The 72,089-nt window shown below is 42.7% G+C and overlaps 3 protein-coding genes across 4 annotated transcripts in view; 2 read left to right on the top strand and 1 right to left on the bottom strand.

Moving 5' to 3' along the window:
• The window catches only part of sema3h (sema domain, immunoglobulin domain (Ig), short basic domain, secreted, (semaphorin) 3H), a 56,996-nt gene extending 49,583 nt beyond the window's left edge, over nucleotides 1-7,413 (top strand). The window contains exons 16-17 of the mRNA XM_060932186.1: nucleotides 784-926; nucleotides 3,236-7,413. Coding sequence (XP_060788169.1) covers nucleotides 784-926; nucleotides 3,236-3,655 — 563 coding nt within the window. The 3' untranslated portion in view covers nucleotides 3,656-7,413. The remainder of the gene's footprint in view (nucleotides 1-783; nucleotides 927-3,235) is intronic.
• Nucleotides 7,414-18,088: 10,675 nt separating this feature from the next.
• Nucleotides 18,089-46,048, top strand: borcs6 (BLOC-1 related complex subunit 6). Of its 2 annotated transcripts, none has more exons than XM_060932185.1 (6): nucleotides 18,089-18,152; nucleotides 21,750-22,246; nucleotides 32,799-33,267; nucleotides 33,555-33,718; nucleotides 43,798-43,881; nucleotides 45,106-46,048. In XM_060932185.1, the coding sequence occupies exons 2-6, from the start codon at nucleotides 21,761-21,763 to the stop codon at nucleotides 45,229-45,231; spliced, it is 1,329 nt and encodes a 442-aa protein (XP_060788168.1). In that variant the 5' UTR covers nucleotides 18,089-18,152; nucleotides 21,750-21,760; the 3' UTR covers nucleotides 45,232-46,048. The 2 variants fall into 2 exon arrangements, with proteins under 2 accessions (XP_060788168.1, XP_060788167.1); XM_060932184.1 differs by lacking the exon at nucleotides 18,089-18,152 and adding an exon at nucleotides 18,252-18,398.
• Nucleotides 46,049-58,667: 12,619 nt separating this feature from the next.
• On the bottom strand, nucleotides 58,668-62,093 carry si:dkey-72l14.3 (Glyco_hydro_56 domain-containing protein). Its single transcript, XM_060932739.1, has 4 exons — nucleotides 61,593-62,093; nucleotides 61,073-61,468; nucleotides 60,785-60,874; nucleotides 58,668-59,219 (listed from the first exon to the last, which is right to left on the bottom strand). The coding sequence occupies exons 1-4, from the start codon at nucleotides 62,091-62,093 to the stop codon at nucleotides 58,668-58,670; spliced, it is 1,539 nt and encodes a 512-aa protein (XP_060788722.1).
• Between the last annotated feature and the right edge of the window lie 9,996 nt (nucleotides 62,094-72,089).

Raw genomic sequence — 72,089 nt, 5'->3', positions numbered from 1 at the left:
CTCTGGATAACAACTTAAAACACGTAAATAATGGAGAAAATACATTTATGACAATCTTTCGCCGCGGGAACCGCCATCTTTCTGAAATCCGCATGAAATCTCGCTGAAATCCGCATGGCATTGTGGGAAATCACTCAAACCCCTTCGTTCGGAGTCAGCTCCAGGAAAATCTCCATTTGGAGGGGTACAGAAGCCCTACCCCTTCCCCTACCCCTCCGCGTTAACTGGGATTGGGATACCCCTACCCCTTCACGTGAACGCGCAAAATGGAGGGGAAGGGCCAAGGGGTTGGTCCAAGGGGTGAAATGGGATTCGGCCTTACACTGTTGCATGGTTAGTGTTTATAATCTCTAAGACAGACACTTCTAGTCTGTTCACTTGATCACGCCCTTAATCTTTGGGATGAAATGGGCAGGGCTGTTCGCAGAAATACACTGCGACTGTGCAAAGCAATCATATCCACATGTTATAATATTCCTACACAAAGCATCCATTATGGAGAATCCATGCCCAGGCATATACTGTTCTGAAAGCCAAAGCAGGCACAAGTTATTAGGTTGTCATATATAATAAACTGACAACTACATTATCAATAAAAAAATAATAATAATAAACGTCCGTACAGACATATGGTGTTATAACACAAGATTATATGTAACTGTGATATTGTTCCAATATTGTTGTAACTCTCATATATTATATTATATTAAAATATAATGGTTTGTATGATTCAGTAGAATAGTCATATATTAGATTTATTCGTTTTCATGTCTGTTTGCACAGCTGGCCTGGAGGTGCAGTCAGAGGAGAAGGAAATAGTGGTGGCTTTGGGGAACAGTACCTACCTGGAGTGTCTGCCGAATTCACAACATGCCAAAATTACCTGGTTTAAACAGATCGGAGAGAACAGTCTGGAACAATATGAGGTACAAACACAACCTGTACATGTGCATGCATACAGTTGAGGGCAAATATTTATATACAACAAGGCTAAAGACATTCAAACTCCAATTTTTACGTCTCCACACATTTCATCTTACCATACGTTTACCGTGTCAAGTCAAATACTTGATCTCAGCAACAGACAATTTCAAAAGAATAGCAATGAGACATTTATTTTAGCTTTAATTTACGATATCACATTTTCAGTGGGTCATAAATTTACATGCACTTTGATAATATTTCATTTCAATCTGTCATTGACTTTTAATTGCTTTAATATGAATCAAGTGCTTGGGGTAACTTTCCACAAGCTTCTCAGCATACTTTGCTGGAAACTTTTCTCATTCGTCATGACAGAACTTGTGTTAACCCCATCAGGTTTGTGGGTTTCCTTGCTCAGACATGCTTTTTTTTTTTAAATTCAGTCCACAAACTTTAATTGGATTCAGGTCAGGGCTTTGGAATGGCCATTCTAATATTTTCACTTTGCTGTCTTTAAACCCCCACAACCCTGCACAGGATACGGTAAGCAGTTACAGATAATAGATGGATGTCTTTAAACCATTTTGTGGTTGTGACCAAGTTGTAACTTTCTGGCTGTCTTGATATGTCGCTTCAATATTTCTGGATAAACTTTGTTCTTTATGAAGATATGAAGTGCACTAGTACCCACTCCAGCCAACCAGCCCCACAACACAATGCTGCCACCCCCAAGCTTCACAATTGGGGTGGTGTTCTTCAGATTAAAATCCTCACCCTTTTTCCTCCATGTATACGCTCATCATTATGGCCTTTATAACAGTTTATTTTTTGCTTCATCTGATCAGAGAATACTCCTCCAAATAGCTCATGATCACCTCCAAACCTCAGTCTGGATTTTTATTCCAGAATAAAGCCTTCTTCCTTGTGAAGCAGATTTTCAGACCATGGTGAAAAAGGACTCTCTTGATAGTGGGTGTACTAACTCATGTGTGATAATAGCTGTCCTGAGCTCCAAGGTCTAGCCATTATCTTGCAATGTCCTGACATGCCAGGAGGCAAAACCAGATTTTTTCCGTCTAAACTTAATCTTTCTTTTTCTACCGTAGAATGGATGACCATCCTGCTGCAGCTAGCAGGCAGGTCGTAATGGGCAAGCTTTGTTTAGAGAATCTTTTCTATCTCCTTCTCCAAGTGGAGAGAGCAGTGCCATCCCTAAATAGGGCTGCTCTGACATCTGGGTAGGATACGAACTTTGCTGTTGCCCGTACAGCAAAAAACAACCATCACACTCAGATCACCATGTGTGTGGGTTTGGGGGCTGGAGGCTTCCAGTGTCCCCACCTGCACCTGTCATCTCTCCTACGTCACCACAGGACTTATATCGCACCAGTTAATCAGTCTTAGTTAGTCAGTCCTTGTCCATGTAGCAGCACGAAAGATTGGATTAATGTGAGGCAGGCTTGTGCATGTCCTGACCCACACTCTCTTCCTGTGGCCTCCCTGTGGAAGCAGGTATGGGGACCATAACATGCATCCTAGCAGGTCAGGGCGCAGCAGACTGGCCAGAACCTTGGTAAATTGGGGTCTGCTCTTGCAGGTCGAAGTGACCACAGCTGTTTGCAGATGCTGCGCAGTACCGCCACCCTAGAAGCACCAGTACTGTCTTCACCAGAGCCCCGTTGGCCAGCAATGTTTCAGGGTGATCCGTGACAGCCTACATGGCTACTGAAACGGCCCGTGAGACATGACCAGACTCACACCATACTTCACCTGTCACGGCAGTCCCCTACTTTTTCCTGTGTCCATCTCTCACAACGTGGACAGGAGGGTTGGACTTATGAAATACAATAGTGGGTGTACATACTTTGGTACCAGATGCTGCCAACTAACTCCTTCACCAGTTTCTTTGTTATTGTTTTGGTGTTCAGTTGAACCTTGTGGACCAAAGTCCGTTCATCCCTGGGAGTTATTTTGTGTCTCTTTCCTGAATGATGCAGTGTCTGTGTGATTCCAAGACTTACATTTTCATACAGTTGTTTGTACAGATGCTCATGGTACTTTCAATGAATTAAAGCTGACATAAATCTGTCTCTAATTGATTGTTTTAAAATTCCCTCTGATGTGAGCAAAGTAGACGCCCTAACTGACTTGCCAAAAGAAATGTCTAGTAGCATCAAATGTGTGGAGTTGTGGAAAAACTGAGCTTGAATATCTTTAGCCGAGGTGCATGTAAGCTTTTGGCCTTAAATCTATACCTCTAGGCAGACATAATACACATGGATAAATACAAACATCTCCTTTTCTTATTCAGGTGACCTCAAGTGATCAGCTGGTAGTGATTGACAGGGGCATTCTCATTCCGAGGGCGGAGCTTAAACACGATGGAATTTATCACTGTCAGTTGGAGGAGCATGGCTTCCGTTGGATGGCCGTAACAATTCGATTGAGCGTGTGGAGTCCCGGTCAGCATGCCATTGTAGACTCCACCCAGTCCTGGCACCAGGATATGTTAAATCTGATTGGCCACAGTGGCTTTGAGCACTACTGCAAGGAACTGGGCAAACAGCGTCATGATCATAAAAAGACCAGGGAAAAGGAGCAAGCACAGGAGAGAAAGAGAGGAGAGAGACAGAAACATGGAGGAGAACGAGGAGAGAAGGAACGAGGAAAAGGCAGGAAGAACAGAAGCAAAATGGGAAGGTCTGCCTCGAGGTCCCCAAGGAGCACCTAGAGACGTTCATACTGTGACCACAAAAGACAGCAAACATCTTCACAAACTCACAGATACATGAACATACACAGATCAGTGACATTATTGTTTTGTTGAAGCTAAATGAGAGGACTGTTGCGAAGAAGCAATGTATGAATGACAAGGGGCTTGGCTTTTATGAGGGATGATCTCGAAGCCAGTGGGCACATGGACATATCCTGATTACGGTAAATAGTGACTGAGCCCTGCAGAGCTGAAACCCCTTACAAACATATAAAGCATCTCAGACATTCTTGTAGTTTGTGTAAATAGAGAAAAGACTCCATAATGTTTTGGAGCACCAGTGAAAGCTATTTGTTTTTAAAAAAGACTGCTGGCTTTGAAGCATAAATGTTACAGGTATTGCATATTAACTGCTTCTAAATGTATTGTTCTGAATGTTTTCCCCTTTTTTCTTATTTATCTTTGTATTTATTTTCACTTTATTTGAGAGAAACAAAAGCTGTATATTTGCGGTGGTTATTTTCTTCAGTCATTACAAATGGACAAAAAGATTCCTACAATGACCTTCTAGTTGGTGAAATACTGAGATAAACCATTGCTGTTGGAGGAATCACCTTTAAATATAATAAGATGGCACATATGTGAAAGCTCTTGCTTGATGCTTTGCTTGATGTTTCCTGGCATTGGGACTGCTCTAAAATGGACTTGACTAAGCATAGAGAGAAAAGTCAAAATTCATTTTCCACTTAACTGTGCATGAACTGTTTGGTATAGGCGCACTTCATGCGAAACAAAACGTGATTGCAACCATGGATGACAACATCGAGCCAGCAGCAGGGCCAGCAAATGAACCCTTTATCTAACAGAGTTTAAGCAGGGTCATCTCACCCTCTTATGAATTTATGAATAATAGAAAACTGTGTCTAAAAGTGAGCAGTTAACTGTTGCACTGCACATCTATGGTACCAGTAGAAAGTCTTTATTCAACTGGCAATACTGTAACAGGCTTAATTGTTGTTATTTTTACACTTTAAAATAACAGCAAAGACATTAAAAAGCTATATTTCAGATTCTTTACATAAGGAATACATAAGGAATCATGATTGTCCAGCCTTATGAAGGAGCCACCTATGCTGAGCATTTGTCAGCTGCATTTCCTGAAGTTGTTACTCAATTTTATTCCAGTTTATTCATTCATTCATCTTCAGAAAACACTTGATCCTGGTCAGGGTCATTGTCAATCTCGAGTCTATCCAAAGAGCAGTGGGTGCAAGGTGGGAATATGTCCTGGATGGGATGCCAATCCATTACAATTTAGCATCACCAGCATCATCTACGTACGGGCATGTTTTTGGGAACTCTACACTCTCTCAGTTTTGTCACTGCTAATTCCTACCTGCTAGTTGTTCTGTCAAGCAACCTGGAAAGGTTAGGGATAACAGACACTTCCTCTGAGACATGGTCCAATCTCTGTATCATAGGAGAGCTCAACACGCTTGGAGGAGAACTCAAACCTGCCTGTTCTGTAAAAAAAAAAAATTAATAATAATAATGGGTGGTGTAGTGGTTAGCACTGTCGCCTCACAGCAAGAAGGTCCTGGGTTCAAGCCCAACGGTCGGTGAGGGCCTTTCTGTGTGGAGTTTGCATATTCTCCCCATGTCTGCGTGGGTTTCCTCCAGGTGCTCCGGTTTCCCCCACAGTCCAAAGACATGCAGTTAACTGGTGACTCTAAATTGACCGTAGGTGTGAATGTGAGTGTGAATGGTTGTCTGTGTCTATGTGTCAGCCCTGCGATGACCTGGCGACTTGTCCAGGGTGTACCCCGCCTCTCGCCCATAGTCAGCTGGGATAGGCTCCAGCTTGCCTGCGACCCTGTAGGACAGGATAAGCGGCTATAGATAATGGATGGATAAAGGTTAAATCTAGACTCCTGATGTGTTCTTCAGCTTGTTATTCTGTGGGAATCCTTAAAGGCTCAATGAAGAAGCCTTTAACAGATGTTTTTTCAAGTAGAGCATTTTCAGAAACCTACCATGAAACCTACCGTGATTTTTTAAGAATATGTATATGAGCTTGCAGACATTTTCAGTTGGCTATCAGATTCATCACGTTTCGTCAAATTTGTCATCCTGTAATGATCTCAAAACGTATAAAGACCATACTGACTGACTAAAACTGTAACTTTTCTCATCTGTAATTCATACTGAGCATAATAACAAAATAGTACACTCAGCTTTGACCAAACCACATCACTGCCTAGTTTAGAAAAAAAAATCTTTCATTTCATCAAAGTTTAAATGATTTGAAAAAGTGGGTCAGACTACAACTCAGTCGCTGCCCAACACAGGAATTCTCAAGCGTCATTGAGGTAGAACTGCTTTGTATAATAAACTGTTTTGTGGATTCATGAGTAGATTTGGTTGAACCTCTGTGTACATTTGGACTGCGTAGTGTGTATCAAGTGTCTGAGTCAGAATACCAATTTTCAGATCAGTTTTCACTTGGGTTATGAAAAAAGGCAAAAACTGGGCTCACGTTCATGCTCTTAATGCAAAGGCCAGGACAGACAGACAGTCATTCATTCATTTTCTTTCTCTTTCTCTCTCTATTGCTCAATGTATTTGATCTCAATTTCTTGAAAATTGTGACGTGCGTAGAAAGAAATGTCAACAAATACAAATGTGCACACCCTTAAACACATGACTCACAAGATATTTGGAAACAGAGAGAGAATGAGTTTGAGTTTTGATGTGTAAAAACACACACAATGGACCGAAGGAAATGAAATAAAAATGGGGTCAGAGAGAATAAAGACTTCCAGTTATACTGGATGTATGTATTGAATGGTGTGCGTAAGGGACCAAACAGCAAGGCATGAGGGCACAGGAGTTTTTGGTTCAAAAGGCAGGGTTTTATTTACCCCAAAATATTTTAGCTTACAAAGACCAAAATTAATAAGAACTAGACCTATAATAGAGGTCAACAAAATGTAACTTGACTTGACACACAGACATCTGACATGACATTAACTAAACAAAACATATATATAGTGTGGCTTGGCCAAATCAAATAACACAGAAGGGGTAAACAAAATTAAACACTACAAACAGATACAAGGGCAGCACGGTGGTGTAGTGGTTAGCACTGTCGCCTCACAGCAAGAAGGTCCGGGTTCGAGCCCCGTGGCCGGCGAGGGCCTTTCTGTGCGGAGTTTGCATGTTCTCCCCGTGTCTGCGTGGGTTTCCTCCGGATGCTCCGGTTTCCCCCACAGTCCAAAGACATGCAGGTTAGGTTAACTGGTGACTCTAAATTGACCGTAGGTGTGAATGTGAGTGTGAATGGTTGTCTGTGTCTATGTGTCAGCCCTGCGATGACCTGGCGACTTGTCCAGGGTGTACCCCGCCTTTCACCCATAGTCAGCTGGGATAGGCTCCAGCTTGCCTGCGAACCTGTAGAACAGGATAAAGCGGCTAGAGACAATGAGATGAGAAACAGATACAAAGCAAAACTAACTAAAGTCAAAATCCCCCTTGGGCACATGGTGAGACATGGTACCGCCTAATGAGCAGGCTCCAAGATTTAGGTCTCCTCGGCCCTCAGCCACACCTTTTGCCCGATCGCCCCCAATGCTCAAGGTGACTAAAAAAAATGAAATAAAAAATTGAAAAAAAAAAAGCTCAAAGAAAGAAACACATGATTAGTGACAGTGTGAAAATGTGTGCACTCCATATAAAACAATGTAAGGTTAAAGCAAATAAACTGTAAATCAAGCAAACTGTTTTGTGTCAATTATTTGAGTATGATCATATAGATGACTGTAAATGATAAACTGTGCAGCAAACTAATAAGGTGCCAAGGTAGAATGTGGGATGATATTACCCTGTGTGGCTGTGGTCATCACTCTCTGTGTGTGTGTGTGTGTGTGTGTGTGTGTGTGTGTGTGTGTGTGTGTGTGTGTGTGTGTGTGTGTGTGTGTGTGTGAGAGAGAGAGATGAAAGAAGAACATCAAAGCAAATGGTGCAGATCTTGTCCTTAGGTAAACTCTAAAGTCAAATCATGCCAAGTTCATACCAGTAGTGTTATGTTATAATGTTACTTATGCTGTAAAAAAGTAGAAATAAAGATGTCACTTTGCTCCTCTTTGATAAATAATAATCAGGCATGAAAACGGGTCACGGGTGAAAAAGGTGAGAAGGGTGCGCGAGTGGTGACGTGGCCTCTGGTGTTGTTTTATTTTGTTTGGGGGGTCCTCCCCCAGAATAAATATTATAGCCTCCTTACTAAGTATACTGTATTGACATTTGCACAAGGACATACAGTACAAATACATGTAGTTATAGTGAAATTATGCCCTGGAAAAAAATGTGAATAATAGAACGAAGAAAGTGGAACACACAAGGAATAGTGATCATTTTTTCCTTTTATTTGCCTGGACCACCAGTGTCTCCGTGGCCTGCTTTCGCCGAGTTGCCATGTTTCAGCCTTGCCCGCTTCTCTCCTTCAGCAGTCTGTTTCTTGGCCTGCTGAGCACTGCAAGTTGCTTGAGAGCCATACTTGCTCTGCTGCTTTTCCTCCTTGTTCACCCTCTGCTGGTGTTTGTATGTGGCTGCTGCAGAGTTAATGTTCTTGCACAATGTTCTGTCCACTTCCCCAAACTTCACGTCCTCCCTTCTAAAGAGCTCCATAGCTGTCTTCCCCCTGGACATCAGCGTGTACTTGACCGTCTGTATTACATTAAATGTTTCCACATTCATGTTGCCACTCCTTTGATCAATTACATCATTCAGCAGACTAAATGAGGACTCGACTCTAGGTCCATGAAAGATGGAGAGGCAACACTTAACCAGTGCACCCAGGGAGGGGCACTTGTCTGGTTTGTTGAAGACATGACCCCACCACTCCACGATGCTCTCTCCCTCCTTGAAGCTGGGGATGGTCAGGTCAACACTGAACTGCACAAGTTCCCTCTGGATATCCTGGTCTGCTGGCAAGAGGTGCCCCAGCATACCACTCAGCCTGCCAAGATATGGAAGTACCTGCAGCTTTCAGTTCTTTTTAAATCAAGGCTGAATACTTTCTTCTTTGCTGCTGTCTTTTATTAAATCAAATTTGAGATTTTTAATTTGATTTCTTTCAGCACGGACAGCACTACAAAATGGCGTCTCCACTATACAGTGCCCTATAGGGCTACCGCATGACGTCACCGAGCCGTGAGATTTTGTTAGGCGCCATATTGGAAGACCAAGTACATGCACTCACAATATAAAACAAAGTACGAGCGAGAGTAAAGTGACACGATGGATGATAATTCTGGTCATGTGAGGACATTACCAGCTGCAGAAAGGGCACGGTATGTGGAGAAACTGGCTGTGATTGATGGGTTTGACCCATATGATAAGGCTCGGGGCAAGGGAGAATGGAAACATAAGGAGGACCTGACACCAATTCTGCCATCTGTTTGCTACCCAGACATTGTAAACTATTTGTTGTTTACACCCAGTGCCTACACTGCTGATGACTTGAAGGCCTACAAAGGGCTACAGGCTTAAAATTATGTTGTTAGTGGCTTGGTTCGTGATATTACAGCTGTTATTAAGAATAACCTACACATAGTTATGGCCAAGGTAATCTTGTTGATATCTTTTAATAATATATCTTTTCAGTTGAAAAATTAATACTTTTTGTTACTATTAAGGTATCCATAATTTAGGTTAATTTATCCAAATTATACATATGTATTTATGATCTATGCCTACACAACAACTATGCTTTATTTATATAATAGGTGGGAGAGCAAGCCCCAAACCATCCTAAATTATTATTATTATTATTATTATTATTATTATTATTATTATTATTATTATTAAATTGTAGAAGTCTGGGAGGCTTGCTCCTCATCCAGTTATCAACTTGGGGCCAATTTAGCATGTTTTAAATCTGAATTTCTTGCGTTTGCTTACCTCAAAGTGTCCGCAGATCATGCACAGACTTATCCATTATATCCACAGTTTTTTGCCAAGTCTCACACAGGTTTCTTTCAAGTCTACTGTTGGGCCAATAAATCATAAATAAAACAGCTCAGATTTGTTTGTTTAAGTCGTTTGCCACTCCACTTTATTCTCGTGGGTTCACATACCGCTGCCGTTATTTCCCCCTAATCACGAGTTTGTTGGTCTTCCAAAATGGCGCAGGGTCTGTTTACTTCCGGTTTCGGGTGACGTCAGTGAAATCCCTCTATAGAGGTTTTCGACCCACGTGACCGTTGCCATGTCAACAAGTAGCCGGCACCATTTTGACGGTCACAAATATGGCGACTACCAACAGCGATACACTGTTGATCATGACGAAGTCTCATTGTCGAGTATTTTATCCGGCCTAGATGACGCAAGTAAGAAGCGAGATCACCAGAAAATCAATGATGCTGGTGTACGTGATCCGTACACGTTACCAGGCTATCTTTTTCTGGCTTTGCAGCGCTGCAGCGCGGGTGATCTTCCTGACCTGCAGTCAGGCGTGTGGGAAATACCAGGGAAAAAACATAAAAGAAAAAGGAGCGAGATGCATAAAACACCTTCACTATCCAGCGACGTAGGGCATTTACAGGGCGAGCAGAGGGAGAGGTATTTGCAAAAATTGAGGTTAGCAGGCTTAGAGAACAACGTTTACCTGCTTCCACCAGGATTGTTCACTGACGTACGGAAGTACACCAAGCCCTCGTCTTTACCTGACTTCGGCCCACATGATCTGTATACCTATGTCGTTAAAAACCAGGCTGGGTAACATGCCTACATCAGTGGGTCGTCCCTGGAGCCGGTGGTCGCCATCTTATTACAGCTAAGGTTTGTTCACATTTTCATTTACTTTCGGTCCTCAGGATAAACAAAATGTTATTAAATGTCATTGAAATAACTTCTTAGTCTGTTGAGACATGGCCTGTTATAAATTTGCTGTTACCAGGCAATGACCAAGAACTGTATTATTAGGGTCGGTGTAGTTGTAGCAGTGCACTAGCAGCTAGCTGTTAGCACTAGGTAATGTCAACAACAGTAGCTGGTATGTTACTGTAGCAATGTTTACGTTCAGTCATTTGGATGATTGTTAAAACCTTTCAGTCTCAAGTTTTTCCTTTACTGTATTTACTAGTTTACTGAGCTAGCGCGCTCGGGCAGGCTGGGAGCGAGCACGCTAGCTCGGGCAGGCTGGGAGCGAGCGTGCTAGCTCGGGCAGGCTGGGAGCTCCCAGCCTGCCCGAGCTAGCGCGCTCGCTCCCAGCCTGCCCGAGCTAGCACGCTCGCTCCCAGCCTGCCCGAGCTAGCGCGCTCGCTCCCAGCCTGCCCGAGCGCGCTAGCTCAGTAAACTAGTAAATACAGTAAAGGAAAAACTTGAGACTGAAAGGTTTTAACAATCATCCAAATGACTGAACGTAAACATTGCTACAGTAACATACTAGCTACTGTTGTTGACATTAGCTAGCTTGACCTTCAAAATGGCGGACACCGGGGCGTCACGTCACCTGTGACGTCACGTCGAAATCCTCTATAGTGAGTAGCGAGCAATTTCGGACACAGGGATTGTCAAAAGACGCACGCGCCCTCTTTCGAATGCTGACGTAATCAAGCCGGAAGTTTTGTTTGTTTTGATGGCAAATCAGGAAAGTTTGAAAAAAGTAGGGAAATTCAGTCCGATGACTCAATCCAGCCTCCAGCGGTCTGGTCAGCACTCTGACTGATGTGTGCACGCTCTGGCCAGCAGGAGAAGAGGCGCGAAATGATGCTGCTTGCCCTTCGCAGCGAGATGTACTCGTCGCTATGGTGTCAATATCAAAGCAGGAGGAGGAGGCGCAAACCGGCACGAGCTGTCTATGGGTGCGAAGCGACCTCCTTGCCCTTTGGGTCAATATCAAACACCCCCCCCCCCCCCCCCCCCCCCCCTCAATTTTTTTTTCTCATCGGATCTACACGATTCACGTAGGTCACCCATTTTGGTTTCAAAACGGCAAATTTCGCCGAAAGGTGAGGGATTCTCATGCATGAATAATAACAATATGCTGTCTGAATTTTGTGTGATACAGTAATTATTTTTGTTTAATCAGATCTTACTAAGCACAAAGGGAAAAGAACATACAGTACCACTCAAAAGTTTGGACACACCTTCTAACTCAATGTTTTTCTTCATTTTTATTAATTAAAACTCACGTCATGTCTTAAAGTAATGATGGATGTCGTTTCTCTTTACTTAGCTGAGCGGTTCTTGGCATAATATGGATTACTACAGTTGTGGAATAGGGCCATTTACTGTATTTTTTATTATTTACTATTTATTGTTTGATCTCAAACACATGAAGAAGGCAAGAAATTGCACTAATTAACTTTTAACGAGGCACCTGTTAATTGAAAAGCGTTCCAGGTGACTCCCTCATGAAGCTGGTTAAGATAATGCTAATAGTGTGCAAAGTGTCATCAAGGTAAACGCTCGGTACTTTGAAGAATCTAAAATATGAAACATATTTTGTTAACCACATAATTCCATATATGTTCCAGATGTTATTTCATAGTTTTGATGTCTTCAGTCTTGTTCAACAGTGTAGAAAATAGTCAAAATACAGAAAAACTGATGAATGAGTAGGTGTGTCCAAACTTTTGACTGATACTGGATGTTCATTTTTGATCAACTGCAAGATATTAAAGTTCAAAGTGGCCAGGATTCAACTCAAATGGGCAAAATAACAGCAACACCCGGAAAAAAACAATATCTTTGTGGATTAATTTAAAGCAGCATTGCTCAGTAACGAATGATGTACTATTTGGCAACTGGGATCTCTGGCGAATTTCCTTGTAGGGTGTACTTATTATATAAGCAATCCTACTAAAACTCCTACTAAACATAATCCTTTTGTTTCTCTCTCTCTCACACACACACACACACACGGTTTACTCAGCCTTGATCACTGTGCGTCACCCACAGTATCCACAGTGAGTGGTGTGTAAATGATCAGGTTGCGCCTGAGGAGGCAGACTTCCTTGAACTCTGTGTGACCTGCTGGAATATGATGTGGGCTCAGCTTGCTGTTGCAGTGAGATTATATTCTAACCACCTTCAAATCAGGAGATTGTGAAATAAACTTGGTATGTTGTCTTGGATGCGTAAGAAATCGATAGGAGCATGCACACAGATGAATATTAATTGTAGTCGAGAGAGTGAGTTTATTGCATCCAAACATCCATAGTGCAACATTCTGTCCAACCATCATTGACAATAACCATATTGGAGTAAACTCAAACAGAAAAATATTTTTTTTTAAATCTGTAGGTCCCGGTCTTTTTTTATCCCTGCTCAAATGTTAATTATAACTACAGCATCACATCTGCCCACACTGTATATTACCCCTGGTGTACTGCTGACACTTGTTACAAGCTGAAACCTTCTAGTTAAACATGGACACAGTGCAGAAAGATGAAAAAGATTTACAGATCAAAAGGGACAAAAGGACATGAATGAGAACTCCTTTCATCTTCCTGCTCCAGTGTATTACGTATTAAGTACAGTGTGTGTGTGTGTGTGTGTGTGTGTGTGTGTGTGTGTGTGTGTGCGCGCGCACCTATTTTTGTATCTTGGTGGACCAAATATCCCTCACAGGACATCTCTGGGTAGCACAGTGGTGTAGTGGTTAGCACTGTCACCTCACAGTAAGAAGGTTCTGGGTTCAAGCCCAGCGGCCGACGAGGGCCTTTCTGTGTGGAGTTTTCCTGTTCTCCCCGTGTCTGTGTGGGTTTCCTCTGAGTGCTCCGGTTTCCCCTACAGTCCAAAGACATGTAGGTTAGGTTAATTGGTGGCTTGAACTTGACCGTAGGTGTGAATGTGAATGGTTGTTTGTCTCTATGTGTCAGCCCTGTGATGATCTGGTGACTTGTCCAGGGTGTACCCTGCCTCTTGCCCATAGTCAGCTGGGATAGGCTCCAGCTTGCCCATGACTCTGCACAGGATAAGTGGTTACAGACAATGGATGGATCTCTCTGGCCAGTTTGAACTTATGGGGACATTTGATTCAACTTAAAAGCCAGAAGGTTTCCTTTTGGTTACTGGGGTTACAGTTAGGGTTAGGTTTAGATGTAGGCACAGCATGAATTAGCTGCATTAATAATTATATCAACTGAAGGTCTTCACAAGGGTAGTAAGACAAACATGGGTGTGTTCCATGGGTCAATGTCAGCCTCTGCCGTCTTAGCAGTGAGGATTAGTGGTATTAACAGACTCTTTCATTTCAGTGTTTGTGGTCCGGCACAGGGCTCTAGACCAAACCCAAAACTAATCTTTGGCTTGGAAATGCCCCTGCACGCCTCTAAAATAGCTAAAATGTTCTATTAAACATTGCCAGGAACTTTAAAACTGATCTAAACCTTTTAGTGTTTGTAGGTAAACACACTGAGCTCAAGCACACTGGGTTTTCGTGCTGAGCCCAAGGATAAGGTAAGTGGTTATCGCCATCTTTGGCCAAATGATGTTATTACAAGTTTGATACCAAGTTTAGGATATTCTCTGCAGTGTTCACTTTCTGCAAAGAATATAATACATAACATATATCTTGGGGTTTTAGTGTGGTTGTTTGATAATTGACCAACATCTGGATGGACTCAGAGAGTGTGGCAACCCAGGAAATCTGCTTGGCGGTGAACAAAATGGAGTTTTAGCTTTTGTTGTTCTTGTCGTTGTTGTTGATGATGACCTTGTTTGATTAGAAATTTAAAATGATATAACATTAAAAGTCGAGCATGGTGATGCAGCAGTTAGCATTGCTTTCTCATCGCTCCAGGGTCCCCGGTTTTGATCCTGAGCTCAGGTTACTGGAGGTTTTCCATGTTCTCTGGCTTCCTACCATTGTTCAAAACATTCCAATAGGCAAATTTACATTACATTACAGGCATTTAGTAGACGCTCTTATCCAGAGCGATGTACAATGTACCCAGAACAACTGGGGAGCAGTTGGGGGGTTAGGTGCCTTGCTCAAGGGCACTTCAGCCATTCTTGCCGGTCCAGGGAATTAAACCAGCCACCTTTTGGTCCCAAATCTGCTTCTCTAATCATTAAGCTATGGTTTCCCATAGACTTGCAACTCTCAGTTGTCTCTAGATGTGAATAAGTGTGTGAATGTGTGTGTGCATGGTGCCCGGATGGACTGGCATCCCATTCAGGGTGTATTCCTGCCTTGTGCCTGGTGTTCCCAGGATAGGCTCCAGATCCACCCTGACCCTGACCAGGATAGAGTAGTTTCTAAGGATGAATACATAATATATTAAATTCCACATTGTTAATTGAGTAGCGAGCAATGGGAAAGCACAATCTACAAATCATTTCTGTGGCTATAATCATAAAGATTCACAGTTATGTATAGAATGGAGAATGGAAGATACAGTATGCCAACTTTATTTTATGAACTTTTTTTTTTTTCATTTTTGTCAGTATGGAGGTTTGGCCCATTTGTGTGATTTGCGCCAAATATGTGGTTTGTCTTTTATGTGCTTGTTATGGGAGGTTAATACATGAAGTTCAGCAGATGTATGAGCAGCCCTGCCAAAAAATGTTTGAATACCGAAGAGAATAAATGCAGCCAAGAGCAAAGGTTTGTATACATTTAGGACAATGTACAGAATATATTCACTAATGCATTCATCATTCATTTTTAGTAACTTCTTTATCCTGGTAAGAGTTGTGGAGGATCCAGATCCCAATCCTGGGAATACTGGGTGCAAGGTGGTAAAATTCATCGCAGATTGGGTGGCAGTCCATCACAAGGCACCTTGCACACAAAGAGATAGATACACTATATGGCCAAAACTTTGTGGACACCTGACCATAAAGCTTGTATGTGATTGCTGAACATCCTGTTCCAGATTTAGTCACTCTTTGCTGTTATAATAACCTCTACTATTCTAGAAAGGCATTCCTACATCGCTGTGGGGATTTTTGCCCATTCAGCCACAAAAGCATTAGTGAGGTCAGGCACTGATGTTGGGTGAGGAGGCCTGGGGTGCAGTCAGTCTTCCAGTTCATCCCAAAGGTGTTCAGTGGGATTGAGGTCAGGGCTATGTACAGGCTACTCAAGTTCTTCCTTGGCAAACCTTTTCTTCATTGAGCTCACTTTGTGTACAGGGGCATTGTAATGCTGGATCAGGTTTAGACCCCTTGGTTCCATCCATCCATTATCTATACCATTAGCAGGGTCATGGAAAGATGGAGCCAGGTGACCAGGCACCCAGGTGACTTCAGGCAAGAAGCAGGGTACACCCTGGGCAGGGTGCCAATCTATCATAGGGTTAACACAGAGAAGAACAACCATTCACACTCACATTTAAAGTAGGCAGTTGACCTAATCTGGGTGTTTTTGGACTGTGGGAGGAAACTGGAGGCCCCAGAATAAATTTGCATAAGCATGGGGAGAACAGGCAGACTCCATACAGAAAAGCCTCAGTCGGCCATGAGGTTCAAACCCAGAACCTAGTTGCTGTGAGGCGACAGTGCGAACCACTGCACCTTGTGCTACTTTCCTTATCTCCAGTGAAAGAAAATTGCTACAGAATAAAAAGACATTCAAGACAATTGTGTTCTTCCAACACTGTGGCAACACTTTGGGAAAGAACCTCAGATAGATAGATAGATAGATAGATAGATAGATAGATAGATAGATAGATAGATAGATAGATAGATAGATAGATAGATAGATAGATTTCACATGTATTGATAACTCAGTTGTATTTGTAAGACATTGGGGCAGCACAGTGATGTAGTGGTTAGCACTTTCACCTCACAGCAAGAAGGTTCTAGGTCCAGCAGCTAATGGGGGCCTTTCTGTGTGGAGTTTGTATGTTCTCCCAGTGTCTGCGTGGGTTTCCTCCGGGTGCTCCGGTTTCCCCCACAGTTCAAAGACATGCAGTTAGGTTAACATGGGGCAGCCTTGGACTGAAGTGCCCTTGAGCAAGGCGCCTAACCCCCAACTGCTCCCTGGGCGCTGTAGCATAGTTGCCCACTGCTCTAGGTATGTGCGTGTGCATGCATGTGTTCACTGCTTCAGATGGGTTAAATGTAGAGGATGAATTTCACTGTGCTTGAGTGTACATGTGACAAATAAAGGCTGCTACTACTATACAACATCCATCCATTATCTGTAGCCGCTTTATCCTGTTCTACAGGGTCACAGGCAAGCTGGAGCCTATCCCAGCTGGACAAGTTGCCAGGTCATCGCAGGGTTGACACTGACACAGAGACAAACAACCATTCACAGTCACGGTCAATTTAGAGCCACCAATTAGCCTAACCTGCATGTCTTTGGACTGTAGGGAAAACCGGAGCACCCGGATGAAACCCACACAGACATGGGAAGAACATGCAAACTCCTCACAGAAAGGCCCTCGCCGGCTGCTGGGCTCGAGCCCAGGACTGTGAGGCAACAGTGATAACCACTACACCAACATCCATCCATCCATCCATCCATTATCTGTAGCCGCTTATCCTGTTCTACAGGGTCGCAGGCAAGCTGGAGCCTATCCCAGCTGACTATGGGCAAGATGCGAGAGGCGGGATACACCCTGGACAAGTCGCCAGGTCATCGCAGGGTTGAAGCTGACACAAAGACAAACAACCATTCGCACCTACGGTCAATTTAGAGCCACCAATTAGCCTAACCTGCATGTCTTTGGACTGTAGGGGAAACCGGAGCACCCGGATGAAATCCACACAGACACGGGAAGAACATGCAAACTCCTCACAGAAAGGCCCTCGCCGGCCGCTGGGCTCGAACCCAGGACTGTGAGGCAACAGTGCTAACCACTCCACCAACATCCATCCATCCATCCATCCATTATCTGTAGCCGCTTATCCTGTTCTACAGGGTCGCAGGCAAGCTGGAGCCTATCCCAGCTGACTATGGGCGAGATGCGAGAGGCGGGATACACCCTGGACAAGTCGCCAGGTCATCGCAGGGTTGAAGCTGACACAAAGACAAACAACCATTCGCACCTACGGTCAATTTAGAGCCACCAATTAGCCTAACCTGCATGTCTTTGGACTGTAGGGGAAACCGGAGCACCCGGATGAAATCCACACAGACATGGGAAGAACATGCAAACTCCTCACAGAAAGGCCCTCGCCGGCTGCTGGGCTCGAACCCAGGACTGTGAGGCAACAGTGCTAACCACTACACCAACATTATTTTTATAATTGTCTTGATGACCTGATTCACAACTACATATTCATTACATATGTAGTACATCTTTCTTTCTTTCTTTCTTTCTTTCTTTCTTTCTTTCTTTCTTTTAAAGAAGTGGCGTCGAAAACTAAATATTTTATACACCAGACGACACAACGTGTACATAAAATATGTTATATAAGAGATAAACCGACTTGCGACTGATTTTTTAACTAACCCGGAACCAAAAATTGCATTCAATGTGTTTTACACGACGGATATTTATGACGGACTTAGTTTCCTGGCAACCTTCTTCCTCCGGAAAGAATTGCAGAGGTAAATATTACTGTGGTTTGTCTGTCACATTGCGTGTATGTTACGTTTTTCTGGCAGTTAGGTGTTAAATATTTCAGCTGGCGAAAGATTAACAGATTTAAGTTTGCGAGAAGAGAAGTTAAAGGCCTGCTTGGCGAACGCTAGCTAACAGCACTCAGGCTCCACAGCCGTCAGTCAGGAAGCGTTACTTAGCGTCAGATGACTTGTGTGTGGCAACACTGAAATAGTTCTTCTACTTAACTCTAAGTGAGTTCTGTTAGCTTTTTTTTTTTTTAATTCAGGAATACAAATACGTTTCTCTTTGCCATTAAAATATCCAGCTTGTGTGTTCGCTAATTCTAGCTAGCTGTCTCATGTCGTCATATGATTTCAGTTCCTCAATCTAGCTAATCTAACTATAGCTGATTAATCAGACTCGGTCAGGTGAAATACAGTAAAATGAGTGCTGTCAAGGGAACTTGGGAAATATATTTCCGACAAATGTAACCGTTGTTTAAAGAGCTGTGAGTGGTTAATGATGTTAGCTGTTTGTTTTTGTATCTGCTGTATGTGTCATGAAAGCTGTGGTATGATTCAGGATTAGGGTGACCATTTCCATAACACCAAAAAGGAGGACATTATTTGGACGGGGGGTCTGGGGGCCCTCCCCCAGAAAATTTTGTATTTCTTCGATGCAATTTCCTGCATTCTAATCAATTTTAGGGTGAATAATGGCAAATCCTATCTGATTCATAGCCCTCAAATTTTTATGTAAACCACAGTGGCAAGATTGAGAATGGATTATTTTTATGCAAGTCACTCAAGTTTGGTGAAATCAGCATCGCAATGTTGTAGGGTTAAAGATCATGATTGTGGGGAAAAAAGAGTAAGGTCAAAGCATTCATAGTATTTATTATAATTCATGTATTAGCTCTTAATTGGCTAGAAGAACACACAGTATTTATATTTATTAAAAACATTGTGGAGTTAACAAACCACTGAAATTAAACTTAAGGTGCTGAGTACCAAAAAGCACAACATTTGTAGATTCTCAAAGAACAAATAGACAACATAACCAGCAACATTATAAAACGTTTTAAAGCATTCATAGTATTTATTATAATTCATGTATTAGCTCTTAATTGGCTAGAACACCATATTTGTATTTATTAAAAACATTGTGGAGTTAACAAACCACTGAAATTAAACTTAAGGTAGATATAGTAGCCGTGCATTTGCACTGTCATCCATATCCTAACAAGTTAAGTTGTGAGCAGCTGGTCTACCGGACAGACTCGTGTTTCCAAGTCCCAGCCAGGGCCAGGGGGGCAGGGCACTAGGCACGCACCAGGAAGATCATCAAAGGATAGAGCACAACGCGTTCTAGAACGCAACGCCTCGCGGTGCAGAGTTCGCATTGCATGCCAAAAAACATCGAGCCATAGACTCTTTATTGTAGATTACTAGTGTGCAGCACAGATCTGCAGTTTCCCTACAAAACGTTATTCTAGAACTCTGCTCTTCCAGTCTGGCAAGTCGATATTATATAATTCCGCTCATCGTCTCTAAAAGGAGGACAAATGTGCGTCCGGCTTGATGCTGCGCCGGACGCTGGACAAGACATTGAAAAGACAGACGGTCCGGCCTAAAGCCGGACGTCTGGCCACCCTATTCAGGATTCATGTAATTCAACTCCTCAGCTATGGCAGTAACAGTGCAGTGTCATTCAGTCATTTTCTTTTCACACATTTTTCTGTCTGTATATATTTACTTTGTAGGTCAACCCTTTCCAGTCATGGATATGGACAGAGATTTTAGGGGTGGATGAACATTCTCATATGACATGGGTCTGTGTGTGCTGCTGGTATGAATGTATCAGGTGCTGTAGCTTTGCTGACATACGCAACACCTTAATGCCGGGATCAGACTACATGAGATGATTTTTATTTATTTTTTTCTTTCTGATTTTGTCATGGCGTCAAATTTCCAGTGTCGGGCCTGAATATAAATGTTGGAAATGATGAATGGGTGTCGTAGTGTGACAATCAAGGACAAAACCCTGACCAAGTCTAGCATTTTGGATTTTGTTTTGTATTTTCTCACTGGGGCGACACGGTGGTGTAGTGGTTATCACTGTCGCCTCACAGCAAGAAGGTCCGGGTTCGGGCCCCGTGGCTGACGAGGGCCTTTCTGTGTGGAGTTTGCATGTTCTCCCCGTGTCCACATGGGTTTCCCCTACAGTCCAAAGACATGCAGGTTAGGTTAACTGGTGACTCTAAATTGAGCGTAGGTGTGAATGTGAGTGTGAATGGTTGTCTGTGTCTATGTGTCAGCCCTGTGATGACCTGGCGACTTGTCCAGGGTGTACCCCGCCTTTCGCCCATAGTCAGCTGGGATAGACTCCAGCTTGCCTGCGACCCTTTAGAACAGGACAAAGCGGCTAGAGATGATGAGATGAGATGAGATGAGATTTTCTCACCTAGCTTGACACCTCCTAGGATGTCTTCTTTGATAGCCATGATTGACTATTTCTTGACGGTCCTTCCCAAAGATATGCAAGGACGTGAACGATGATTGGTCACACTTGTAGTTGTCAGTCTCCCAGGCAAGACACGGGAAGAATTTTTGTCACTGTGATTGCCTAATTTGACTTGGTGACCATCGTGAAAGACAAAAATGTCACATTACATTATAGTACAGGCATTTAGCAGACGCTCTTATCCAGAGTGATGTACAACAAACACATGCACAGACCCAGTGCCTGGGGAGCAGAGGGGAGGTTAGGTGCCTTGCTCAAGGGCTCCTCTTCTTCGTTTAATGTCCTTTTGTTCCCATATTTCATGGGGTTGGACGAGCTATGAGCGTTCTCCATCTCAGTCTGTTAGAGACCATCTCGTCTTCAGGGTTAAGTTCCCTCATATCTTCCTCTATACACTTCTTCCATGTTTTCAGGGGCTTTCCTTGGGGGCATCTTCCATCAATTACAGCTGCTGCTGCAGCTTCAGCCATGGATTTTCCTGCTGGGAATTGAACCAGGGACTCTTTGGGCACAAGGCTGCTTCTGTAACCTTTAGGCCATGGCCTAAATTGTCGGATAAACTCTGATACATAGTCTGATCCCAGCATAGCAGTGTTTGAATACACCAACAGTAGTCATGTGGTCAGGACCTGACACTGATAAAGGCTTAGAGGATGGTTAACACATTGTAAAACTCAAAAATCCCAGCACCACGGTCTATTCCACCTGATATTCTCATGTCAGCGCCGCACCCACTACCGTTTCTCTATCGCCACTGTGCTGAGGATTGTCTACTACCCAAATATTATCTGTTGTCTTACTGATGCTTTTCTTGAGTAAAGGGCTAGAAGGGACTGACATATTGTCCAGAATCTCTGTAGTTATAGTGTGCACACATAATAGGTGACCTGTTTTAAAACAAATCCCAGAGTCTGTTGATTTCCTTCTGTGTACATAAGTGAGATAAGAATTGTTTTCATACATTTGTTCCGAACATGTTATCAAGGAAGAGGCGATGATAATGTGGACGTGCAAAAGTAAACTGATCCAGGAGACGGAGTTTATGATGAGGGCTCACCGATAACATTTTTTTTCTGCAGCAGGTTGAGGGATGAGCCACTCCTCTGGGATTGGCAACAATGTGCAGGAGGAGACAGACGGCACGGACACCCCTGACTCTCCAGTGGCCAGCAACTGGACAGCCGCTAATGGCTCCGCCTCTCAGGTGCAGAAGTGTCAGGATGGAGTAGCTTACCTGGAGCAAGACAAGCAGGAAGGAGTTCGTGAGACTCACACACACCCGTTCCACAGCATGGACCCTACGTGCAGGCAAATACACACAAACTCGGTGCCTCACACCAACACACACGCCTGTGACGATTGCCCCAAACACACAGATGAACACACGCCTCACTCACAACCAGTAACCAAAGACAGTCCATACATGGAAACTGCCAACACGCCACACACGCAATCCAGTGATGGGTGGGGAGGTGTGGAGGAGAAGGAGGTCAGAAAGCAGAATGATGGAAGAGATGCTGAGGAAGTGGAAAACACTGAGGAGGAGAAGCAGCAGGCAGAAGAATTTACTGTGCAGGTAAGAATTGAGCAAAATGTCTCTGCTGAATGTAATCCTATTCAGCAAATCCTGACCAATCCCATCACCTATCAGAGTTCAAAGGTTTATTTGTTGAGGTCAAAAGAAAACACTTCAGAGATACGAGGTTACCTTTTGGCATTGTAGACTCAAATTGCACAAACGCTACTCCAAAAACACACCAGTCTTATAACTAATGGCCCTTTTCCACTACCCTTTTTCAGCTCACTTCAGCCCGACACGGCTCGCGTTTCGACTACCAAAAAAAAGCACGACTCAGCTCGTTTCAGCCCTGCTTAGCCCCTAAAACTCGCACCGTTTTGGAGTGGGGCTGAAGCGAGCCAAACCGTGCCGAGTGAGGCTGGGGGCGTGAGCAGACACTCCCCTGTGCACTGATTGGTGAGGAGGAGTGTCCTCACATGCCCACACACGCCCCGCGAGCGCGCTGGGATCTGTAAACACCGTAAACCCGGAAGAAGAAGAATTACGAATTACGAGAATTTCTGAAGCCTTATGCGCCTCGCCTCATCTATACGCTCTTGCCAGTATCTGTCGGCGTTGTTGGTGACAACAAGCCACAGCACCAAGACCAGCAACACTAACGACACCATGTCCTCCATGTTTATTGTTTACTATTCGGGTCGTGAGACTACCGCTTAAAAGATCACTGATGTCACTGTTTGCGCTGCTTAACGACATCACCTGACGTCCACCCACTTTCGCTAACTCCACCCAATGTGTCCACCCACTTCCAGCCAGCACGGTTCAGCGCGGTTGTAGTCGAAATGCAACTCCAACAGCCCCGCTCAGCCCGACTCAGCACGGCACGGCTCAGCCCGACTCAGCCGCGTTTGTAGTGGAAAAGCGGCATAAGTCATCTTTTTTTTTTGGGCTGTTCCTATTAGGGGTCGCCATGGTGGATAAAATCCCTCCGTCTCGTCCTGTCCTCCGTGTCTTTTTCTGGAGCACCAACCGTCCTCATGTCCTTCACCACACCCATAAATATCATCTTTGGTCTTCGTCTTTTCCTTCAACCTGGCAACTCCATCTCCAGCATTCTTTTCCCAACATGCCCTGGCTCTCTCCTCTGTACGTGTCCAAACCATCTCCGTCTCACCTCTCTCTTTCACTTTGTCTCCAAGCCCTCCTACATGTGCTGTCCCTCTAATGTACTCATTTCTAATCCTGTCCAGCTTTGTCACTCACAATGAAAGTCTCGACATCTTTAACTCCGCTACCTCCAGTTCAGCCTGCTGGCTTTTTGTCAGTGCCGCTGTCTCCAAACCGTACAACATAGCTGCTCTTATTTCTGTCTTGTACACCAGGGGCGATTTCTCAGAGACAACAAGGGAAGCCGAGCTTCCCCTAAAATTCTCTCCCCAAACTGCGGCATCTACGACGTTGAATTCTCATTAAAACAATAACTTGCATAACATAATATATGCCCAAGATTGTATTTACGTTCATAACTATCCTGTAACTTATTTGAGTGATGTCTGACGAACTTGCAGTTCGCTACGAGAATCACCTTTGCTGCCAGGCTGTAACCAGCGTTGCCAGATACTGCTGACGTTTTCCAGCCAAAATATGTTCAAAACCCGCCAAAATGCACTTAAAACCGCCCAATCTGGCAACACTGGCTGTAACCTTTCTTATTTCAATGGGCTCTATGGCTGGCAGCCGGGTATCCGTTGCAGTCTATGAGAGGGCTCTGAACAGCCAATTTCGGCTAGTTGTTATTGGTTAAAATCGACAAAATCGTCACTTCCAGGGAAGCCAGGCTTCTCTGGGACTAAACGAGACAGTGGGAGGGACAAGAAGCCGGGCTGATGAAGGATTATTGGAGGTAGTGTTTGAAAGACATGAGGAGGGTGGGCTCTGTACTTCGGCGTCGGCGAGGAACACGGAAGTATGATCAGTCCCTAGCGGATGTCGAGAAAGTGTAGTCGTGTGCCAAAGTGCTGTCCGACTTTCTTTTCATATAAACGGTTCTTCTCATTGATGTCTCTGTACATTACTCTGTAAATAAATGTAAATATTACTCGTTGTGCTCCGTTAACTTTCATCCATTCTATCAGTTTGATCATTCGCGAATTCACTCGTTTATTTCATTTGTAGTTCAATCTGGTTGTAGGCTAGCTTGAGCCTTATTGGGATCTGCAGTGCTAGCTGCTAACAGAAATTGGTGAAGTCTCTGGAAAGCACAACCAGCTGGTATGACAGGGTCACAGACCATTTTCTGGAAAAGGAGTGGAGGGCAGAATTTGTGTATAAATAGTGTTCATGTTCATGAATCTGAAGTGTGTATATTGTTCAGTAATGTTAAGAGAATGGTGGGCTCTGTGTTATAGGTTATACCTGGGTATAATATTCAAGGTTCTGTGTGTTGCATAGCCTACCTGGTTATGAATTTCCAGACTGTGTTGCAGAAGATGTTCAAGGATGTGTTGCACAGCTGGGTGTTGTGTTAAAGACTCTGTGTTGCATATCAGGGTATGATGTTCAAGGCTCTTCGTTGAATAGCCAGTGATTTTTGGATGTTTGATATTTTTGATTAAGGATATGAGGCACTAGCCTGGCAAGCCAGACTATAACATGAAATGTACAAGCAAAAATACTTTCTGCCACTAGGTAGGGTTGTCTAGTTCACTATCAAATCAAGTTTATTTGTATAGCGCTTTTAACAATAAACATTGTCGCAAAGCAGCTTTACAGAATTTGAACGACTTAAAACATGAGCTAATTTTATCCCTAATCTATCCCCAATGAGCAAGCCTGTGGCGACGGTGGCAAGGAAAAACTCCCTCAGACGACATGAGGAAGAAACCTCGAGAGGAACCAGACTCAAAAGGGAACCCATCCTCATTTGGGCAACAACAGACAGCCTGACTATAATATTAACAGTTTTAACAGGTATAACCCTCAACTGTCCTCATGGGGCCGTCCTTCACAGGAGCGGTGCGATAAAACTCCGACCAGACACAGGACACCAGGATGGATCAAGCAGGTCCAAGGGGCAGAAGAGGCCAGCACCTCAATCCCAGGATCAACATGTAACTCAGAGGGACAGATTGGACAGATTACACTATGCTAATGGGGCACACCTTTCTATGCTTTGATATCCGGCCTACAGGTTTTACGATGAATGCGTAAAATGGGCTTCCCCTGTTTTAAAAACCAGCAGCCGCCACTGTTGTACACGTTCCCTCCCTCTCACTCTTGCTTGCACCCTTCGGTCACAAATCACTCCTGACACTCTCCTCCGTCCATTCCAACCTGCTTGCACTCTCTTCTTCACTTCTGTACTCACCATTACTCTGTACAGCTGGCCCCAGATATTTGAACTCCTCTGCTTTGACCGCCTCTGTTCCTTATAGCTGTACCATTCCACTGTCCTCACCCTCATTCACACACGTGTCCTCCATTTTGCTCCTACTGACTTTCATTTCCCTTCTCTCTAGTGCATACGTCCATGTCTCTAAGTTTTCTTCCACTTGCTCCCTGCTCTCACAAGATCATCTACAAACATCATTGTCCATGGCAGTGTTGTAGTCGAGTCACTAAACCTCAAGTCCGAGTCCAGTCTCAAGTCCATCCATCCATCCATTATCTCTAGCCGCTTTATCCTTCTACAGGGTCGCAGGCAAGCTGGAGCCTATCCCAGCTGACTACGGGCGAAAGGCGGGGTACACCCTGGACAAGTCGCCAGGTCATCACAGGGCTGACACATAGACACAGACAACCATTCACACTCACATTCACACCTACGGTCAATTTAGAGTCACCAGTTAACCTAACCTGCATGTCTTTGGACTGTGGGGGAAACCGGAGCACCCGGAGGAAACCCACGCGGACATGGGGAGAACATGCAAACTCCACACAGAAAGGCCCTCGCCAGCCCCGGGGCTCGAACCCAGGACCTTCTTGCTGTGAGGCGACAGCGCTAACCACTACACCACCGTGCCGCCCAAGTCCAAGTCATGAAAGGAAATTTCGAGTCGAGTCTGAGAACAAGACTCCAATGGCACCATTTGACAGTGGCTGCTGCTGCCTTTATGTGAAAGCGTCTCTGCTACTGTGTTGGACTAATGTTACTGCTCGACTGCCCCGTTTTAGTTAATAGGCTACAGATAAAAAGCTTGTTCATCGCTCAGCAAGCCCCGGCCACTATCAGCAGGGCAAAGAACATGAGAGAGGATTAACACGAGCTAGTTCATCGGTCAACAAGCCCCGCTATCACCAGAGCAATGAACATAGCGTGTCACTTACTCCTCTGGGTGGAGTCTTGCCAAATGACAATTGAAGTTCAAGGTTGTCCCCGTTGTCTCCTCGATAGTTCTTCTACATTTTTTTTTCCCGTTGCATGAGAAGTCTGTATCAGCAAAGCGGACAATCCTAGGGGCTTCTCTCCAGGCGTTTTAGTACCTTTAACGTTAGTTTGTTCCTGAACATGACGTATGAACAGGTGAATGTGCATTCTCTTGCATGAAATTAGTATAAAAATTAATGTAAATATTTTGTGCCAAATTATTATGGCATGTTACAAAAAATAAAGAAAAAATCCGAGTCCTCGTCTCCAGTTTACGAGTCCGAATGCAGTTAATGCACGAGTCCGAGTCATCAGTGCTCAAGTCCAAGTCAAGTCACGAATCCTTAAAATTGGGACACAAGTCAGACTCAAGTACTACATGCCTGGTCCATGAGGCCTCTTGCCTGATGTCATCTGTCAGCCTGTCCATTATAACTTAAAGTAGCTTGTTTTATTATATTTTCAATTAATATTCTTTTAAATAGTGTCAGTAAAACAGTGGCTGCTTTGCTCTCACTTGTCATAATTCTGTGTCGGAGGCACTATGGTATTAAAATCCTCTAATGATCATGACGATGCTAAGTTGGACAAATATAATTAGAACCATAACTACTGTACTCGACATGAGACAGAAATACCATATGATACAAAATACTGTACTTCACAAAGTTAAGCCAATCGGAAAGAACCAATATGGCGCATGTGTCAAGCACAGGGCCTGCAGCTTCATTTCCCTTGGCCTGTGTGAACTTGGACAAAATAATACTGAAACGGCTCATGGTACAGTACACCACCGATCGACATTTTCACGCTGTCCAGAATTCACAGCAGATCCGTAGCATGGCCGTCTGAAGGGCAGTTACTGTAAAATGGCTTCTGTATGTGTGCTCAGGTTTCTACAGGAAGTTATGAAACGGGAAGGAAATATAAAAAAAAAAAAGAGAGAAAGAAATCAGGTGTTTGTGTGTTTTTAAATATACACTACCGTTCAGAAGTTTGGGGTCACTTTGAAATGTCCTTATTTTTGAAAGAAAAGCACTGTTCTTTTCAATGACGATCACTTTAAACTAATCAGAAATCCACTCTATACATTGCTAATGTGGTAAATGACTATTCTAGCTGGGTGGCACGGTGGTGTAGTGGTTAGCGCTGTCGCCTCACAGCAAGAAGGTCCTGGGTTCGAGCCCCGGGGCCGGCGAGGGCCTTTCTGTGCGGAGTTTGCATGTTCTCCCCGTGTCCGCATGGGTTTCCTCCGGGTGCTCCGGTTTCCCCCACAGTCCAAAGACATGCAGGTTAGGTTAACTGGTGACTCTAAATTGACCGTAGGTGTGAATGTGAGTGTGAATGGTTGTCTGTGTCTATGTGTCAGCCCTGTGATGACCTGGCGACTTGTCCAGGGTGTACCCCGCCTTTCGCCCATAGTCAGCTGGGATAGGCTCCAGCTTGCCTGCGACCCTGTAGAAGGATAAAGCGGCTAGAGATAATGAGATGAGATGAGACTATTCTAGCTGCAAATGTGTGGTTTTTGGTGCAATATCTCCATAGGTGTATAGAGGCCCATTTCCAGCAACTCTCACTCCAGTGTTCTAATGGTACAATGTGTTTGCTCATTGCCTCAGAAGGCTAATGGATGATTAGAAAACCCTTGTACAATCATGTTAGCACAGCTGAAAACAGTTTAGCTCTTTAGAGAAGCTATAAAACTGACCTTCCTTTGAGCAGATTGAGTTTCTGGAGCATGACATTTGTGGGGTCGATTAAATGCTCAAAATGGCCAGAAAAATGTCTTGACTATATTTTCTATTCGTTTTACAACTTGTGGTGGTAAATAAAAGTGTGACTTTTCATGGAAAACACAAAATTGTCTGGGTGACCCCAAACTTTTGAACGGTAGTGTATCTGTACAGTTGAATTGGTGGATGTCCCTCACTCGTGCATTCCAAATGGATGTCGGACAACAGTAGGAGTGCTGATGACATGAATTTGTTATTTAGCCGAATCATTTAAGGCACAGTCTACCATCAGACAATTCCTCCATATTAATAATGTTGCCATGACATACATTTATGACACTGGAAAAGATTAAACTAACATTAATAATGGGCTAAAATGACTCCTTATTTCTTGTAATACAATGTATTGATATTGCAGTGGTGCCATTTGTTGACATTGCATGCTATTTCTTCTTCTTCTTCTGGCTGCTCCCGATTAGGGCTCGCCACAGCGGATCTTTCATCTCCATTGCTCCCTGTCCTCTGCATCCTTCTCTACCACACCTTCCACTTTCATGTCCTCTCTCACCACATCCATGTATCTCCCATGGATTAAAGTTTTCCGTCGTGTGACGGATTTCCGTCAACAACTCTCCCAAGGCCAAATGTGAGGTCGGTGCTGATCCGAGGAGAATTAAAATGACGGGTGGTTGGGTAGAGATTGGGTTATAACACTGATGTGTTGCAACACCATCAACTATCAGCAGGGTTTATTTAACTTTTTTGTTTTTGAGCCATGCTTTGTGTCGTTCATTTCCTATGTTTGATCATGTTTAAACGTTCGCTGTCTACGGTGCGGCATTAAAAAAAACATGTGCTGTCAAAATTGGCAAAATACATTCCCATGTGCTTGGCGTGCTTGTGTCTGACCATTTCTGTTTTGTATTAAATTAAATCTTGCCAAAATGACTTAGTTCAAACCTGGACATATAGAAATAGAGCATGTAAAACGAAAAAATAAACCCCGGAAAGCCCGCTCCTCTGCTTCAGCCAGATTTGAAGACCCGATGGTGCAATGCTTGCAGACTGTCAGAAGTAATTAGACCTAAATTTATAACTAACAAATCAGCAGACGCCCCAACAATTCTTTTCGTTAGGCCAATGTGTAAGGTATGTTAGAACCGTGCCTTATAGCCTACGCTATATCACAATTTAAAGGACGTTTGAGGAGTTGGAGGCTGCGAGCTCAATGATGTTCCGACATGCGCTAAACTTTATTCCCTGAAAATCATACATCAGCGTTCAATGCCCCAAACAGTCAAAATGTCTAGAAGACTACGGTTAAATAATAATCATAGCCTACTAAGTTAAATTACGTCAAAACATCTGTTTCTGGCCTATGAAATGATGGAGGAAAATGAGAACGAACGCAAAGTAGATAGCAGCCAACTTCACGCGATCTTTTAGGGAACTTAACACTCGTGTTGGCCACAATATTTCTCTTAATAAAATCTTGAATTGTTTTTGAAGTCATATTCAACACAAAGTAAGGTCAAATTTTAATTTTAATGTAAGCGAAGATCCAAACTTTTTTCTATATTGACGTTGAGCACAGAGGAGCATGTCATTCTGCTTTCGGTTTCGGCAGCATGGATGCGCTTTACATGAAAGAAGCCACTGATGTGTCTGCCATCGATAAAGGTGTAAAACAAGTGGAGGTGGGCTTGGCTGTACGAAATAGGTGAAAACGGAAAGCCATTTAGTTCATGGTGCAAAAAACTAAACATTCCAGGCGCTTGCATTTGTGTGGTTTGCCACAAAAAAATAATTTACGGAAGCAATGGAAAGAAAGTGCAATAAATTGAATATATTAATCCATTAATTAATTGATAATAAAGTTATCAGTTCTAAGTTAATCATTCTCAGAATTTCATCGAAATCCACCCATAACACCCCCCCCGTAGAATTTCATCGAAATCCACCCATAACCCCCAAACCAAAAAAAATAATTTTTTTTTTTTTGCTTTAATCCATGTATCTCCTCTTTGGCCTTCCTCGTTTTCGTGTGCCTGGCAGCTCCATCCTCAACATTCTCCTTCCAACATGCTCTGCATCTCTTCTCAGGATGTGCCCATACCATCTCAGACTCATCTCTCTTAGCTTAATTCCCAAGCTCTCCACATGCGCTGTCCCTCTGATGTGCTCGTTCCTTATCCTGTCCAATCTTGTCGCTCCCATCGCAGCCACTGGGGGTGCATAAGCGTACTCTTGGTGTCGGTCCCAAGCCCGGATAAATGGAGAGGGTTGCGTCAGGAAGAGCATCCTGAGTAAAACTGTGCCAAATCTAACATGCGGATTGAAAAGAGAAATACCATACCGGATCGGTCGAGGCCCGGGTTAACAATGACCGCCTCCGGTACTGTTGGTCAACAGGGTGCCGGTGGAAAGTATGCTACTGTTGTGCCAAAACGGAGAAGGAGAAAGAAAGGGGGGAGGCGTGTTAGGAGAGAGCGTGAAAGATGGAAGGGAAGGAGCTTAGAATTGAGGGTAGGAACACTGAGTGTGGGAACATTGACTTGCAGAGCGAGAGAGTTAGCAGGTATGATGGAAAGAAGGAAGTTGGACATTTTGTGTGTGCAGGAGACGAGGTGGAAGGGAAGCAAGGCCAAGAACATTGGAGGTGGATGCAAGTTGTTTTTATTATGGAGTCGATGGAAAGAGAAATGGTGTTGGTATTGTTTTGAGGGAGAGTTGGTCAACAGTGTGATCGATGTGAAGAGGGTGTCAGAGTGATAGGCATGAAGTTCAAGGAGTGCTAATCAGTGTTGTGTGTGTGTGTGTACGCCCCACAGGTTGGATGTAAGAATGAAGAGTTGACATTGCATACTCATCTCGTTATCTCTAGCCGCTTTATCCTGTTCTGCAGGGTCGCAGGCAAGCTGGAGCCTATCCCAGCTGACTACGGGCGAAAGGCGGGGTACACCCTGGACAAGTCGCCAGGTCATCACAGGGTTGACACATATGGCCCTTTTCCACTACCCTTTTTCAGCTCACTTCAGCTCGCTTCAGCTCACTTCAGCTCGACACGGCTCGCGTTTCGACTACCAAAGAACAGCACGACTCGGCTCGCTTCAGCCCTGCTTAGCCCCTAAAACTCGCACGGTTTTGGAGTGGGGCTGAAGCGAGCCAAAGCGAGCCGAGTGAGGCTGGGGGCGTGAGCAGACACTCCCCTGTGCACTGATTGGTGAGGAGGAGTGTCCTCACATGCCCACACACGCCCCGCGAGCGCGCTGGGATCTGTAAACACCGTAAACCCGGAAGAAGAAGAATTACGAATTACGAGAATTTCTGAAGCCTTATGCGCCTCGCCTCATCTATACGCTCTTGCCAGTATCTGTTGGCGTTGTCGGTGACAACAAGCCACAGCACCAAGACCAGCAACACTAACGACTCCATGTTTATTGTTTACTATCCGGGTCGTGAGACTACCGCTTAAAAGCTCACTGATGTCACTGTTTGCGCTGCTTAACGACATCACGTGACGTCCACCCACTTTCGCTAACTCCACCCAATGTGTCCACCCACTTCCAGCCAGCACGGTTCAGCGCGGGTGTAGTCGAAATGCAACTCCAACAGCCCCGCTCAGCTCGACTCAGCACGGCACGGCTCAGCCCGACTCAGCCGCGTTTGTAGTGGAAAAGCGGCAATAGACACATAACCGTTCACACTCACATTCACACCTACGGTCAATTTAGAGTCACCAGTTAACCTAACCTGCATGTCTTTGGACTGTGGGGGAAACCGGAGCACCCGGAGGAAACCCACGCGGACACGGGGAGAACATGCAAACTCCACACAGAAAGGCCCTCGCCGGCCACGGGGCTCGAACCCGGACCTTCTTGCTGTGAGGCGACAGTGCTAACCACTACACCATCGTGCTGCCCACATTGCATACTAAATATATTCAAATTTAATATTTTGTCCATGTTAGCATCATCTCTGAAATCTGTATTGGGAAATGTCTCCTATCTAATAATTACTGTTATGTTGTACATGGTGATACAAGACATCAGGTCAGGCTTGGAAAATGGTGTGAAGTTGTGTAATGTTGATGGGGGTCAATTTGTCTCCGACCACAACTTGCGAATGCATGTGCTCTCATTTAAAAACACTGACTGATCATTATTAGCATTAGAAGGTACAAATATCTTTGTTAATTAAATAGTGTTGGAAAATAAGGCATGATTTTGACTGTTAAATAAATTGTGCACAGAATTGACAGTTGATTGCTGTTAGCTTCAGCAAACCTTTGACCTCTGAGATGTTTTGCATTTGGCCAGGATTGCATTCGGTTTCAGGCTTGTTTGCTTTTTCTGAAGACCTCGTGGACTTTTCCAACCTGAATTTTATTTAGCTTCATACGCATTAACAAGAAGAGCTTGATCAGATTGCAGTCTTAGTATTTAGACTTGATAGATCTAAAGTCTTTGTGTAAAGTATTGTGTGCATTTGAACTTCACTGTCTCCTCAGCCAGTAAAAGAGACCACCACTGAAGACTCAACCACTTCGCAAACCCCACCTACAGAACCAGTCAACTGTAACTCTTATGACGATGGCCGTTTGTCTGCTTCTACGCCCCCTGACCAGGCCCCACCTCTGGTCCCAGCTCCTCCCCCGAGCTCAGTCCCTCCTCCCGTGCTGCCAGCACCTGATGATTGGCCACGGCCAGCTCACGTGATGGCAGAGGTGCGGGTGCGTTCTGCTTCTGGACGGGAGCGGGTTGTGCGGGGTATGCAGGACAGTAAGAGTCTGGACGGCATCAGTGAGGCATGCGGAGGGGGCACGCGGGCCGCGGCAGGCGAAGGCCGCAGGGCCACTATCTCCAGCGCCCTGGAACTGGAGGGCACAGTGAGCCATGATGGAGATCTCACCCACTTCATCACCAAGAACTTGGAGCAGAAAATCAAAATGAGTTCACGCCCCAGCCTTGACACTGACTGTGAGTGTGTGACGGTCCCTTTTCCTTTCTATTTCTCCTGTAATCCTTATTGATTAAGCACTCTGACTGCAGTGTTCCAGAAATATGACTACAGTCAGTCTCTTTAGTAGTGTTGAGCAGTTATCAATCCTCTACAAGTAGTATAGTACTTTTATTTACTTATCATTTAAAATGTACATAATGACAAAGTTTATTCATTAAATATTTGCATTTTAAACTGATTGTGAGAGCAGGCAGTATGCTGTAGAGCTGTACTGAGCAGTCCGTTTTGTGTGTGTTGTGTGCAGCGGACTGCTCAGGCCCAGTGGTGCGAGGTCGTGGTTCACTGCGGCGGCCAGCTGACATCCCACCCATAGACCCCAGTGTGCTGCTGGACCTGCACAAACACACACAGGAGGTTGCACACAGTGTTGAGATGATGCTCCGTAGCCTCAATGGAACCATCCAGAACGTAAGCTCAAGCACAGTAGAGCATAAACAGAACCCTTATATCCACAAAGATTCCTTTCAAATTTGCTTAAGCATACAAAGTCACTGACCCGACCTGACAAGTGGAAAATCTGTTGTTTTCCACTGAAATACTGCTACACTACCTCGGTATTCCCCCCGGGTTCTGAAAAATATTCTCCACTTTTTTCCTTAAAAATCAAGTTAAAAAAGTTTTCTTCACTTTTTCTTATTAGTTGCCGACTACTTATCAAAGTGGGCTTAATACAGGTTTATACCAACCAAACTGGCACAATTAAAATATTTGTACAGGCCTCTCCAGTACATAACAAATTTGGGTTCTACTCCAGACTCTAATAAGAGACTTGAGTTTGGGCGCCCTGTGCACCATCAAGCTAAAATAAACCTCTTTAGTTTGAGCTTACTGAAGGTTATTTGAGCATGGAAGTATTCAAAAGTGGTATTAGGACTCCCTTTACCTTTAACTTCAACAGAAAACTTGATTTACAATTGAACAGAATCTTGGAACAGCCATCAGTGAAGGAACCCAAATTTCCCGTCGATTTAAGGCCAATTTATGCTGACAACGCAGTCCTCGCAGATGGCGTCGCAGATAGCGTCTGCGTAGCCCCCCCACCTTCGCAGACGCTCTGCGCGCACCTCCCAAAAATTGTGACCACCGCAGAAGCCTCGCAGACAGCATCACAGACAAGAGGGCTCTGATTGGTCCACTCTACATCCGCTGTACACGCACTTCCGCTTCCCTACTTTCCCGGTTTGGTTTGTTTTCACGACCGCCATTTTTAAAAACACGAGTGAAGATGGAGCAGCACAAAGAGCGGTTGATCGAGGAAGTGAGGAAGTACATACATCTATACGACTCCAGTTCTAGTCATTATAAGTAACCGGAGGATAAACACTCCACTAACCACACCCACCAACTGCTCCTAGCGACTTCGCGCCCCCTTGCATTGTGGCAGTGAATAACATCGCGCACGTCTATTACTCCCCGCTCAACGATAAATTACAACTGTCGGCGAAAAGCTGTCTGCGAAAGCCTTGTCGCAAGAGGCCCTTAGAAGCCAAACACAGAATGACAGCATGTTTTCCATCATACATTCGCCATGGGACTTCGCCACACCGCCTGAAACATACAGTGGTGCTTGAAAGTTTGTGAACCCTTTAGAATTTTCTATATTTCTGTATAAATATGACCTAAAACATCATCAGATTTTCACACAAGTCCTAAAAGTAGATAAAGAGAACCCAGTTAAACAAATGAGACAAAAATATTATACATGGTCATTTATTTACTGAGGAAAATGATCCAGTGTTACATATCTGTCAGTGGCAAAAGTATGTGAACCTCTAGGATTAGCAGTTAATTTGAAGGTGAAATCAGAGTCAGGTGTTTTCAATCGATGGGATGACAATCAGGTGTGAGTGGGCACCCTGTTTTATTTAAAGAACAGGGATCTATCTAATGCTGTGTTCACACTTGTACTGGTACGAAAGTGGTATAACTGTATCGATACAAAGTATACCGGTACAGTTTAGTGCATCTGTCCACACTAGCGAGAAATGTTTGCGGTTTTCTTTCACGGTAGTTGAAATGCGCGTGCGCGAAATGTTTCCGTGGTTACCGAGTAACTTCCTTCCGAGAATATATGACGGATGAAACAACGTGTGTGTGCTTTTTGTTGTCAATATACAGTCTGTATGGTGGTCATTTATTCAGTCGAATCAGATAAAACGCGCGAGGCAGTTGAGAAACAAACGAATATCCGTTCTTCACTATTTTATTCAGTGAAGACATCGATTGAGGTGTGTGACTTTGTGCATGCGCATTATATTTGTATCAATACAGATCTGCTTCATCTGTCCACACTACGCGAAGCGCTACAGTACCAATACTGTACCGGTACGAAACCCATACATTTGTGGGTTTCGTACCGATACAGTTATACCGCTACAGTACCGGTATAGTTGCTAATGTGGACAGGTGTTGCGGTACGAAAGTAGTTTCGTATCGGTACAAAATCCCTAGTGTGGACAGGGTAAAAGTCTGATCTTCACAACACATGTTTGTGGAAGTGTATCATGGCACGAACAAAGGAGATTTCGGAGGACCTCAGAAAAAGCGTTGCTCATGCTCATCAGACTGGAAAAGGTTACAAAACCATCTCTAAAGAGTTTGGACTCCACCAATCCACAGTCAGACAGATTGTGTACAAATGGAGGAAATTCAAGACCATTGTTACCCTCCCCAGGAGTGGTCGACCAACAAAGATCACTCCAAGAGCAAGGCGTATATAGTCGGCGAGGTCACAAAGGACCCCAGGGTTGCAAAGAGAAAGCCACTGCTCTCCAAAAAGAACATTGCTGCTCGTCTGCAGTTTGCTAAAGATCATGTGGACAAGCCAGAAGGCTATTGGAAAAATGTTTTGTGGATGGATGAGACCAAAATAGAACTTTTTGGTTTAAATGAGAAGCGTTATGTTTGGAGAAAGGAAAACACTGCATTCCAGCAGAAGAACCTTATCCCATCTGTGAAACATGGTGGTGGTAGTATCATGGTTTGGGCCTGTTTTGCTGCATCTGGGCCAGGATGGCTTGCCATCATTGATGGAACAATGAATTCTGAATTATACCAGCAAATTCTAAAGGAAAATATCAGGACATCTGTCCATGAACTGAATCTCAAGAGAAGGTGGGTCATGCAGCAAGACAACCACCCTAAGCACACAAGTCGTTCTACCAAAGAATGGTTAAAGAAGAATAAAGTTAATGTTTTGGAATGGCCAAATCAAAGTCCTGACCTTAATCCAATCGAAATGTTGTGGAAGGACCTGAAGCAAGCAGTTCATGTGAGGAAACCCACCAACATCCCAGAGTTGAAGCTGTTCTGTACGGAGGAATGGGCTAAAATTCCTCCAAGCCGGTGTGCAGGACTGATCAACAGTTACCGCAAACGTTTAGCTGCAGTTATTGCTGCACAAGGGGGTCACACCAGATACCGAAAGCAAAGGTTCACATACTTTTGCCACTCACAGATATGTAATATTGGATCATTTTCCTCAATAAATAAATGACCAAATATAATATTGTTTTGTCTCATTTGTTTAACTGGGTTCTCTTGATCTACTTTTAGGACTTGTGTGAAAATCTGATGATGTTTTAGGTCATATTTATGCAGAAATATAGAAAATTCTAAAGGGTTCACAAACTTTCAAGCACTCCTGTTGCTCCTTTCAGTTGCTTGCCAACTGATGGCACTTTCATTTTGGCCATTTTTTTATTTTATTTTTTATTATTTAATATTTTTTACCGACCCCTGCATTACTGACACTGTCCGATGTGCTCGGGAACGGTCTGGGCTGAGTGAGTGTCCCCCGTGACTGTTTCGGTCCTTAAATCATCTTCGGTGCTTGAAGAAGCTCGCCCAAAAAACTTCATCAGTTTAGACTGCGCCATTGTTTGGTTCACGCAGAGATAATTACACCACCACAGCAGGCCGATTAAGACACATTGTGATTGGTCAAAAGCTTGGTGCTCATGTGTAGTCGATTTTTCTTGGTCACAAGCACATGCTCATTGTTTACACTCTGGCTTCTTCAGTCCGGAGGGATTTGTGAGGGGATTTCTAGAAAAGATAACTTATGATAAAGATGACAAATACCTTCATCACTGTGATGGCTGCTAGTAATTTTCTCTTCATCACCGATTCTTTATGTTCATCAATGACGAGTGCGACGAACGCCAGCGGGAACCCTGCTACCTTCTGTGAGATAATGTCAATACTCGCACCAAGTATAGATGTAGTATAGGCCATTCTCTACAATGTGGATTAGTCTCACAGCTGCCAGTGCAATTTCAATACACATTCAAGTCAAGCTGTTCAAAACTGTCTCAAACCATATAATGTGCACTAAATAGGATTTCAAAATGGTCGTCGCACCAAAGGCGGATGTGGTCCGAGTGTGCACAAATCTGACGCTGTAAGTACGTAATCCAGTCACTGCAAAAACTAGCCATCCTAATATAAGGAAAAACATACTAAATTTGAGAACATTTAGACTATAATCAAGTGAAATAATCTGCCAGTGCAGTAAGATCATTACATTTGGTAAGACATCTTCGAATAAGTTGGTTGCAATCTAGAACTAGGTTTAATAATCTCAAAATTGGTGTCTTGTTTTCTTCTAATAAGAAATGCTAGATCATTTCAACTATTTTCAAGATATTTTCACTTGCTAAGAGATCATTTTTTGCAGTGTTTTCATTATGGTATTATAAAAGTAGAACTTTAGGATGTCTTTTACATTTACTGATTGTTAAGTAGGTAGTAAGTTCACTCACTCACTCCTTTTAAAAAATGCAGTACAGAGAATAAAACCATTACGTGTGGTTAAGACAGATTGATGGCCTAAGTATACAAAGGCGCATAAACACAAGCCCATTGGTCATCCTGCCATCATTATCTCTTTAGCCGAAACAAGTTTGCAAGTTGGCATTGATACAAACTCCTCAGAGGATGTATCAGATGATTATCATTCACTAGCTTCCCACCATATTATCTGTTCAGCAAGAAAACAAGCCAGAAATCAATTTTCCTCTCATGTGATTGATTGCATTTGACCATCTCTCTCTCTCTCTCTCTCGATGATCTCCCAGCTCTTGCCGGTCACTCTGTAGTCAGATTTCTTTTGACACCTAGTTGGAGCATGATGACAGTTTACATATCTAAGCTGGCACATGACATATTTATACAAATTTCTGAACATCAACTGTTTTTGTTCCTGGACTCAGTAATCTTTTCTTTTTTTTTGGGGGGGGGCTACAGAATCCCACAACACTACATCTGTTTACTCTTCCACATTGTGGGCTGCACTTCAGTCGGCCCCCTTTTCTGATATCATTAATCTCACAAATCCTGGTGTTATGCCCTCTTGTTCAGACTGCGGACACGTTTCCTTGGTTTGCCTCTGAACTTTATGCCTTTAAATCTGCAGGTCTTGAGCCCTGGTTTTACTGTTTATCAGCCATGTGATAAAGTACACTGTGCCGTTCACTCGTCTTATTACTCCTCTGTTATCATCAGTAGTAAGACATCGGTAGGGTCATTAGTTGTTTTTTAGCATCTCATCTCATTATCTGTAGCCGCTTTATCCTGTTCTACAGGGTCGCAGGCAAGCTGGAGCCTATCCCAGCTGACTACGGGCGAAAGGCGGGGTACACCCTGGACAAGTCGCCAGGTCATCACAGGGCTGACACATGTTTTTTAGCATTTTATAGATAATCTTCTTGTTTTGGCGGCACGGTGGTGTAGTGGTTAGCACTGTCGCCTCACAGCAAGAAGGTCCGGGTTCGAGCCCCGTGGCCGGCGAGGGCCTTTCTGTGTGGAGTTTGCATGTTCTCCCCGTGTCTGCGTGGGTTTCCTCTGGGTGCTCCGGTTTCCCCCACAGTCCAAAGACATGCAGGTTAGGTTAACTGGTGACTCTAAATTGACCGTAGGTGTGAATGTGAGTGTGAATGGTTGTCTGTGTCTATGTATCAGCCCTGTGATGGCCTGGCGACTTGTCCAGGGTGTACCCCACCTTTCGCCCGTAGTCAGCTGGGATAGGCTCCAGCTTGCCTGCGACCCTGTAGAACAGGATAAAGCGGCTAGAGATAATGAGATGAGATCTTCTTGTTTTGTTTTTCATTAAATCTGTTAATCTGCCATCACCTGCTCATGTTTTCATGCCCCAAGTCTTACTTCATCAATAAGCCTCTTGATTAGTTGTGTGTTCTATTTGAAACTTGACATTGATTCTCTTAACGTCTAAAAACAATAGACTTGGTCATCTTTTTTCATTTTAATCCAAGCTGCTTGTTAGAGGTAGAATTATTTTGCCGTTTTGGCATTAAGGCCCATTTCGAGCCTTTCCAGACGGGTTTCCGTTGACCGCATTGCACCGAGACATCTTGTGTAAAAATCAGTCATTATTTTCGCTCTGCTGACCTTATGCCTTTAGTGCAGCCTTTGACACAGTGAATTGTTCTTATCTGTTGTGTCTTTTATTGGAATGTCAGACAGTACTCTTGCATAATTCAAATCTTATCTCTGTGAGAAACTTCTCTTTGTATCTATTATGAAAATAAGTCCTTAATTGCCTCTATTACACAAGGAGTGCCACAAGGTCGAGTACTTGGTCTTCTCCGCTTCAGCATCTTCTCCACTTTGCTGAGATAATTCTGTGACCCTGTAATCTACATTCGTATTAGGAGCACCACATTATTAATGCTGTCTGCTACTGATTTTAGAAATGTTTCTGAAAAAGCACTGCATGCCCTCCTTGTCCTTTATCTTTCTGAGCATTCTCACCCCCCAGTCTCGCCTTCTGAGGTCCAGTATGATCTACTGGTGTTCTGTAGGACGAGACTGGCCGTAGTGGGAGGCAGGCTGTTCAGTGGTATGGTCTGTGACCTTTGGAATTCCTTCCCGCACAATCACCGAGACTGTTTTTCTGTCCTGCTGCAAGTCTCAGTGTTCTCCTCCCCTTAGCTTATTTTCTTCTTTCTGCCTGTTTTTTTTTTTTTTTTTTTTTTTTTATTATTATAAAGGGTGTTTCAAAAAATTTGATATTATTTGAGATGTAACTATCCCAGCAACTACATAGTCTAGGCAAATGGAACTGAACAGGCTTAATGTTGAGCAATATAAGATTTATTACTCAAAACTTGAATGAGAAATTCAAAGGTATGTGGATTCCATGAACAATTTCACAAATTTTCAATATGCACGCTGCCTGAGACACAGACAGCCTTCCTCTTTGAGCTTTTTGTGCCGTGTCCAAAGTCTGCATTGCAGTTGATGCATTTTTAGAGAATTCTCTCATAAATGCACGCTGCACAGTTTTGTTTGACTGTGTTCGAGCGTACTCTAACGCACAAAACGCCTTTTCTTTTCCAGTGAATGGCATTTCTATACCTAAAAAGATAAAAACAAACATAAAATTTTGACGTGTTTCCAGACATGCTGTTAAAATGTGAGCTCAACTGAACAAGAATTGGCAAAATTATTAGACTGTGAACTTGTATCAAATTTTTTTGAAACACCCTGTATATCTGAATCATCCAATTTTTCTATTAGTATCGATGATGTGCTTGTTAAGCCGGCTCCTTTTGTCAGAAATCTTGGAGTACTATTTGATCCATCACTCAATTTTGATTTTCATATTAAGTCACTCACCAAACTTGCATTCTTTCACCTCTGTAACATTGCTCGTCTTCATCCGCTTCTGACTGATGCACAAACTCTGGTTCATGCTTTCATTTTGTCTCCTTTAAATTACTGTAATTCACTCTTCATCTTGCAAAGCCTTGACAAAGGCTGCGATATATTCAGACCTCTGCAGCTAGAGTTCTATCTCGTACTAAACACTCTGCTCACATCACCCCATCCTCTCTCAGCTACACTGGCTACCGGTTCTGTCCCGAATTAAATTTAAAATCTTGCTTGTCGCTTTCAAAGCCCTACATAATGTTGCTTCAGTCTACCTTAGGGAATTACTGACCCTCTACACCCCACTCTCGCTCACTAAGATCTTCTTGTAACAACTTACTTGCTGTCCCACACACCAGACTTTTCACTATGGGGGGCAGGTCCTTTAAGAAGAAGAAGAAACCTTTATTTGTCACATGCACACTTCAAGCACAGTGAAATTCATCCTCTGCATTTAACCCATCTGAAGCAGTGAACACACACACACACCCAGAGCAGTGGGCAGCCACACCAGAGCGCCCGGGGAGCAGTCAGGGGTTCGGTACCTTGCTCAAGGGCACCTCAGCCCAAGGCCACCCTACGTCAACCTAACTACACGTCTTTTGGATTGTAGGGGAAACCGGAGCACCCGGAGGAAACCCACGCAGACACGGGGAGAACATGCAAACTCCACACAGAAAGGCCCTCGCCGGCCGCTGGGTTCAAACCCGGAACCTTCTTGCTGTGAGGCGACCGTGCTAACCACTACACCACTGTGCTGCCCTTTAGTGCTATTGCCCCCAAACTCTGTAATTCTCCGAAATTAAGGAACTCTTCCTAAATCTCTCCATGACTACTCTTCTTTCTCTACTTTCGAATCTCAACTGAAGACTTCTCTTCATTGATAATTTCTCTTCTTCTCTTACTGCTTAGTCTTATTTTTTTTTCTCCCCTTCCTCCTGTAAAGAGACCTTGGAATTGTGAAAGGCACTATAGAAATGTAATAATAATGAAATTTAATAATGATTAAATTATTTAATTTAAATACATTAAATTAACGTAACTTTTTTTTTTGGCTGTCCAAATACTATGGAATAAAATATTATAGTAAATGTACACTACCGTTCAAAAGTTTGGGGTCACATATGGCCCTTTTCCACTACCTTTTTTCAGCTCACTTCAGCTCGCTTCAGCTCACTTCAGCCCGACACGGCTCGCGTTTCGACTACCTCAGAGCAGCACGACTCAGCTCGCTTCAGCCCTACTCAGCACCCAAAACTCGCACGGTTTTGGAGTGGGGCTGAGGCGAGTCAAACCGAGCCGAGTGAGGCTAGGGGCGTGAGGAGACACTCCCCTGTGCACTGATTGGTGAGGAGGAGTGTCCTCACATGCCCACACACGCCCCGCGAGCACGCTGGGATCTGTAAACACCGTAAACCCGGAATAAGAAGAATTATGAGAATTTCTGAAGCCTTATGCGCCTCGCCTCATCTATACGCTCTTGCAACAAGCCACAGCACCAAGACCAGCAACACTAACAACTCCATGTCCTCCATGTTTATTGTTTACTATCCGGGTCGTGAGACTACCGCTTAAAACCTCACTGATGTCACTGTTTGCGCCGCCTAACGACATCACGTGACGTCCACCCACTTTCGCTAACTCCACCCAATGTGTCCACCCACTTCCAGCCAGCACGGTTCAGCGCGGTTGTAGTCGAAATGCAACTCCAACAGCCCCGCTCAGCACGGCACGGCTCAGCCCAACTCCGCCGCGTTGGTAGTGGAAAAGCGGCATTTGAAATGTCCTTATTTTTGAAAGAAAAGCACTGTTCTTTTCAATGAAGATCACTTTAAACTAATCAGAAATCCACTCTATACATTGCTAATGTGGTAAATGACTATTCTAGCTGCAAATGTCTGGTTTTTGGTGCAATATCTCCATAGGTGTATAGAGGCCCATTTCCAGCAACTCTCACTCCAGTGTTCTAATGGTACAATGTGTTTGCTCATTGCCTCAGAAGGCTAATGGATGATTAGAAAACCCTTGTACAATCATGTTAGCACAGCTGAAAACAGTTGAGCTCTTTAGAGAAGCTATAAAACTGACCTTCCTTTGAGCAGATTGAGTTTCTGGAGCATCACATTTGTGGGGTCGATTAAATGCTCAAAATGGCCAGAAAACTGTCTTGATTATATTTTCTGTTCATTTTACAACTTATGGTGGGAAATAAAAGTGTGACTTTTCATGGAAAACACAAAATTGTCTGGGTGACCCCAAACTTTTGAACGGTAGTGTATAATATTTATTCCTGATTTATTTTTTTACAGTATTGTTAGAACGCTGCCTTAAGTGTCAGAAACCTACTATTGTTTCCTTATTACTCACTCATACACCGTTTAAGCAGGCCTCGTTAATTTGCTATGTTCTTAAATATGCAAGGAATAAAACACTTCAAGACGTGCTGTTGTAGGAAAATAATCAACAATGAGATGATGTTATGACCATGAAAAAAGCATAGCTTGGAATGCTGCCTAGAAGCCAAGTAACTTACTTTTATCTTGGTTGTCCAAATGCTATGGAATAAACTGTATTATAGTAAATGTATTATTTTAATATTTATTCCTGATTTTTGACAAATTGTCATCATTGGTTATTTGGCTTGAAATGTATTGTTTATTACTAAGTAGCCTGTACCATGATAGCATTATTATTAAAGTCAGTCCATCAGAATCCATAAAATGTTGCTGTACTCTGTTGTCTACCCTAATCTCCCCCCCTATTACTTATGGTAATTGCAAGTGTTTTTAACCCTTTCTTTGTTTCTTTTTATATAGATGACCGCATTGAGTGTGGGTTATATTCAGACCTACCGAGACTCTGTGGACAGTTTGGGGGAGTCAGTAGATATGAGCATAAAGGTATGGGAAATCTATATCCTAGTCTAACACTACGTTCAGACTGCAACCTGAAACGACCCATATCCGATTTGTTGTGAAATCCAATTTTTTTATTAGGCCGTTCACATTACCAATTATATGAGACTTGTATGCGATCTCCAATATGAACGGAAAACGACCCAAAAGTGTCCCGCATGCGCAAATTGACACGTAATAAGCACATCTACGTAATACGTAAACAAAAAAAAAAGCGCACTCTTCAAGTTTAATGATTTTTTTGTTTGTTTGTTTGTTTGTTTGTTTGTTTAATTATCTGGTTAGTGTTAAAGTGTGAGGTCTCATGTGTGTTTTTGTTTCTGAACTGAAATGAAAACGTGTAGCCTGGTAACGAGGGTTGACTCCTAAATGTCTCTCTAATTTCTATATAAGTGCGCTACATGTTACTAGGAAGTAATGGATTTTTAAACTGTATATAGTGCACTCGAGCTTCAGTAGGCAGTCATTTGGGATACGGCCGCTGTATTACCAAACTCTTAATTCAGGCTTAATAATTTGCACATATTTATTTCGTCATATTAATAAACTTTTTCGACATTTTTATAAATATTTATTTAGATTGTTTATAGCCAGCTGAATTCTGCAGCTTCTCTCAGCGCTGGCTCAAGGTGCAGAAACACCAGTGCAGTTTGCTGTGGAGATGAGGCGAGACCTGGCGATGTGGTACAGGATGGTTTAAGTTATAAATCAGTTATAGAAACTGTTAGCCTGATTAAATAAAACAGATAAACATCCAGGTCCCTACCAAATCCACCATTAGCTTGATCAATTCTATAAAAGTCTATTTAAATTCTGAAAACTGTACAAATGTTGTTGTTTTCCACCAAAGAGGCGGGATTAGCCAACGCAGAATAGTGACGTTTGTCTCTTGTTGATGACGTGTAGGTCACATGAATGCGACCTGTCTGGTCAGACTGCAGTCGCATGTGAAAATATTGGATATGCATCAGAATTAGGACCACATATCCAAGCGGCCTGGGTCGCATGTGAAAAAATCGGATCTGTGTCGTTCAGATTGTCAATAACAAATCGGATACAGGTCGCATATGGGCAAAAAAATCAGATATGGGTCGTTTCAGGGTGCAGTCTGAACGTAGTCTTTTATACATCGTTATTGATTCCTCATCTGATCATCCCTCATTTTTATTATTTTTGTTCATGAATATTTTGTTGTGCCTGTGTATGTAGGGAATGTACACACTGATGGCACGTTGCGAAGAACTGGATCGCTCCATGCAGCCCATCCAAACACTCGCAGCTCAGATCCGAGATATCAAACGCACGCTGGATGCTCTGGAAGCCATCTGCAAGTAATATACATGAGCATGACTTTGCCCTGTAGCTCCTGGAGATGCTCTGCAACAACTCTGCCCTCTGCTAATTATCATGCGACCAAATCCACTTTGCTAACGATCATGTCTCCTAGAAACGCTCCGTGAGCGCTGCGCTCCTACTCTCTAATGCCTCTCAGTGGCGATGATCCTCTTGTCGTGGCTCCGACCCTTTTGAATGGTTAGAAAGAGAAATGGACTCCAGTTTGTGAGCTTAAACCGTCCAACAGATTGATCATGAGAAGTGTCTCTCTCTCTCTCTCTCTGAATGCATGGTACTGGGATTATTTATTTTGTGTGTGTGTGTTTTAAGAGGTGAGTTGGTGGTGGTATTGAAGTTCTGAATACAGATGTGTCACATCTGTATTTGTTACTATGAAAACATGTTCTAGAAGCCATTCTCTGTTTGTATTCTTCTCCCTCCGGGTGTTTGTCTGTCTCCAGATTGGATGCTATGTATCCCCTGTTTCCACCGTGACCACTGATCAATTCTAACACGTGATCTATTAATTGTCCTGAGACGTTGGAGCTTCTGTTGCCATGGTGATAGTCATGCGGGACGCTAGCACAGAGACAAAGCGTGCGGTCGTTTTGAAACGAGTTCTTGGACTGAAGAAGGGTTTGTGAGAAATGATCTAAAAATTGGACCGAGGGAATGAAGAGGAGTGCGGGACAGTCCCTGATCGCCAGCCCTTGTCCGTCTCGTTCAGTGTCTGCTTCCAGTACGCCAATTTATTAAACTGTCTGTCATACATGTATGTTTTAAAGAATGCAATATAACAATAAATTTACTAGAAGGATCCAGAATTATGCGTATCATATTAAGATGAAACCTTTTGCTAGTCTCAAGCAAATGCATCAGCTCTTTGTGTAGGAAGCTGAATAAGTAAATCACTGATGTTTAAAACTAAATGAGTAAACAGGATTAGAGAATATAAAGCAAACATTTATTGCGAGATAAATTACAGTCTTTACTTTTTAATAGGAAACTGGTGTGAATGATGATCTGCTTCCCCAATGCCTCTTAGTTTGTAACTGTTTTTTACAAATAGTAAGTTTTTGCACATGCATTCAATTCCAGAAATATCGATGTCCAGAATGGGGGGGGATTGATTGATTAATTAGAAATAAACATGATCTATATTCACGGTTTCCACTAAACTACCTTCTTTACTTTTAATAAAAATCAATTTTCTTTCATTCATTCATCTTCAGTAACCTATTCCAGAACACTAGATATGAGGATTGAAGACATCCTGGTGAGGATCCCAATCTTATAAAGCACCTGTAAAATCTTTTATGGTCCATCTTCAATGTTTTTTGTTGACATTTCGTTCATTCCTATTTGCCAGGAAGCAAACTGACACGAGCACACTTTCCATATGCACAGTCAGGATGATGGTGTGTTATGAATTAAGAACAGTTGCTTCTTAAATTGAATTGCAATATTCAGTTGATAATTTGGGTTGCCGAGTTTTAAATTTAGCTTACAAAACACCACATCCAAAACGACAAGCTGTTTGGAAGAGGTTGCACGAAAGAACAGGCATCATGGGAACTCCAGCTGAAATCATGTGATGTGGTCAGATGAGAGCACAATTGGGCCATTTGGTCATGCAGCTGGTGAAACCAAACCAGTGTAGCTAACCTTCAAAAAGGAGAAAAATATTGAGTTAAAATAAAACTCTAGCCCTGCAATGGACCGTCGTGTGCAGGGTGGATTTTTGCTTTGTGCCAGTGATTTTGGGAAAGGCTCTGTGTTCACTGTGACCCAAGCTATTGGTTACTGAAGATGAATAAATGAAGCGGTAGAGTGCCCCCATATGTTTGAACTCTGACATTACAAACTATGTATTATTCATGGCGTGTTGTATACTTTTGTTTGTTTTCATGACAGGTGCCAATATTTTTAGTTGAGTGTAAAATCAATGGGCCTCATTTATCAAGTTTTTGTAGGGCTCATCATCATCGTTGCTGCCGAACCCAGTCCAGGCTTGAGGCGAACCATGTTTGGTTGGCTTGGCCAGAATTGCAGCAGTAGGGTGGCCAGTTCCTTTCTGCGCGCACACACGTTCACACCTATGGATAATTTCGAGTTGCCAGTTAACCTAACTACATGTTTTTGGACTGTGGGGGAAACCAGAGCACCCGGAGAAAACCCATTCAGACACGGGGAGAACGTGCAAACTCCACGCAGAAAGGTGTCCATTGGCCAGTTGGCTCGAGCTCAGAACCTTCTTACTGTGAGGCGACAGTGCTAACCACTGCACCGCCATGCCACCATTTTTTTTGTAGGGCTAAATGAACTAAAAATGTCTGACAGATTTTTAGCTGGCCTACAGCTGGATGAGCTTAAGTGATCATGCGTTGTCCGTCCACAATTTACAAAAATCACTACTTCTCCAACAGGATTGATCATATTTGGATCAAACTCACATATAATGTTCCCAAAGTGGGTGTGCATCAAAGTTAAGACAGTGGCGCCATCTGTCGTATTTACAATTTTATGGGCGTCTGAAATTTTTGGGTGGCTTGTCACATTAAACGCTACTCTTCGTAAACTGCTTGGACGTTTTCACTGAAACTCACCCAGAAGACTCTAAAGACATATTCCAGCAAGAGTCATATGTGCCAGGTGGTGCCATCTACCATGGATGAGTCTACAGGAGGGGTCATGTGCAATTTCACGAAAATCGCTACTCCTCCTACAGGAGTGATCAGATTTTAATCAAACTTGTATGGAATGTTCCCCAGGTTGGTATGTATAAAAGTTGTCAAGATGGTGGCGCCACCTTCATATTTAAAATTTTATAGGCATTTGAAAATTTGGGGTGATTCATCACACCAAACACTACTGTTCGTAAACTGCTTGGATGTTTTCACTGAAACTCACCCAGAAGACTCTAAAGACATATTCCAAGAAGAATTGTTCACCAGGTGGCACCAGCTATCATGGATGTGGCTACACAGGGGTCGTATGCAATTTCACAAAAATTCAATGGGCTGATTTTACTTAAAAAATTAGTGCAACATTTCTGCATCCTTAATTTTATGTAGAAAATGCATACATTTTTGGGTCATTTTTACACATTAAATTAAGCTGACTTTACGAAAAAAAAATCTGAATTTCACTTCGTCTTTACTTAAAAATATAGGTTTCTCCAGCCAGTAAAATTAAGCTGTTTCATTTAGACTTGAATATTTTAAGTTGTAGATGTGCAATATCTTGGTTAAACATTGCCACTACGAAAACCACTATTACTACTATCGCTACTTCTCCCACAGTGAAAATCGATAGCACACAGATTTTCTTATATGGCAAATTAACAATCATTATATAATAACAGAACTTTCAAATCATCGTGTCCAAAAAACTAGATCGACGATACAGTTAACTAGCAAAAGCACACAGGTACAAACTTGCATCAATGACCGTCTTCACGTTATAAACAAATAAAACCCAAGACGTTCTAACACGGTCATATTTAAGAACATCTCTGGTAAAAGACTGAATTAATTATTTGAAAAACTGACCCCACTTAGATTTGCTAATTTATCAGTGCTAGCTCCACTTTCCTGCCTCATGTTCCCTGCCAAGCCAGTCTTGCAGTCAGAACACCTTTTGATGTAGATAAACACCACCCCGTAAAACATTACATATCAACTGGTTGAAACAAGGCAAAAAAAAAAAAAATCATAACTGTAAACACATAAAAATGAGCAGTGTGATGTGCTTTCCTATGCAATTCTTCCATTCGGTGTCGTGGCAAACAGTCCAAATGCTTTGAAGTTGATGGAGTACAGTCTAATGGTGTGGTGTCAGAAGATCTCAAAATATTTAGTTTAGAAGAAGAAGAAACCTTTATTCGTCACATGCACACTTCAAGCACAGTGAAATTCATCCTCTGCATTTAACCCATCTGAAGCAGTGAACACATGCACTCAGAGCAGTGGGCAGCCACAGCAGAGCGCCCGGGGAGCAGTCAGGGGTTCAGTACCTTGCTCAAGGGCACCTCAGCCCAAGGCCGCCCCACGTCAACCTAACCCATATTTAGTTCAGTGTTCCCAAATCTCCTGAATATAGGTAGGTGTTGCTAAAAATTATTGACAATGTTTATGCAAGATCTTAAAAACACAACACAAAATAATGAGCTGTACTTATTCTTTTAATTGAGCCAAGTTCAGATAACAGCATCTTAGGTAAAATCATCTCTTTTTTATGAGCAATTTTCACTGGGCTAAAGAATCATTTTTTAGAGTGCACAGGATTGATCAGATTTCAAACTCTAACGCCGCAACAGGGCGGCACGGTGGTGTAGTGGTTAGCGCTGTCGCCTCACAGCAAGAAGGTCCTGGGTTCGAGCCCCGGGGCCGGCGAGGGCCTTTCTGTGCGGAGTTTGCATGTTCTCCCCGTGTCCGCGTGGGTTTCCTCCGGGTGCTCCGGTTTCCCCTACAGTCCAAAGACATGCAGGTTAGGTTAACTGGTGACTCTAAATTGAGCGTAGGTGTGAATGTGAGTGTGAATGGTTGTCTGTGTCTATGTGTCAGCCCTGTGATGACCTGGCGACTTGTCCAGGGTGTACCCCGCCTTTCGCCCGTAGTCAGCTGGGATAGGCTCCAGCTTGCCTGCGACCCTGTAGAACAGGATAAAGCGGCTAGAGATGATGAGATGAGATGAGACGCCGCAACAGTGGCTGGTATGAGCTACATCCTCATTGAGGCTATTTTTTAAAGTTTTGTCAATGCTGAATTTTCTTTGTAACTCATCAAGCATGTTCATGGGATAGCTGATTTACTGAAGCCAACAGGACTCAGGAGAGTTGTATGAATCCATATGCAGGAGGTTTATTAACAAAACAGTCCACAGTCCAAGAATCAATATGAGCCAACCTCAGTAATCCACAGTAATATCAGAACCAAAGAGCATATCTAATGAGTCTCCAAATACGGAAGGCAAGGAGCAAACACAAAATGTTCTAGTAATGCAGCTCAGCCACTGCAGCGTGTCAGCTCCCACAGACGCACAGAAACTCTTTGTCCTTTTCTAGGGTGCCATTTCTTTTGACCTAATTAAAAAGCTAGTCATGTCTTAATTTCTGGATTTCTTCCGAATTGCTTTGTTTAAAGTCATTATATGAGTTTCACTAAATTTTTTACAGAAATTTATAAACCTGTATATAAAAGTGCAGTAACCTGTGGCAGGTATATGCGACTCAATCAAGGGTCACATTAGTAAGTTTACTAATACGTAAATTCTCAGGAATCTTAGTATGATAATAAGATGGATTTCCTTCCATTTCTTGTGTAAATGCTCTTGCAAATGATTTATGAATTTGTTTGTATCCAGTTTGATAAATGAGGCCCGCTGTGTGTTTAGTCTTGCTCAGGTGGCATGAAGTGTGACAGCTCAAACTACGGAATGTGCTGAAGTGAGGCAACACAGACAGCACGCTCGTGGTGAATTTCAGGTGAGTTCTCTGTACGCACGGCACATTCCTATCGGCTGACTACTGCTTCTCCCTCGTGCTGCTCTGCATTATAATGTCTTAATTAAAAATGACTTTGCGTGTGTAAGCGAGTGTGTGTGTATCCTCCCTTGGCCTCCGGATTTAAGGCAGGTGGTAGGCCACAAACTCCCAGTGAGAGCACAAACTTGTCATTAAGAGTTTAAATTTGAAAATGTCACTGTATTTCTTCCATATTGAAGCCAACAGCACTGTTGATCATCCAATTACGTTAACCCAGTTCACTTCCTGAGAGCCTGTAATTAAACATGACGTTTATAATGCACATATTATGCCTTTGAAAGAGTGAGAGACACTACGGTATGTCTTTCTTCTTTTAACCATTGTTTATTGTTTAATATTGTTTAGTATCATTCCAGGCTGTCTTGTGTTGATGTAGCAGATGTTTCAAATTTGCTGTAAACATGGCTAGATCTGTGTGTCTGTCGCAGACGAACGATAAGGCGAAGACTAAACATGAGATTAGAGGTTAGTTTGGACAGCTTTGACAGATGGACTGATAGAGGTGACAGGACTGGCTGACTGGCTCTACAGCATTCTGTAAATCTGATGACACGCTTATCGCCCATCATCCACCAAATACGCATTTTACACAAAATCATGCGTGTGTACATGTGTCAAAGAGGAAACGCTGGTTATTCATGTGCACAAATGTATCCCTACACTTGCTTCTTGATCGTCTCATCAAGAGCAATTGCACGTGTAAGGAAGAACTAAAACTTTAAGAAGTGGAAAATTACCATTCACTTCTAACACCTTTAAAAAAATTGGTTTCAATTAAAGTACAAAGTTAAACATAGATTTTTCCCAGTTCGATAAACCCTTTTCATCTATAAATGAAATTCTTTGAGAAATGTGCAGAGGTGGATGAGTGTATGGATGCTTCAGGCGTGTTGTACCGTATGTGTTTACACAAACACCTTTCGGGATGTTTTTGTTTCTCATAACTTTCAGAAATCACGTCAAAGCTTGCTTGTTTTCCTTCACAGAGCATTGCCCTTGTGTAACTCTGTGTATCTCGCACAGATGGGATTTTATGACCTATGGCCGTTATCGTGAGATCACATGACTTTCATCATGCTGAAATCTGCATTGCAGCCATACAGCAAGCTAAGCAAGGTCATAATATCTGTTTTTACTATTCATATAATACTGAAGGGCATGCAGTAATTGTTCATTATGAATGAGCCAGTATAGTTTTATTGCTCTTTAGGCCCCATAGTTATAGATTAAACTGCTGGAATAACACAATTAAACTGAAAATCACAATTCAGATCAATCTAGATTTTAACGAGGAGTTAATTTTTAAGTTACTTCAGGAGTATATGAGGGTTTAAACTAAAGGTTAAACTTCCATCTAATGTGGTTAAAGGTGAGAAATGGATTATTTGGACTACTCGATCCACATTCACTGGATATGAGCAGTCGTGCGCTCTGATTGGCTACGCTACCACGACGATATCAGCTCATATACCGTGTGTAGAGAAAAACAAAATGGCGGAGCGTGTTGCTGAACCAACTCCAACTGAGGACAAAATAAAAACTCTACTCAAAAACAAAACCCCAAATAGTACAAAAAAAAAACAACAAAATATGGAATGAAAGTATTTGATGGTAAGAACATGTCTTTTTTATTTTTCAGTAATTATTAATATAGCATTTTTCACAAATTGCTACTGTCATTTTGTCAGTTTGTTTACATTCTAAGCGGAAATTGTTTTGTCGGACATTTTGTATAAAATTTTTATTTATCGAATTTACAAAAAATAAAAATATAAATGATCTGTCTCTCAAAATCCAGTGAATGTGGAGAGAATAATACAGTTATTGCACTCAATCTCGTCGTACATGGCTTATAGCCAACTCAGTGCTACATGCCTCGTTGGCTGTCAGCTCATGTACGACTCAATTTCGTGGAATAACTGTTAAATATGAATAGACAACAGCAGTCACACAAATGACATTTGACTCAACATGATTCATGATGATGCGTTTATACTTGCAAATGTAAAATAAAAGCAGTGATCTTGTGTCTTTTGGTGCCCAAGGTCTTGTCGGTGAGCCAAACAGAGAAACCTGTATGACCTCGTCCACAAATGCTCATAATTTGAAGGTGGCACCTTTCATCATGATGTCATAAATTATGTCAGGTTGGTTTAAAAATATGACGGTTCCTTGATGCACCAGCACAAGTTAGAAATGAATATGAATATGGAAATTTCCCAGGAGAATCAGACTGTTTACATGGGTGACACGTCCCCGAATGTCCTCCTGCACCAGATTCTGATGAATAGAGGAAATATGAGAACTTGATCTCAGTTTATGTACAGTGTGTGTGCACTACTAAACACATCAGAAAGTTGCATCTCATGATTGATTACACTTGTCTCTGAATGCTTAGTTTTAAAGTGGAAGGTACGCTGGGGTTTTAGCTAATCACAGTGATGAAACTCCGGCTACGCTTACAGCCAGCAACCCTGAGACACCTGCACTACACCCAGACTCATATTTCTACTGGGATTCAAGTAGAGCTCATATTTAATGGATGAACATTTTCAAATGTTTATACAACCCCGATTCCAAAAAAGTTGGGACAAAGTACAAATTGTAAATAAAAACAGAATGCAGTAATTTACAAATCTCAAAAACTGATATTGTATTCAGAATAGAACATAGACAACATATCAAATGTCAAAAGTGAGACATTTTGAAATTTCATGCCAAATATTGGCTCATTTGAAATTTCATGACAGCAACACATCTCAAAAAAGTTGGGACAGGGGCAATAAGAGGCTGGAAAAGTTAAAGGTACAAAAAAGGAACAGCTGGAGGACCAAATTGCAACTCATTAGGTCAATTGGCAATAGGTCATTAACATGACTGGGTATAAAAAGAGCATCTTGGAGTGGCAGCGGCTCTCAGAAGTAAAGACGGGAAGAGGATCACCAATCCCCCTAATTCTGCGCCGACAAATAGTGGAGCAATATCAGAAAGGAGTTCGACAGTGTAAAATTGCAAAGAGTTTGAACATATCATCATCTACAGTGCATAATATCATCAAAAGATTCAGAAAATCTGGAAGAATCTCTGTGCGTAAGGGTCAAGGCCAGAAAACCATACTGGGTGCCCGTGATCTTCGGGCCCTTAGACGGCACTGCATCACATACAGGCATGCTTCTGTATTGGAAATCACAAAATGGGCTCAGGAATATTTCCAGAGAACATTATCTGTGAACACAATTCACCGTGCCATTCGCCGTTGCCAGCTAAAACTCTATAGTTCAAAGAAGAAGCCGTATCTAAACATGATCCAGAAGCGCAGACGTCTAATCTGGGCCAAGGCTCATTTAAAATGGACCGTGGCAAAGTGGAAAACTGTTCTGTGGTCAGGCGAATCAAAATTTGAAGTTCTTTATGGAAATCAGGGACGCCGTGTCATTCGGACTAAAGAGGAGAAGGACGACCCAAGTTGTTATCAGCGCTCAGTTCAGAAGCCTGCATCTCTGATGGTATGGGGTTGCATTAGTGCGTGTGGCATGGGCAGCTTACACATCTGGAAAGACACCATCAATGCTGAAAGGTATATCCAGGTTCTAGAGCAACATATGCTCCCATCCAGACGACGTCTCTTTCAGGGAAGACCTTGCATTTTCCAACATGACAATGCCAAACCATATACTGCATCAATTACAGCATCATGGCTGCGTAGAAGAAGGGTCCGGGTACTGAACTGGCCAGCCTGCAGTCCAGATCTTTCACCCATAGAAAACATTTGGCGCATCATAAAACGGAAGATACGACAAAAAAGACCTAAGACAGTTGAGCAACTAGAATCCTACATTAGACAAGAATGGGTTAACATTCCTATCCCTAAACTTGAGCAACTTGTCTCCTCAGTCCCCAGACGTTTACAGACTGTTGTAAAGAGAAAAGGGGATGTCTCACAGTGGTAAGCATGGCCTTGTCCCAACTTTTTTGAGATGTGTTGTTGTCATGAAATTTAAAATCACCTAATTTTTCTCTTTAAATGATACATTTTCTCAGTTTAAACATTTGATATGTCATCTACGTTCTATTCTGAATAAAATATGGAATTTTGAAACTTCCACATCATTGCATTCCATTTTTATTTACAATTTGTACTTTGTCCCAACTTTTTTGGAATCGGGGTTGTATACCCAGCGTACGAAAGTGTCCCTCTTGTCTGATCATCATCTGGAATGTTCTCTGAAAGTTGGTGGCTCTCATTTAACTGGTCAGTGAGTTTATTCAGTCTTAAATTTATCTTCATGGTCTTTAACTGCATTCAGTAATAAGTGCAATGTCATTCCACAAGTACTTCCTCAAAAGAGGAAATAATGACTTCTTAAATTGTTTAAGGTTCTTTTTGTGCTCATCAGTGCTTGATTCATTTCAAACTGATGTCCAGGCTTCTCCAACTGATGTGTCTTTTGTCTCTGATAATGTGGTGCTTTGTAATTTTTTGTTTAATAATATCTTTCTCAATAATGATTTTTTTTTTTAGTTCGCTGTCTTTTTCTGCTCTTGATTTAGCTGAATTTGAATTTCTATTTAGGCGACATGGTGGTGTAGTGGTTAGCACTGTCGCCTCACAGCAAAAAGGTTCTGGGTTCGAGCCCAGCGGCCGATAGGACCCTTTCTGTGTGGAGTTTGCATGTTCTCCCCGTGTCTGCGTGGGTTTCCTCCGGGTGCTCCGGTTTCCCCCACAGTCCAAAGACATGCAGGTTAGGTTAATTGGTGACTCTAAATTGACCGTAGGTGTGAATGTGAGTGTGAATGGTTGTTTGTCTCTATGTGTCAGCCCCGTGATGATTTAGCGACTTGTCCAGGGTGTACCCCGCCTCTCGCCCATAGTCAGCTGGGATAGGCTCCAGCTTGCCTGAGACCCTGCACAGGATAAGCAGTTACGGATAATAGATGGATGGATTTCCCCATAATATTTTGATTTTCCAGGTTTTTGAAGCAGCTTTAGCACAACACAAAAATCACTAATCCACACTAGCACAGGTGCAATTCAGTTTAATTTAATTCAGGCCTTCATAGTCTGAAACTAATTAGCTCATCTGGCCATAAGCCCGATGAGCTGTTGCCATGGCGTGGCGTCCGTTGTCCGTCCGTCATCCACAATTCAGTTAAATCGTATCTCCTCCATCAGTTCTCGACGTATTTCCATTCTGATTGTTTTGTCTGAAAGAACTCAATACTCCACAAAAAAATTGCTCATTGTTTTGTCAAATTTTTTGCTAATGAGTTAGTAATTAGGCCAAATTAATGAATTTTCCAGGCCTCTCACTAGAATTGTATCTCCTCTCTCATTTCTCATCTGATTCCAGTTCTGATTGATGTTTTGGGTAGATCCGTCGGGGAACAAAACTTGGTCGTTTGTTTGCTGATTTTCTTGTTGTAAACAATTTGTTTACAACTTTGTTTATTTTCAGTTAAATCGTATCTCCTCCCTCAGTTCTCAATGGATTTCAGTTCTGATTATTTTATTTGAAAGAACTCGACCTTCTGTACAACACTTGGTCATTGTATTGTCAAACTTTTGCTAATGAATGACTAATTAGGTCACCTTAACGAGTTTTTGGACTTTTCACTAGAATTGTTTCTCCTCTCGCAGTTTTCACCCGATTCCAGTTCTTATTGATGTTTTGGGTAGATCTTCCCTCGGGGAACAAAACTTGGTCATTTGTTTGTTGATTTTCTTTGTTTGCAACTTTGTGTATTTTCAGTTAAATCGTATCTCCTCCCTCAGTTCTTAATGGATTTCAGTTCTGGTTGTTTTATTTGAGAGAACTAGACCTTGGGTAAAAAAAAAAAGGTCATTGTATTGTCAATTTTTTGCTAACAAATTAGTCATTAGGTCAACTTAAATTTTCTTCAGACTAGAATTGTATTTCCTCTCTCATCATGCAAATTCAGTTCTGATTGACGTTTTGGGTAGATCTCTCCTCGGGGGTCAAATTGATTTTCCTGTTATAAACAATTTGTCGTGGAGGTTGGTCCTCTCTCACATTGTCACATTTCAGTTCTGTTTGATGTTTTGGTAGTCATGGTTGTTTTGATGGCAGGACAGATGAGCTACTACGTCCCTGACGTTCTGGTTCATCTTTAAATTTTGTTTATGCCTTGATTATCTATTCTGTCTACTTCTGGCATCATTTCAATCCTGTCCAGGAAAATGCCCCTTTAGTGTTTTAAGGCACATCTCGAACATACAATAGGAGTGGCACACACATTATTGTATAAGGAAATTACTTCAGAAATGTGAGACACATTGTGTGAGTCTACTATTGTGAACCTTTATTTTATATTACCATCGTCACACACCTGCAGAAGTTGAGTAATGTTACTATAATTTATTTTAATTTGCATAAGTTTCCATGGATAATTCTAACTACCATTATAAAGACTTTATCCGCATATTCCTACACTACCGTTCAAAAGTTTGGGGTCACTTTGAAATGTCCTTATTTTTGAAAGAAAAGCACTGTTCTTTTCAATGAAGATCACTTTAAACTAATCGGAAATCCACTCTATACATTGCTAATGTGGTAAATGACTATTCTAGCTGCAAATGTCTGGTTTTTGGTGCAATATCTCCATAGGTGTATAGAGGCCCATTTCCAGCAACTCTCACTCCAGTGTTCTAATGGTACAATGTGTTTGCTCATTGCCTCAGAAGGCTAATGGATGATTAGAAAACCCTTGTACAATCATGTTAGCACAGCTGAAAACAGTTGAGCTCTTTAGAGAAGCTATAAAACTGACCTTCCTTTGAGCAGATTGAGTTTCTGGAGCATCACATTTGTGGGGTCGATTAAATGCTCAAAATGGCCAGAAAACTGTCTTGACTATATTTTCTATTCATTTTACAACTTATGGTGGTAAATAAAAGTGTGACTTTTCATGGAAAACACAAAATTGTCTGGGTGACCCCAAACTTTTGAACGGTAGTGTATATGTGCCATCATAGGCTTTACAACCTGTTCATTGTCTCCTGCTCATAGCTGACATGTTCATGCTAGAGCAATTGCTGGAAAATGAACAATCATCATCATCTAAAGTGTTATTTTACTGTTTCTCTCTTCATTGAAAACATTCTTTACATGACCAAAGTCTATTCAGATACTGTATGTACAAGCCCATGAGAATGTCTTACAAAACAACAGTTTTAAATGGCCATTACTTACTGCTCACTGAGCAGAACAAGAAGAAATATTTGGGTTTTTCAGTGTATACTTGCATTTGCGTCTGTGTTTTGTCTATAGCACACACTGGATTTCTTAGCGAGCCTGTCTTCTTAAAGGTCAAAGTTTGTGATGTTCTGAATCTTGATTATGTCGTAGCTGGCCATGGAGTCCAAGACAGCACAATGGGCTTGTTCTCTGAGTGGAAAGGATGGCTTTCCTCAAACGCACAGAAAAGGGCAGCTAGTGTTGTCCTGTAAGTGCTGTCACCTTCTCTATGATGTTGCACGAGGCGCTGTTTCCTGGCTTTCTGCTTTCTTGCTTCTCAGAGGAAGCAGCACATATTAGCCTTCACATTCCTAGATTAGTCGCCGTCATGTGATAGGGGAGCTCTAGCTAGTGGTGGGGATTTGTAATGGCTAAATTAGAAGAAAATGGGAAAAAAAAAAGGTTTGTGAAGCTGACGAATCTCAAGCTAAATGGGACCATGTTCAGAGCTTTAAACTGACTGTGGTGAGTATCCAGTTCACCTTCCCATAGTCTAATATCTGCTACTATTGCCAACAATATTAATCTCTCTTATGTTACAGCTATCATTAATTTTGATGGACAATTCAAGCAAAACTATAAAAATCAAGGCCAAATGGTTCCTCGTGTATGCCCCATCTGTCAGGAAGACACATTTAAAAGTAAAGGTTTGTGAAGCTGAAGAATGACAGAACACAGGGAAGTGTGATGGTCACGAAATGGGCGGGGCTGCCACTTTTTGACGGTTCTTGTCCAACATGCGTTATGGGAGCCACTGTCTCCTCATTTTGTCCAAGTATCTTCTCAATCTCCTCACCTTGACCAAATGTCCTCACACTATGAGCAATATTTGGTGGCTTTATTGTTGCCAGTGACCTCTGACCACCACTCTCAATCTCAACTGACTCCTGATCAGCAGCTGCTCCTTCCAATGTCTCAAACCAATGGCACTGAAAGTTCCGTCTCCACCCATCCAGATAATATGGGGGAAGTTGCCCCATTGCTCGGATGCCCTCTGCTCCTTGGCGCAGCAGCAGGAAGTGGGCAGGAGGAAGGTGCAGGTAGACAGGATCTTCTGGTTTCTTGCGTACACAGCGGCCAAGACCCTTGCAAAGTGACATACTGCAAAGACGTGTTGCCATGGTTATGTTGACAGCATAGGGGCCAAGGACCTCTCGCACATATGAGGTAAGATTAGAGCACAGGTTCTGGTGGACAAAAGATATGCATGTGTGAAATGGCTTATATCAGTATAATGAAGAGCTTTCATGAGCAATACTAGATGTGTGAGGGTCTAACACGAAAAAAAGATATTAAAAATGTAACTATAATGTCATAAAAATATTTGTTTAAGGATTAGACTTTATTCATATTATGGTGTATACAAACTCATTGTTTAAGTTTGTATACACCATAATATGAATAAAAGTAATAATACTGTATACAAACTTAAACAATGAGTTTGGCACATCTTTATGTCCAAAACTTGATTCAGGTTTGTACTCTATCTTGACACAAAATATTTTCTGTAAATGCATGCCCACACCACAAATATAACCCTCAAACCACATCTATCAACATAAAGAACTCTGTAACATGAAGGTAGCCCTATTGGATTAACAAATTTGTAATTTCATGGCTGAGAGTTGAGGGATGTTTGTTCTTTATGGAAAATTTTATTCACCCAAGTATTCCTATAAATGATGAATGTTGATAGATGTACTAAGGAAAAACACAAAATGTAAATTGTAACTCGTATGAAATGTGTACTTATGGTGATCGTAGTTTAAGTTAAAATTGATGTACTGATATCATGGTTGGGTGGCACGGTGGTGTAGTGGTTAGCGCTGTCGCCTCACAGCAAGAGGGTCCGGGTTCGATCCCCGTGGCCGGCAAGGGCCTTTCTGTGCGGAGTTTGCATGTTCTCCCCGTGTCCGCGTGGGTTTCCTCCGGGTGCTCCAGTTTCCCCCACAGTCCAAAGACATGCAGGTTAGGTTAACTGGTGACTCTAAATTGACCGTAGGTGTGAATGTGAGTGTGAATGGTTGTCTGTGTCTATGTGTCAGCCCTGTTACGACCTGGCGACTTGTCTAGGGTGTACCCCGCCTTTCGCCCGTAGTCAGCTGGGATAGGCTCCAGCTTGCCTGCGACCCTGTAGAACAGGATAAAGTGGCTAGAGATAATGAGATGAATGAGATGAGATATCATGGTTTGAATATTGTAAGAGTAAAGTAGTGTCTAAAAAGGAAGCTTGAAACTTTGCAAGGCATTTCCTGCCTATGACTGGACTTGAGGTTCCCTGGCATGATTGATGGATGGATGGATGGATGGATGGATGGATGGATGGATAGTTTGTGGACAGCCGAATCAATTAATGGAAGCTGGGCTGATAAATGGAGAAATGGATAGATTGTAGGCAGATGGATGCATAGCCTGGACTGATGGATGCATGGATGGATGATGGATAGACTGTTGACTAATGGAGCAGATGGATGGATGGATGGATGGATGGATGGATGGATGGATGGATGGATGGATGGATGGATGGATAGCCTGGACTGATCTATGGATGGATGCATGGATGGATGATGGATAGACTGTTGACTAATGGAGCCGATGGATGAATAGCCTGGACTGATGGATGGATGGACGCATGGATGATGAATAGACTGTTGACTAATGGAGCCGATGGATGGATAGCCTGGACTGATGGATGGATGCATGGATGGATGATGGATAGACTGACTAATGGAGCCGATGGATAGATGAATACCTGTGTTTTAGTAGTAAGGAATCTGTCCCAGATAATGACTCCTGCAGCACCCAAAGCAGCACTCTCTCCTACAGTATTCACCAAATAAGCCTGACACACATACACAGCATTCACAGTTATGTACACAGTGAGTACGTATACACACACACACACACACACACACACACACACAATGTGAAAACAGTCCTATCTACCATATCATATGCACAGTTACACCCAAGAATTACAAAGTTAAACATCATCATTGAAGCAGAAAACATATGAATTAACTTCAACTTAAATGATTACCTCAGAGAGAAAGCTACTGGAGGAGGTGTACATACTCTTGACCAGTGGAAAAACAGGAAGTTCAAATGTTGTTCCTGCAAGAGCAGCCACTCTTAATGCCTCTCTGATCTGATTGGATGCATACAACCATGCACCCTTGGTTCCTTCAGGGAGTTTCTCCAGTTCGAGGATGGGGTAAAGTGCATCGCTTCGCTTCCACAGCCACATGAGCTCATCATTTAGTGCCATCTCTGCAGCAGGGCAGCGGCCTGTGTAATTAGCTAGCAGCATCTGAGTGGGATCAGAGTTGTAGCAGCTTGGGTACGGAGCCATGCCCCACAGTCTCTGTGGGCGGAGTCTCTTTAACTCTCTCAGGGTCTCCATGAGAATGAATTGGGCTGCGGCTTCAAAGTCCACCTGGCAGGAAATGACATCAGTATGTCGACATTCTGCTTAAAACAAATTGGGTACACCATTTCAATGATAAATATGGGAACAAGATGTAGCCCTGTGTGTTTTTTATTTGTGGTAGCGGTTTCACCTGAGCCCATTTCTCCACCTCATCTGCACTCCAGCCTGGGAAAAAAACCCGGAGCAATGTACGCGATGTCTCCAAATACCTCTGCTGATTCCCCCTGTTTCTCCTCCACTGTGGCTCCCACTCATTCCACCTCAGCACCCCGAGGCCAGGTGCCCCAGCCTGGGGCAAAGTTGCTGTGAGGTCCCTTTCCAATTTCTGAAGGTGGCGCTCCAGGCTGGTGTGCTGAGGCAAGCCACCATTCACAGGCTCTCCCTCTGCACTGAAATACGGGTAAAGTCCCAGTGAGTCCTCATAAAATTCAGCCACATGTCCCTCCCACTCCATCCCAAAAGCTGCCGGGTCAGGGCGACCAAGGCAAGCCTTGTTAGGCACAGCCCAAAGAATCAGGAAGGGCTGACCAGGCAGGAGAGGAGAGTGGGCTGGCATACTGAGACACAGACAGAAGATGAAGAGGAGCAGAAGGAGACAGAAAAGGGGATTGGAGGATCTTCTATGATCCATGGAGGTGATTGAGAAGTATTCCAGAGTTCCTCATCCACACTCCCCCTCCAACTCCACCTGAGACAGAGAGAGGGTTATAACACAATCACCTTGTGCTTCAAGCTTAATTTTTGGTCCAAATCTTTCGAGTAGATTTCAACAACTTTTATACTGCACTATTTACATTTACATCATTTAGCAGATGACCTATCCAGAGGTCTAAAGTCCTTTCCACACCATGCAATCAGGTGGCACCCATCTCCGTTTCCATAGCCCTTGGCTTCTCACCTATTCAGCTAGGGTTACAGTGAGGGGCTAGTCCTCTGGTAACCGCGAGAGTTTGACTCCCCACTCACATCTGTATTGCAGCATGCCTTGCCAGATGGCAGTAGGTACTTATGATGGTCTTTGGTATGACCTGACCATGAGTAGAATTCCTGATCGAGTGGTGGACACGCTAACCACTAGGCCAACTCATGGTCATCTATCCAGAGGGACTTATAAATTCTTTCTAGTCTCCAGCAAAAACATATCCTCATGCTCATGGTCTTAGAATATTATCAAGCTAAAACTCTGTCGCAAATTAGTATAACAAGGTAGCACAGCAACAAAAACACGACAAGTCACTTTTTTTTATTACTGCTCATTTAAAGGGCCCAGCTCATCATTCCCAGAAACCTTTGCACCAAGTAGTGAGTCACCATTTTTGCATCCATGGATATTGCACTGTTTGAAAAACAATCCGCAACGATCCTGTGACATCCTAAGCCACAGATCATAAATTCATCTCATCTCATTATCTGTAGCCGCTTTATCCTGTTCTACAGGGTCGCAGGCAAGCTGGAGCCTATCCCAGCTGACTATGGGCGAAAGGCGGGGTACACCCTGGACAAGTCGCCAGGTCATCACAGGGCTGACACATAGACACAGACAACCATTCACACTCACATTCACACCTACGGTCAATTTAGAGTCACCAGTTAACCTAACCTGCATGTCTTTGGACTGTGGGGGAAACCGGAGCACCCGGAGGAAACCCACGCGGACACGGGGAGAACATGCAAACTCCGCACAGAAAGGCCCTCGTCGGCCACGGGGCTCGAACCCGGACCTTCTTGCTGTGAGGCGACAGCGCTAACCACTACACCACCGTGCCACCCAGATCATAAATTGTAACATGAAATTGAAGATGTTTTGTCAAAGTAGTTATATTTTAAATTATTTCAACCAATCTGTTCTTTTTTCATATGGTTATTCCATCGTAATGGACCAGAACTGACCTCAGGCAGCCATGAAAGAAAGAAAATAGCAGGCATATTCGACTCAAAACATCGAGTGGCAAATAAATGAAGTAAAAGTTTGTGATACCTTCATGGATTCTCGAAGGGCTCACTAACAGTGAATTTGCAGAGGTTTTGCTGCACAGAAAGTTAGTAGAGTAGCAGTCATGTGATTTCAAAATAAAAACAATGAACTGGATTCTGGGAAGGGTGAGTCGGCCATTTTCAGTGCTTGGTGAAGAGGTTGGTCTTTAGTCTTTATTTGAAGACAAATAGTGACTCAGCTGTTTGGACAACCAGGGGGAGTTCATCCCACCACCTGGTAGAGAAGAGTTTTGATGCATGTCCTCATTGAAGGATGTTGGGTCAATCTGAGCCGCGCTTGTTGCTAAAAGGGAACGTAGTGCAGTGTGAAAGTCGTCTTCAGACAGGTGAGGGCCAGTCTGTTTTTGGCTTTGTAGGTAAGGGTAGTATCTCACTGGGCTGCGACAGCCTGCGACTAGTTGGAGACACAACAATTGCGATAAAATATGCGAATATCAATTCAGTGTGATTCCAAGTGAAAATTGTCGCTAATTCACATATTTTATCGCAATTGTTGTGTCTCCAACTAGTCGCAGGCTGTCGCAGCCCAGTGAGATACTACCCATACACTCGCACTTCCTGTCTCACGGAAACTGGCTTGAGAAGGGCTCGTGACAGCTTTGTGACACCAGCGACGCATTTGCGGCTATTTTGAGAGAAATTTTGTTGCACAAATTTTTTGAACATGTTCAAAATTTCAGCGACAAAGGAGCGACACTTTGCGACTCATGCGAAGAAATTGAGAAGCCCCACGAATGTTTCAAGACACTTTTGAAACTCTCTCGCGAATGACGTTCGCAATTTGTCGCAAGCTGTCGCAGCCCAGTGAGATACTGGCTTAAGCATCAGTGTTTTAAATCTGATGTGGGCAGCTATGGGAACACAGCATCCGGAAGGCTTTTCACATTTTATCAGCCCCTATATGGAATAAAAAACACCAAGGGTGCTCCCGAGAAGCTCTTAGTAAGCTGGGGGAGTATAAACCTTTACTTTTAGGGTCCTAATCATTAAAACCAATGTCTTGTTTCTCCAGATAGTCTGTATTTGCACAGAAAGATTAGCTTCTTTTAGCTGAAAGAGGTGGGAATCTGGGGCGGCACAGTGGTGTAGTGGTTAGCGCTGTCGCCTCACAGCAAGAAGGTCCTGGGTTCGAGCCCCGGGGCCGGCGAGGGCCTTTCTGTGTGGAGTTTGCATGTTCTCCCCGTGTCCGCGTGGGTTTCCTCCGGGTGCTCCGGTTTCCCCCAGAGTCCAAAGACATGCAGGTTAGGTTAACTGGTGACTCTAAATTGACCGTAGGTGTGAATGTGAGTGTGAATGGTTGTCTGTGTCTATGTGTCAGCCCTGTGATGACCTGGCGACTTGTCCAGGGTGTACCCCGCCTTTCGCCCGTAGTCAGCTGGGATAGGCTCCAGCTTGCCTGCGACCCTGTAGAAGGATAAAGCGGCTAGAGATAATGAGATGAGATGAGGTGGGAATCTGCAGGTGGATGGAACAGCACCCCTCAGAGCTGCATGCTTTACCTGAATTTTGAACTTATAATTCCCAATAACATCCTGTGAAAAATGCTTAAAGCACACCAGTTGCAAAGCACAGGAGAAGGGCTAACAAAACACAGGCCTGTGAGGATATTTCGTGGTAACCTAATAAGATTAATCAGTGCTGCTCACGCTTACAGGTAATGGCTCTTTACAAAGATGTCCACTTCTGTTCTGCTGTTGGTTCACAAGCTAACAATAGAGGGCAGCAATGTGCCATACACAGTTGTATTATACAGTAGAAAATTTGTTTTGTAACAGCTGTATGTTCTGTAGTGTATGGAATAGATGTTCTTAAAACTGGACTGTACCCTAAGTGGTAAATCTTTGTTGAAGAATTCATGTGTTTAGTCATTTTATTTCTCTGACATGTTAACTTTATTCCTTCCAAACTGTCATATTCGTAGTTTTTACTCTAAAATGTGTTCCAACAATCTCACTCATTCTTATTACTCATATTCAGTAACCACTCTGTAATGGTCAGGGTCACGGTGGGTCCGGAGCTTATCCCGGAAACACTGAGCGCAAGATGGGACTACACCTTGAATGGGATTCCAGTGTATTGCAGGGTACCATGATACACACACACACACACATATTCACTTCTTAGGGCAATTTAGAGTACCCAAACCACCTACAACAGGTTTTTGGGAAGTGAAAGGAAATTGAAGAATCAGGAGGAAACCACGTGGACACTAGTAGAACACGCGAAACTCTGAGCAGACAGTAAACCGAGATCAGGATCAAACTGGTGATCCTGCAGCTGTAAGGTGACAACGCTACTGTGCCACCACACCAATAAGAATGGAACCTGATCGCATGTAAAAATTTGTAAGAATTTGAACAAGCGAGGGTGAGTTTGTGGAATTTTATATGTTGTTTATACAAATGTAGACAGAGCAAATGATCCAACCAATAGCAGTGAAACATCATTCATTCCTGAATGAGATGCAAATCCATTCTAGTGTACCACACTCACAAAAGCACATGCTCCTTCGCATCAAGGGGCAATTTAGTATAATCAGTCCACCTACCGGCATGTTTTTTGTTTTGTTTTTCCCCGAGAACCCAGAGCAAACCCTATTGTATTGTATGATTGAAATCATCATTTCATCGATGTCACTTTTCTGGGCCATATCAGATGCCTGTGCGTAAAGTAGAAGTCACAGATCTGCATAATGTCAGAAAGGTTTTCTCATTTTCTCTGTTTATCAAACTCGGCCACTACTTTGCAGACGTGTGTAAAATCAAAACACTTGCTGCATGTCACTAAATCCCACTATGACCGAGGGACGGCTGAGGAGAGGCTCTGTTCCAATCCACACTAACCTGCACCTCAGAGTTTAGAGCAGAGAACTGAAACCAAAGACTGTAAAATATTGCTAAATTTGGTGCACAGAACCGTTCCTCGAAGTTTTTATGCTGAAGTCAGGTTTTTAAATGTATGCCTAGAGGCTTAAGTCCTATGAGGAAACGGATATAGAGCCAGCACCTTTTTGTGCCAGCAAACTTAATGAAGCGAACACAGACGCTGAATGAGGACGATATGTGAATTGGGAACAGGATTTGATCTCTGTGGGCCAAACATCGCCTCTGTGAGCCGTCATGCTTTTTCTCAGCCCATTTTAAACTTGGCAGCCAGATGTGCTTTTGTTGATGCTAGTGATAGTTTTAGGTCACTTCTCTCATCTGTTATAAGGAAACAAAACAAAAAAAAATCAATTTCAGACTTAAACCTTTGAACTAGACTGCCATCAGTGTACTGTACATTGCAAACTGCCATCTTTTATTACAAAGCTCTCCAGTTTCCATTCCATACCGACAGGATGACTTGCTTTTTTTGTTTGTTTGTTTACAATATTACCACATTGAACCTAGTCTCACTATATGAGCAATGCTTTTAGTGAAGATCCTGTGAGGAGAAAGGTGTGAAGGACAAGCTTACCTCCATGTCAGTGTGTAACTCTGGACTGAGCTCCAGAATCTGGAGAAAGGATGATGATGATGATGACGACGACGACGGTGAGTGTAAAATCTTCTGTAGTTATATATGAGTAGCTATCAGGAGAGAACATTTAAAGTACGCATACAGATGGATGGATGGAAGAAGAGATAGAAGTGGTTGCCTCATCTGCTCCTGCATAATCTGGGTAATAAGCAGGGTCAATGCATGTCACATGACCAGTCTGATTGTAATCCCATAATCCAGGAAATAGCCAAATGCACAGATGGACACACTCCAATCTCTTTCTCCCAAAAGAGAGACAATGTAAAATAACCCTTGAAAAGTGTGTTTTGTCCAATAGAAGCAACTCATGACCGTAGTTTTTTATGTGGCAGAACAACAATAATAATGACATTGCCTTAAATACAGTCAAGTCAAGAGGCTATGACCATTGACTTAAGCTACAGTGTAGGTTACTATCTACTGAATTTTTAGAATAACTCTGTAATTGGCAATTGAGTGTCAGCAAAATACCTTCATCCATCATAGAACAGCTATTATCGTTAACAAGATTTGGCAGATTTCAGCAACATTTCCATCCCAACTACATCTCAAAAACCACACAAAAGTCCTTAAACGAGCCTGACAATGGAGACACATTCTTCTACTTTTTCAGTCTCTCGGAGTAGGAAACAAGGTCACTGTGGTTTGTACATACTGTATTTCTGATGTACAGACATTATCCACTCCTTAATCCAATTTTCCCTTTCCCAATATTTCCAATATAGTGTATCTTACAAGAGAAAGGTTTCTGTACGTTTTAAACACAATATCTGCACTTACCCTTTGCCATTGTTTGCTGAAATTTATTATATTTAGTTAGAATTATTTGCTATACGTAAGAATTTAACACCAATTTTTTTTACAACCCTGATTCCAAAAAAGTTGGGATGATGTGTAAAATGTAAATAAAATCAGAATGCAATGATTTGCGAATCCTTTTTGACATATACTGAATTGAATACAATACAAGGAAAAGGCATGTAATGTTCAAACTGATAAACGGTATTGTTTTTCATAAATATACACTCGTGCTGAATTTGATGCCTGCAACATGTTACAAAAAAGTTGCGACAGGGCCAACAAAAGACAAGGAAAGTTGTGGAATGCTAAAAAAAAAAACAGCTGTTTGGAACATTCAACAGGTTGATTGGTAATTGGAAAGGCTCAGTTATTCACAAGCAAGGAAGGGGTGAGGTTCACCACTTTTTGAAAAACTATGTGGGGAAATAGTCCAACAGGTTAAAAACAATGTTTCTCAACATACAGTTGCAAGGAATTTAGGAATTTTATCATCAACAATCCATAATATCATCAAAAGATTCAGAGAATCCAGAGAAATCTCTGTACGTAAGGCCAAAAACCAACATTGGACACCTGTGACCTTCGAGCCCTACATGGGCTCGGAAACACTTCAGAAAAGTGTTGTTGGTAAAGACAGTTCATTGCTGCATCTACCATGCAAATTGAAATAATAATAATCATAATTATAATCAACATCGCTCGGAACATCACGCCAATCAACATCGCTCGGAACATCACGCCAAGCACTAAAGCACCACTGCACAGAGTGCTGGACAACCACGATGTTAAAATGAGCAACGAGCTTACTGCAGTCCATAACTAGGAGCACAGGCATCACCCATGGTGAACCAAAGCCTGGAGGGAACTGACGCCCAAAACTGGGTCTGGAGCTACACCACAACCGGCGGACAAAAACACTCAAACAAAAACAAACATCAAACTACACAAACACAAAAAAACAAAAGAGAAAATAAAATAAAAATACAAAGCTCTGGTTGTTGATATATGAAAGCCATATATCAACAACATCCAGAAATGACACCAAATTCTCTGAGCCCGAGCTCATCTGAGATGGACTGACGCAAAGTGGGCTGTGGTCTGACGAGTCCACATTTCAAATTGTTTTTGGCTGTCATGGACATTGTGTCCTCTGGGCTAAAGAGGAAAAGAACCATCCAAATTGTGACCAGCACAAAGTTCAAAAGTCAGCATCTCTGATGGTATGGGGGTGTGTTAGTGCCCCTGGCAAGCATAACATGTACATCTATGAAGGTATCATTAATGCTGAAAGATACATGCAGGATTTGGAGCAACATATGCTGCCAGCCAGATGATGTCTTTTCCAGGGATGTCCCTGCTTATTCCAGTAAAATAATGCAAAGCCACATTCTGCACATGTTATAACAGTGTGACTTCATAATAAAAGCGTGCGGGGGCTAAACTGGCCTGCCAAAGTGTAAAATACAACAATGGAGATCCTGGACTGTTGAGCAACTAAAGTTGTATATCAAGCAAGAATGGGAAAGAATTTCACTTTCAAAACTGCAAAAATTAGTGTTCTCAGTTCCCAGACGCTTACTGCGTGTTGTTAAAAGGAAAGGTGATGTAACACAGTGTTAAACATGCCCCTATCCCAACTATTTTGGAATGTGTTGCAGGTATCAAATTCAGAATGAGTGTATATTTGCAAAAAGCAATAAAGTTTATCAGTTTGCATATTGTATTCAATCAAATATAGGTCAAAAAGGATTTGCAAATCATTGCATTCTGTTTTTATTGTGTTTTACACAGCATCCCAACATTTTTGGAATCAGGGTTGTAAAAAAAAAATGTAAAAATGACACTCTTTAATAGTAAACACTCAAATGTGTTTACTTTTCAGTCACAATAAATTACTGTCCTGAACACCACCATAACAGGAAATACTATTTGTTAACTGTTGATACTGTCTCATTGTATATACATGCATATGTATATTTTTAATATTTATATTTTGTATTTATCCGCAATATGTATTTCACCTTTTAGAGCCTCTTTAGACTTTTAGGCCTTTGAGTTTTCCCATTAAGATTGGATTACATGAAAATTCTGATATTGTGGCTGTTCCCTATAAAGCTTTTTCTTTTAAGCTTCTTTAAGCATTAGCTGTACACACAGCGTTATTTAGCTACAGTAGTGCACACGTCAATGAAAATACCCCACAGAGATGTGTGTGTGTGTGTGTGTGTGTGTGTGAGAGAGAGAGAGAGAGAGAGAGAGAGAGAGAGACCTGAGTTGAGATTATCTGGTTTAGGTATCTGAGGTGATGCCTGCTCCTCATGTCCCGTCGTCATAGAAACAGCTCAGATGAGCCTGGCCCACACAGCGTTAAGGAACAAGGTAGGGTGAGTGTGTGTGCGCATGTGGTAGGGCAAGTCATGACTAATGTTATGTCAAAACACAAGATGGACAGTGTATGTGAGAGTGAAACACCCAGTTATGTGACATCCATCGGTGCACTTTAGATACACGTACATTTTTATCTTGGACTTGAGATACGGGTGATGATTGCAGAGCAGTACCAGTGATGGACGTGCGGTTTGGCATCTCTGACTGATGCAAGCACAGATAGGGCGAGTACTGACAGGCACAGCAGATAAGAGAAATGATTTGTACAATGAAGGTAAATGAGACTCTTTGTTGCAATATAAAGTCTTCTGAATTGAACCCTATCACAGCAAATGGCCCATTTACTGATGAGTAGAGGAACAAAGAATGTTTAAATGTTGTAGAATAAAAAGTCACTCTCACACTCATTCTGGTGTGACAAATGTGTTTTTGTTTGGCATGTAACTCATATTCTCACCTCAGTTCATTTATGAATCAAAAGAGAGTGTTTCGGGTGGGATTAGTGTTTTATTGAGAGGAACGTCATCTTGGGAAATTTTAGAGTAATAGTTGATTAAGTAATAGTTATTTGGGGTAATCAACAACAGTACTGTGAGAAACAGATCAAACTCCAAGCAGCAAATGGCTTCTGTGTCTTCAGCTTGCGCTTAAAAATAAATAAATAAATAAATAAATAAATACCATGGCTATAGCTTTGTTTCCTACACTCAGGCACTTAGAAGAAAGCATTTCAGTCACATTTTAACCAATATAAACTGAGGAATCATGAATTACAGCCTAGTTTTCATTAGTTTCTTCATATTCTAAAGTAAACATGTAAACCATTCAACCATGAGACTGGGAGGATAAAAGGCACAGCATCACCCTCTTGTGGAAACAATGATCACGCCTGGACCTATGAAGCCACTTTTCTACTGAACTGAACTCTTATGTATCATGAATAATGTTAACCATATGATGATACCGAACAGAACAGAACCTGTCCTGGCTGTGATACGGGAATACACCCTGAGTGGGACATCAGGGCCATGCACACATCCATCCATCCATTATCTGTACAGTAACTGCTTATCCTGTAGAGGGTCACGGGCAAGCTGGAGCCTATACGAGCTGACTATGGGCGAAAGGCGGGGTACACCCTGGACAGGTTGCCAGGTCATCACAGGGCTGACACATAGAGACAAACAACCATTGACACTCACATTCACACCTACGGTCAATTTAGAGTCACCAGTTAACCTAACCTGCATGTCTTTGGACTGTGGGGGAAACCGGAGCACCCGGAGGAAACCCACGCGGACATGGGGAGAACATGCAAACTCCACACAGAAAGGCCCTCGCCGGCCACTGGGCTCGAACCCGGACCTTCTTGCTGTGAGGCGACAGCGCTAACCACGACACCACTGGCCATGCACACACACTTTAACATATTCATTCACACCGAGGTGCAATTTAGCATTACCAATCGGCATGTTTTTTAGAATTGAACCAGAGACACCCGAGCTGTGCAATGGAAACACTACCCGCTGTGTCACCATGCCACCCACAGTTATTTCTGTACTGAGAAGAGAACAGAAAACTATTTGAAATAAACTTACTTATAAAAGATGCAGTACTGTGCAAAAGTCTTAGGCACTCAGTTTTTTTTTTTTAAATACAAACGTTGTCATAGATTTATATTTGATGATGTCTACATTATCTAGTCAGTACAAAAACATTTTAGAGTCCAAACGTTTGTTTTTCAGCACAAAATTAAATGCTACAGAAAAGAAAATGTTTGTATCTGAGCAGCATGTTACATAAGAGCGCACTTTTCAGATTAAAAAAGAAAACATAATGAAGGCTACTAGATTTTGACGCAAAATGAAGAAGTGGCGGCACGGTGGTGTAGTGGTTAGCGCTGTCGCCTCACAGCAAGAAG

The sequence above is a fragment of the Neoarius graeffei genome, chromosome 10 (genome assembly GCF_027579695.1).
Source record: "Neoarius graeffei isolate fNeoGra1 chromosome 10, fNeoGra1.pri, whole genome shotgun sequence".
In the NCBI taxonomy this organism is placed as follows: domain Eukaryota; kingdom Metazoa; phylum Chordata; class Actinopteri; order Siluriformes; family Ariidae; genus Neoarius; species Neoarius graeffei.
This window is presented reverse-complemented; position numbering and strand designations above follow the sequence as displayed.

Excerpts from the sequence above, each read along its gene's own strand:
- si:dkey-72l14.3 (XM_060932739.1), bottom strand. The coding sequence starts at position 62,093 with ATGGATCATAGAAGATCCTCCAATCCCCTTTTCTGTCTCCTTCTGCTC. Across the intron at positions 61,469-61,592 it reads AGGTGGAGAAATGGGCTCAG|GTGGACTTTGAAGCCGCAGC; the intron begins GTGAAACCGCTA and ends ATTTCCTGCCAG. Across the intron at positions 60,875-61,072 it reads CCAGTAGCTTTCTCTCTGAG|GCTTATTTGGTGAATACTGT; the intron begins GTAATCATTTAA and ends TATGTGTGTCAG.
- borcs6 (XM_060932185.1), top strand. The coding sequence starts at position 21,761 with ATGAGCCACTCCTCTGGGATTGGCAACAATGTGCAGGAGGAGACAGAC. Across the intron at positions 22,247-32,798 it reads CAGAAGAATTTACTGTGCAG|CCAGTAAAAGAGACCACCAC; the intron begins GTAAGAATTGAG and ends CTGTCTCCTCAG. Across the intron at positions 43,882-45,105 it reads CAGTAGATATGAGCATAAAG|GGAATGTACACACTGATGGC; the intron begins GTATGGGAAATC and ends CTGTGTATGTAG.